This window comes from Furipterus horrens, unplaced genomic scaffold (genome assembly GCF_987537825.1).
Source record: "Furipterus horrens unplaced genomic scaffold, mFurHor1.1.pri manual_scaffold_10, whole genome shotgun sequence".
In the NCBI taxonomy this organism is placed as follows: domain Eukaryota; kingdom Metazoa; phylum Chordata; class Mammalia; order Chiroptera; family Furipteridae; genus Furipterus; species Furipterus horrens.
Window position 1 is genome coordinate 19,140,192 of NW_028327180.1, and position 70,328 is coordinate 19,210,519.

A 70,328-nucleotide genomic window follows, 5' to 3' on the forward strand; every position below is an offset into this window, starting at 1 on the left:
AAAGCGCCAGTCTGTTATCTGTGCTCAAGACTCAAAGGTAGAAATGACTTCATCCCCGGGGAGTGCGCCTCCCCACCCTGCAGCTGATTTCCGATCAGCTAGTTTGCCAGGGACAGGTTTTCTTGGACTACTCCTCTCCCACTGCTTGGCGTCACAAGTCATTTTGAAAAAGGTTGCGATTCAACTGTTCTCCCGTTTCCTCCCGCGAAGAGCCTTTCCCAGACACCCTCTGTTCGTACGGTCGGACTCGAATGTAACTAAGAGGTTCCTGCTATAGTCACCATTGACGGCTAAAGGAAGCTCAGGCCCGGCTAGGAATCGGCTACGCGGGCTGGGACAGTTCACCCAAGTGCTGCCTGGTGCTTCAGGGACAAACAAGTGTGGGGCAGAGCAGGGTTTGGTGCACATTGGGGTGTGTGCGCGGAGTGTGTGCGTGCAGGGGTGTGCGCGCGCGTGTCCACAGGGGAGGGTGCCAGGGAGGCTACCGCAGAGGCTCCTTTGTGGAAAGGCTCCGGCTGGTTCAGAAGCCAGCTTGGCGCCTCCCTTTTGCTGATTCCACGAGGACACCTGGCTCTCCGGCACTGTCCCTACACCTCTGTCCCCCGCCGCCCCTACTTCCTTCGGTGGCCGACCACCCGGTCCCGCGCGAAACGGCGTGCCGGGTGGTGGCTTCCAGGCCCCCGGGGCCCCGCGCAGGTGAAGGTGAGCTTGGAAGCGCGGAGGCTGGCGTCCGGAGGGTGGGAGGGGGATGGGGCCGAGCAGGAAGGGGAGTGCTAGCCTTGCGGCGGGAGCTAGGAGCAGCCTATTCCGCAGCATTGTTACCTGAGGCAGAGGCTCAGCCCCGCCCCGCGCGGTCCTGCCTCCTCTTGGTCCCGGGCTGCTGGGGCTGCAGTGACAGGGGAAGAGGCCTCGGCGCTGGGAACTCGGAGCGCACGCGGAGAGCGCGGGTCGCGGGTGAGTGTCAGCCGCACGGCCGAGGCAGAGGCGATCGCTGCTCCGGGGCCAAAGGAACCCGGCGACTCTGCGCTCGGGAGGGTCGAGGACCCCGGGCTGAGGTGCTGAGCCTCACTAGGAAGGCTAGGGACGTTTGCGCTCCCCCCACACCCACCCAGGTGACTTTGGCGGTTGCACTTCCCGGGCCGCTGAGTACAGCGATCGGTCCCTTGAGATGAAGACGCGCGTGTCTGGACCCGCGTCCGGAGAACAACTTAGGTCGCGGGCCGCCTCCGAGTTGGACCTGGGTCCGCTGAGTCAACTTTAGCTGCTAAGACTTTTGGATAAACTGCGCCCTCGCTTGATTTCCACCTGCCCAAGAGCTCGCACCTGGGGGCGCCGCGCCGGGCCCCTGGCCAGCGGGGACACTGGACTTGCCCCTCCTGACAGTGGGTACGGGGGTTGGCGAAGACCGAGGACGAGGCGGCCCTTGGTCTTGCACACTCGCTCTGGCCGCGCGGAGTTCAGGTTAGACGGTGTGCCCTGCATTTGTGGACGTTTGGGAAGGACGCGGGTGGGCTGGCGGGTCACCTCCAGCCGCTGCCGCGTCCCAGCCTGAGCACGGCGGGCTCTGGGTTTAATTCTCCGACCCAACACCAGGAGTCTCCCTCTACGGTTTTCCCGGCTGCCTTTAACTGAGCCGCAGTGCGGCGGCGAGGCTTCTTTCCTGAGCCCGGGACCCCGGCCTCGGAGGTGGGGAGGTGTCGCCTAGGAGGTTCGAGGAGGGGACGGAGCCAAAGTCCACGCACCAGGTGACCTCCTCTTTAGATTCAAGCACCGACACCTTCCCTAGTTAGCCCCCTCCCCCTGCGCCTGGGAGCTTTGTGCCGCCGAGGGGGCGGGCAAGAGGAGGGGTCGGCTGGGCGCGGGGTGTGGGGGGACGCCAAAGCCCGGGCCCTCAGGGCTAGGGGGCGGGGTCTGGCGACCCTTCGTCCCGCCTCGACCCGCCCGTAGTAGAGGCACGGGGAGGGGCGGAGTGTGCGGTGGCTGCTGCGGAGGCTGCTCGGGTTACTTCTGCCGGAGATAAGGCGTACGCGCCCGGGAGACAGAGGATCAAGCCCTTCCCCGGCGTCGGCCAGTAGTCAGTCCCCGCTTGTCCCCGCACAGCAGGCGGCGGCCTGTCCCCAGCGCGCGCCCTCTCCGGGCGGCGGAGACTGCGCGGCGCGTGTAGGCGTCTGTCTGCGCCTCTCACGGGCTACCCCGCCCTCCTGCCGCGAATCCAGATAAGGACACCGCGGAGGGCTCGCGTGCTGAGCGCAGGGACCTCCCACTCTCTGGGGCCCAGTTGCGGCCGAACGCGGAACGGGGATCCCGGAGAACGCTGCTGTGTGGCCGCCGCGGGCCAGGGGCTGGTGGCGACCTCGGAGGCTTTTGTGCGGCCGAACCGGTGGCCTCTTGGTGAGTGACTGGGGCTGGGTTGGGGGCGGAAGGACGTGGTGGTGCACCACTCGCCAGTGCAAAGACTTAGGAAACAGCTGTGTATCCAGACTTTTTGAAAGAAATCGTGCCCCCGGCTTCCCCCACGTCGAATTTCTTCAGAACCTAGTCATTTTCAAACATGTGTTTGCACAGAAACTGTTCGGCCGTCTGTGACCCCCCTCTTTTGACCCATAGTTGTCCGCGTGGAATGAGTAGCCTGCCTGCGCTTCCTTCCTTCTCTCTAGAGCATCTTTTGGCGCTGATTTGCTTTTTTTCCTCGGTTTTGGGACGTTGAGAGAAACTGAAAATGCTCATGCAAAAACAGACGTTCTTTCTCCGCTCCCGGGCGTCTGTGAAATGTTTATGTTGTGCTGCAGATTAAACACGCTGGCTAGAAACGGGCTTCATTGCCAGCTCTGGTTCGACTGTGTGGTTGACACTCTGTGTTTAATAAAGGTATTGAAAGATAGGCGGTGGGTGAATTAGTGGAGTGAGAGCAAACATTCCATAGTTTAGAATTGCCTGTACTCTCCCAGCCTTTCTCTTCCCATCCCCAATAAAATAGGGCTGTGAGTTCCTCTGCCTCTTCTCTCTAAACCTGACATGTTCTGCCACCGTTTGTCATCAGAAGGGTGTGGGCCAGCCCTTCCTGCTCCCACCTCATCCGTGACACATGTCAGGAATCAAGTGGAAAGGTTTTCTGGTGTGGTTTTTCCTTGGTATTTATTTTTGATGACTGTTGGCCTGGGGCATGAGTGACCAGCTGAGCAACAAGCCTCTGCTAAACCCTCTTTTAGGAGAGCTCTGAGCTCTGCACTGACTTTCAGGAATATATTTTCCTCCTGAATACACTGAAATTAAACACACATACTCTGTCTTTCCTCCCACCCACTCCCATCAAGAGAATAGAGCTCTGGCGATGTTTCTGCCAACAAGAGCAAAGTAATGGGGCTGTTCAGGCAGGAGACTTGAGGAAGAGCGCCAGAGGGATTTTCTGGAGATCCCACGAACAATCTTATTCTAAGACTCTTCTCTTGCTGATGAACTAAAGCCCAAAAACATGGTCACACTGTCCCCTTATTAAAAATTCACATAGTTCAAAGATGCTCAGCTGAGCTACAGCCTCCCTGGGAGTGTCCCTCTCTCTGATACACCTGTGCTGGGTCACGATCAGTGCTCAGGGTACTTAAAGAGAAGTTCTCTTCAGAGCCTCAGCAAAACAGCTCTCCATTTTCTCAGAAAGGGGCCTTTCTCAGCCTGAGCAGCCACCCTCCCTGCTGCTGAGGTCCCCAACCTGTAGGTGAGATGTTAAATACAGGCCTGTTTCGGTCTGCCCAGAGGAGACTGATGGCTACTTGACATTTTCCAGGCAGAGCCAAAGCTAATTCTATTGTCCCTGGAGCAGTTGCCAGCTGTGAGAAACAGCCAGGGTCTTTAGGTCACCTGTGTTCTCCTCATGTACTTGTGGAGGATACGTTTGCATCTTTACCAAAGATGGAACCGTAGTAAATTAAATGTTCTTTGTGTGTCCTCTGTTTTCTTGTCTCCTGAGACTGTGAAAAGGGTTAGAATGTCGAGCTGCATTCTCTTCCTACCTCTGTCTGACGTGAGAAATCCTGGCCAAGGAGGAAGCCCTACCGAAGCCCTATTGAGGCCAGGGGTGAAAGAATGAGCATCTTAGCTAATCATTGCTGGACAACTTATTCATTAGAAACTATTAGGGGCCTAAGATTCTTGTATGTTCCCCTGGGAAAAAAATAGCCAAACAACATACCAGAAACAATGTCATAAATTTTCTTTTGTTCCTTTAACTTTTTCAAACAACATTTCTTTTTTAAATCCTCACCTGAGGATATATTTATTGACTTTATTTTATTTTATTTTAGATTGAAAGGAAGTCGGGAGAGAGGGAAGAGAGAGAAGGAAACATTGATGTGAGAGAGAAACATCAATCAGTTGCCTCTTGTACCTGGCCAGAGCTGTGATTGAACCCACAACCTAGGTATGTTCCCTGACCAGGAATCGAACCCACAACACTTTGGTGTATGGGACCATGCTCCAACCAACTGAGCTGCCAGGCCTCTAAAAATAATCTCTCTCAAGATGGGGGGTTAGAATCATGCCAATGCATAGCTGACAAGTGTCACTTATTACTTTGACAGACTTTTATCTGGTACTTCCCCCGTGTAATGCGTAATACTCAGAAAAGACTTGCATCTTTTCAAAGTTTGATATTGGAAGACAGTGCTATTGCACAACTTCGGAGTATGTAGTCTTTCCCACTCTGTATTAATATCTTTACTTTCGCTATAGAGAGGTTTAATGGCACATCTGTGCATATATTTACTCAGCACCAAATGAGTTATTGCTTTCTAGGTTGGAGCCATTTTTTTTTTTTTTTTTTTTTTGGCTTATCAACATTTTTAACAAGGATAATCTACAAACAAGTCAGTGTATTTGGAATTGAAGGATTAGCAACTCTTCTATACATAATTATTGAATTGGAGGACTAGAACTCTTCTATACATGAGATATTTCATGTACAGAAGTATTTTAAAATATGTAAGGATAAACTGCCAAGATTACCTGTGCTGTCTTGAAAAAAGAGGAGTTCAAATATAACTATAAACTGTAATTGACAATGAGTCATTTGCTCTAGCGGTGCCAACTATGAAAACAGCTTAGTTATGCCCCTAATGATAATTATGAAAACTCCTTTTAAAAGCCAGTTGCATCTCAAGTGAGCTGAAGGTTGGTTTGAATAAATATTTATTTATTTTTAAAATATTATCAGTGGTGATGGCTACACAACACTGTGAGTGTACTTAATATCACTGATGTAACTTAAAACATGATAAAAATGGTAAAAAAAATGATAATAGTTGGAAATGCTATTTTCTAGCCATGTATAATTTTCAGAACTTATATATTCAAATATTTAATAAAAACATCTGTTCTTGTTAGAGATAACTTAATATACAATCACTGAGTATTAAAAAAGGACAATGCTCAGAAAACTAGTAACTTAGAAAGCAGAGAAGGGAAATACTAAAGGTTTCTAGCTCCCTAAGCATTTTATCTTTAAACCCAATCCATATTTTAAAGCAAATGTAATACCTGGGAAAAGAAAAAGAAATCATATGTACATATGATACCAGTTGTTAATAATAGCTAACTATATACAGGCATCTTGGTAAGGACTGTGGCCCTTCCATGTGGACCAGGAGGAAACAGTCCTCCTTTCATGCACTCACACAGTCAGGTTCTCACGCCAGAACCTGCACAATGTCCCTTCTTCCACAGTCCCACTTACCTGCTGTCATATCTGAACAAATGTAGTTGTTTTCACCCCTGTTTCCACATCAGGTCCATTAACAACCCAACACCAGAAGCACATGTTTCAAGGTTGGTAACAATACAGACCACTAAAGTGTGCCAGTGACTGTGTGTGTGGATAAGGGATGAACATGTGACAGGTGTGATTCGAGCAGCATTTCCTTGTGTTTGTGTCTTCTTTGCTAATAGTGTCACGGAAGAAGCAGATGGTTTCCAGAGAGTAGCTTAACTAGAATCCAAAGTGATAGCATCGAAAGCAGTGGTGGAGGTCATGTAATGTATCCCAACCTCCTAGTTTTACAAATGTGAAAGCGAAGTCCAGTGAGGCGAAGTGACTTGTCTAAAATAGGAAGCAGTAAAGCTTGATTTAGAGTTGGAACCTTTAATCTAGTGTTCTTCCTCTATTTGGGGAAGCCATGTCACCAAGTGGAGCAGGAACATGGTGTCTCTGTCTCCAGGGAGATGAGTCCAGCCATATTTGATCATCTCGAAATCCCTGCCTATTACATGCAAGGTGGAAGATGCCAACTGATTGGTAGGGGACATGTCCATCCTGGAGAAAGGCAGGGTCACTAACGCCTAACACTTAAGTCATCTGTATCATTTCTAGAGGGGTTGAGTATCCATTGTCCAAAGACACTGAGCCAGCTAATGAATAATTAGTTTATTCATAAAGTGAGCAATTCTTGCTGAACCAACAGTGGGTTGTCAGCAAATATATGTTTTATTGATTAACAGAAGGTTTCCAAGTTAGAGTGATTGCTGCTGTTCTGGCAACATTTCCAGGTAGTAAAATTTGGTTCACATTTAGAAAAGTATTCATTCCTTTTAATGCCCTCTGGGCTGTACTGCCCCTCATTGATTTTAATATCCAGTTTCTCTGGGAGGACTGGCATTTGCCTCTGATGGGAAGAGTTCACATTAGAATGTTTTCCTATACTGATTTTAAAGTTTTATCTTTGTAGGTTTGGAAGATGATGCATAACATAGGTGCCCTTTTCTCTGGCTGCAGACTGGCGGGGGGAAAAGTATGACACAAGTTTGAGGTTTGTGTCTGCTTCCCCAAGGTCAAGAAATTATCTCCGTGGAAGGCAACAATACTATGCATGTTATGAATTGTGTCTCCTTGGTCAGTGATAAAGAAAATGGGACTATCGCCACAGCAGCTGGCTTCATGATTGAGCAAACACCATCCCCCCCTCCTCCTCCTCCACCTCCCCCTCCACCTCCACCATGCCCATCGAATTCAGCGGAAGGGTTTCCTCCTTCTCCTCCCCCTCCTCCCCCACATCCACTCCCAGAGGGGCCTCTGGTCCCGCCTCCCCCTCCAGGACTGCCCCCAGCTTCTCACATAAACAGCTACAGCCGTGTCAGTAAGAAAAAGCGGATGAGAAGCTTTTTTTGGAAAACCATTCCGGAGGAGCAAGTGCGGGGCAAAACCAACATCTGGACCTTGGCAGCCAGGCAGCAGCATCACTACCAGATCGACGCGAAGACCGTGGAGGAGCTCTTCGGGCAGCAGGAAGATACCACCAAGCCTTCACTTTCCAGGAGAGGAGGGCCTCTCAATTCGTCCTTCAGGGAAGCCAGAGAGGAGGTAAGGATGGGACGTCTTGAGTTTGGGTTGTGTACGAACCTTGTAAAACTTGCTAGAATCACTAAGAAAGGACATAATGCAAGGGAGCGTGCTTTGGGGATGGTTGTAATGGCCTTAGATGATGAACTTGAGCTGAGTAGTAACAAAGTTGAAGGAGTGTGCGTGCGGGACCCTCCCATCATCTTGGTGGATGATGACCTCATGTAGAGAACATGCTCTCTGGGGCCACGGTCTTTGGCTTCTCATCTCTGCCCTGTCCCTGCACATCTGCAGTTTCCCCTGATGGAGTCCAGGATTATTCGTCTCCGGTGTAACAAAGAACAAAAAAAATTGAACTCAGTCATCTGTGATGAACTGGAGCTTTCTGAGACAAAATGCCTTTTGTTAAATGATGTCCTTAACTAATACACATCCGTGGGATTTTTTCCTTAGTTTTTCTTTCAGTTTTCCTTGCATTAGTGCTTGGCGATCGATGGCCTTTATTCCTCCGATCTCGGAATTAAATTATGGCCATTGCGGAACAGAGATTTCCAGAGAGCCAAAGCGTGAAGCGATTTTCAGATAGACTTTCTAGGAAGCATATTTCTAGTTAACACTCAGTGTGTTACTTTGAGAAAAAAGTGTCAGGTCAGAAGGAGTGAACTGAAAGTATGGCATCTGATCACCATGTATGATATAAACTGGGTCCAAAATTGTATTTGCACATTCTCTGTGAGGGAACATGAGAGTAAAAATGGAAAAGCCTCTACGTGTTAGAAGAAATAATTAGGAAACCAGGGATTAAAAAGAAAGAATGCTGCCTGCTAAAAAAACTTTAAAAAAACGGGGCGGGGGGGCGTGGCAGTGGGAAACAGAAATGCATCATTTTTTTAATCTGCTGTAAAGGCACTGAGAAAATAGGTCAGAGATGGAGCTGGTGAGATAAGCGCGTAGGCAGGGCTCTGGAATGAAGTAGCAGCTCCCTGCATTATTGAATTCTCAGCCGGCAATATTGACCTCTTTTCCGTCTGGCTCAGGAACGTGTTAACGTCTCTCCACAAGTTCCCTGTGGGGGTCTTGAAACTGGTGGTATGGTGCCCTATGGAAATAGCCAAGAGTCTATTTATTACAGAATGCAGGGCATGCTGGGATGAGAAGGCACTGTAAACTGTGACATAAATTTAGGAGGAAGTCTTCAGGATACTCCTTAGTGCTAAACATTCACCTTCCCGGTGCTCTGCTTCATGCGAAGTCCTTTTACTTCTCAGCCTCTCAATGTTGGAAGGAGCAAGAAGTCATTTCCCAAGTCCCCTGGCCTTTGCCCCAGCATCCAGCAGAGGTTTCTTAGTGTACCACAGGTCATTTCTCACCTTTATTTCTCAGCATTACTTACTGAATTTCAAGAGTTTTCAAGGAAAGAGTAGGTGGGCGGGCACATGTGAAAAAAAAGGATGTCTCAGAAAAGCACCATGCTTCTGGGGAAGTGGCTGCCTTTGTAAATTGGGGGCAGTTATTTTGCCAAATGGTAATTCAAGGGGCTAGGAGGTACTTGCTGCTTTATGTTTGTGAATTGAAGAGAGGTCATGGGCCCTTCGGAGAAGGAAGGACGAGGCAAGAAGTGTGGCACCATTTCCCACCCATGGAAGAAGCAGGAACGTCCATTTTGAGGCCAGAAAAGGGGGGTAGGGAGCTGAATATGTGTATGTGAGGTGATGGATGTGCTCATTAGCCAGGTGAGAGAATCCTAACTAATATCATCTACTAGAAAAAGAGGAATTGGGGTGGGGCAGGGGAGCGAGAAAGGGAAGATGGAAGGAATATGGTTTTCCTAAATTTACGAGAAGTGATGTTTTATTTTCCCACACTGTAATTCAGGTATCAGTCATTCTTTTTCAACTGTTGTTAAAATCCCAGTATATTCTGAAATTCTGGGACATGGCTCAAGCCAGAACTACAGAGCCAGGTAGTAGTGTTTGAAATATATTTGAAAGGGGGGGAAAAACACTTCAACTGGATTTTCATTATTTTTCCCCCAAAGTTGGGGGAGGAACATTTTCCAGTAGACAGCCAACCAAAACTAAAAAAGAAAACGAAGCCCCATCAAAACCCCAAAGCTAAGTCCATATCCAGGGATACAGGAAGATTTTTAAATTTTTGCTTTTCAGAATTTGACATAGGATTGGAATAACCACTGCTTACTGTTACTTAAGTGAGGAAGTCCCCTTGCCATATCGAAACAAAAGTAGTTTAAAATTTTCTTCTTTTACCTGAAGACATTACACTAAGTGAAATAAGCCAGTTGCCAAAGGACAAATAGTGTACGATTCCACTTATATGAGGTACCCAGAGCAGTCAAGTTCCTGGGGACAGAAAGTAGAAGGGTGGTTGCCAGGGGTGGGGGAGGGGAAATGGGGAGCTAGGGTTTGATGAATGGGCCCAGAGTTTCAGCACTGCAAGGTGAAGAGTCCTGTGGACGGACCGTGACGATGGTTGCACAACAATGTGAATGCACTTCATGCCACTGAACTGTATTGTACGCTTAAAAATGGATAAGATAGTAAACATTGTTGGGTGTATTTCACCACAACAAAAAGCAAACATTCCCTCTTCCTTTAGAGAATACGGGATGCAGATTCTGCAGAGGAGTGATACTAGGTGAAAGTACATTATTGTAGTAGAAGGAGCTAGGAGAGCTTACTTAGAGGTTTTAATAAGAAAGGTGATGTGGCCATGCGCAGCATTTATTGAGTACATAGTACATACTCTGGTCCCAGCACCTCTGGGGGTGTTAGAACAGCCCCAGCCACCCTGGCCAACTGTGGGGAGATGGCTTTTATAGCAAGCCCCCCGCACATCCTGGTGGGAACATACCTGCCATGCTGGCACTCCTGTGGGCCGAGGATGACATACCTCCTCCGCGGGCCTTGATGGGAAGCTCAGGAGCCCGGTAGCTCGCTGGCCAGACGGGCTGCTGCAGGCCTTAACTAACGTGGGTTCCTGTCTACGTGCGCTGCAGCATCCAGAAAAGCAGGTAGGAATTGATTGGAACCGGTGAGGAGAAGGAGGGACTGGATCATTTCAACCCTTTTCTTGGGACAGTTTGTCTTAGCTTGGGGAGCCCACGGTTCTCCCAGGGGGGGCCCATGGATTGAGTCTAGGGCTATGAATGATCGCAAAGGCCCAGCAGTCCCACGTGCATTCACTTCTGAATTGCCCGGCTTGTTGAGCTGGCCAGCACTTGGGAAGTAAGATAAGCTAATTTACATGTGTAGTGATAACCCTCTTTGAAGGACTTCAACAAACACTTTTATACCACTGCTTTAGAGGCTTCGAGTGAGATAACCTATGAGAAAGAGGCCGCTCTTGCACCCGGCAAATCCGAGGATGCCCAGAGCGTGGGGCAGCCCTGCAACGTTATCCGTTGTCTCATTTTCTGTTGTTCCGATGAGGCGCTGGCTGTTTTCCCTGTGAGGTGCTCGGTCATGGCCAGCCCAGGTTTTTCCTTAAGAGTATTGCTGAATTCTCTTAGGGACCAGTTTCTGAAGCCCTGCTTCAGGCTGTAGGGCCAACTGCTGTCCCTCGCTGTGGCTGCCCTGGTGTTGAGCCTCTTTGCTCCTGGAGGCTGACTTAGCTGGTCAGATTTCTAGCCATCATCCCACACATGTAACGCTGGGGTCACCAGGGGTCTTGACCAACTCTGTGGATGGCTTTCTTCAGATCTGCCCCCCATTTCTGGAGAAATGTTTCAATGTGAATGCCAGGCTGGTGGGGGAACATTTGCCACTTCTCTGTATCTCTATATCTCAGTGATATTAAAACTCACTGGAACTAGAGTAGAAAGGAAGCAGATACTCCCAGGAGCATTTCCATTCTGGTAGTGTTGCCTTGGGGAAGTTATAAAACTGACATCTTGGAGGCTCAGTTTCCTTAGATGGCAAATAGGAATAATAAGAGTAATGTCTCCATCACTTTCCCAACAACAATAGCTGTGGATCTCGGCCAAATGACCAGAGTCCCAGAGGGCTGGAGGATGAAGATGCTGGGGTGGGGGGGTTTGGGGTAGTGAGGACCCAGGAGGGTGCTACTATCAAGGGTTAGCTATAGCAGGAGGTGGTAATGTAATGAGAGAAATATAAAAGAAGGTATTTCCCCATTTTGGGTAGAAGTAAGTGCAGAGAAGTTTCTCTGGATGTGTATATCACTGTATCGATGTACATGTTCTTACTTGTTGTTAACTTATGAATTATAATGAGCACATAGTTGTCTGTCTCAATAACTTTAGATTCTTCTTTTCGGTATGAGCTTTCCTTCATTAAAGAGTGATAACTTTGACAGGCTATTTTCCCCCCTCTTTCTTTTCCCCCTTCCCTCCCCTCCCTTCACACTGAACTTGAACTGCAACCCCAGCATAGGATTCCAATAAGGAGCTGAGCCTTTTAACTTGGGAGTTTATTTTATGGTTGGCAGGTGATTGTGTTAACATGAAATAAACCCCTAGGATAGTAAATAATCTGATTGTTTAAGATTAGTCTTCAAACGAAGGCAACCATACTCTTGTAAAAATTTAACCTTATAGCCAGGAAGTGCCATTAACTTTGGTTAACAGTCTTGCTAGTCTTGCTGTTTGCTATAAACTTAGAAGCAGGCCCAGAGATCAGGAATTTAATCTGAAACCTGATTCTCTTTTGTTCGCAATGAATCACATACATTTGGAAAGGAAGAGCGTTATAACAACATTCCTATTTTAGCTAGTCTTTCTTTACCAAAAAACAACTGGAAAAAAGCGCAGCAGTTTTAAGGTTATCTTTCTGCCACGCGTAGTGGATGTTTATTTCCAGAGAAAGAAATGGCTTTGTATTTCAGCCCCCCACCAAAAAAAAAAAAAAAAAAAAAAGGTTTTAATTTCTGGTCTGGTAAAACTCTTCCAAATCATTAATTTTGATCAGCAAAAACCCTCTTGGAGCCAAAATCTGGGTTTGATAGTACATTGGAATAGCCATTAAATCAAAGATGTCATTCCTACGTTGTAAGACACATCCTGATTCCAGAGACGTTAAAATGAGAACAAAAAAGATCCCTTGGACTTGGGATAATACCACACAGGGGGTTTTCCTTGTAAATTCTGAGTAAACAAAATGTAGGGCACTTTCTTACCTCCTCCTAGGAGGGCTGTTGTTGGACTTATATATTCTTTTTCAATGGAAAGAAATTTTTTTTTTTAGAAAAGAATTAAGAATTCTATTACGTTTCTGAAAATAACAGTATCAGTTCTTTTATATCTCTAAAATCAGGGTTGGGACTCACTCTGGAATCACTTCAAAGTTATGTGTGCTTTCTCAATTCAAAGCTCATGTGATTCTTGCTATGCAAAGACATTTTTTCCAAATGAGGGCTTTTAAATGCAGACTAGGTTATTTTAAGAGGAAATGTTAAATTTAAAAAAATTAAATATATAATGTATTAAAAATTATAAAATAGTAAAATAGATTGTGTATAATTACTACAGTTAAGAAAACATATTGTAGAAAGTTTGGGGAGATGATAATATTTTACTATTTGTAAGACTGTATTAAGTGTATTACTTCACTACCAGATTTACATATTGGAAATTATTCTTATCAACTTTGTATTAGATTTTGATAGGTTTTAATTTCTCTTTCCTCCAACTCTTCTTATTTGTACTTAATAATCTTATGTGTCTATTTTTTCCAGATGACTGTCTTGGATGCAAAACGGAGCATGAACATTGGGATATTTCTTAAGCAATTTAAGAAGTAAGATTTCTGCACACAATCACAACTTTAGTCATATCCCTGCTGTCAGCGTTAGAGTCTAATAATGAGTGAAAGTCATCCCTCATGCCTTCAAATCCTTCTTAAACACGTGGCTTTGAGGAGTCCACAAGTGTCACTTTCTGCTGTTTTCCTTCATGAAAACCCAATCTGGTGACTTGAAATACAGAGAGAGTTGCCCCGAGCTGTCAATTCAAGCCTGCCATGTCAGGGAACTTATAAATCCATCCATAGTGTTGCCCCTTGAGTGGACTGGGGAGTCAAGCAGCGGTGAAGTTCAGGTGTTCCAAAATGGACAGGAAAGGGCTCTGCAGAGGCTTCATGGTTTTTCTTCTCCCAAAATAGACTGCCAGGGTTGTTATCACTTTGACCTTTCTGCGATGCCCAGGGATGGTGTTCTGGGTGAACAGACGTCAGAATGGGGTTTCGGCATCCCCACTGTCCCTGGCTGTGGGTCTGTAGTGATCACTGACACAGAACTGCCCCTTAGATGGGGAAGAAGGCAGGATGCAAAGGAGGGTGGAGGTGATTTGTTTTCATTTCCACCGGCTTGTGTTTCTTTGGCACTCTAGCAAGCCTGAAATGCAATCTGATTGTCTTTTCAAGGTCTCCTCAGTCCATTGTGGAAGATATTCATCAAGGAAAGAGTGAGCATTATGGATCAGAGACATTGCGAGAATTTCTTAAAGTCTTGCCAGAGTCAGAGGAGGTAAGGAATTTGGCATGGGAATTTCAGATGTTAGGAGTGGTGATAAAAGCTTAATATTTGTAAGAATGTCAAAAATCACATGTGTTAAAAAAAAAAAAAATCACATGGGAAGGGAGCTCTCCTACCTAGAACCAGAGTTTTCTCACAGAAAATTAAGAGGTGGCCTAGTAGAAAGAGTACGTGTTATGGAGTTAGAGAATATGGGCTTAAATTAGAGCTCCACCCTTGACTGTGAGACTTGGTCAAGTTTCTTAACTCCTGTGAACTTTAGTTTTCTCACCCATAAAGTGAGGCTATGATGCTTATGCCTCATTGGATAGTCAAGATAATTAAACTATAGTTATGTGTCTCCCACGGTACGTAGGCACATGGAAGTTCAATAGATTTTAATTCTACTTTCCGTCACCTAGCGGTGATCTTTGCCTAGGATATACCTGGGTTCTTTTATTATACATATACTTAAAAAAAATACCAAGAAAGCCACTCTTGGTTAAAGATGCTCTAAAATTTGGAGAGGTGGGTCAATTGCTAATGAATGCTGTGATAGCAGCCCAGTACCACGTATAATGTTCCTTTAGGAGCTTAAAGGGAAAAAGCAGGAAAATAATTGTGCAGAACCTTCAAAATTGTACTGTTGTCTTTTATTTCTGAAGAAATGATCTTTGAAAAAGTTCTGTAAGAGATAATATGAATATCTGTGCTTATAAACATTGGAGTAATATAGTCTTATAAAGTAAAAAAGTATTTTACCTTTTTACATATACTGCCAGTTCCTCCCTCCCCCCATGCCAATGCTCTTACACGCGTGACTGATGGAACTTGACTTTAGTACCTTTAACAATAAGAGAAATGGATTTATACTTTTTATATCAGTGATAAACTCACAATGCCAAATCAAGGGTCTTAGTATATAACTAGATATTCCAGACACTAATAACCTCAGCCTCTCTCTCCCTTGGATTTTCTGCTTGCAAATTAAGTGTCGTTTATCTTAGCCAAGATTAATTAATTAGTAGCATTTATTAATGTTAATAAACGGGTCTTAAAATATTGAGGGGATCATTAAATCATAATTTACTCAGATCTTATTCATTGAACATAAGATGAATATGATTGAATTAATTTGGGTTTTAAACATTTAGTTTTCCCTCAAAATCTTATTCCTGCTCTGGTATCCACTCCTAACCAACCTTAGCGCTGTTTGTGAGGGTCAAATTCGATAGCATAGGTGAAAGTGCTCTGCAAAGCTCTGAATTTCTCAAGAAAGAGAAGTCCGGCAGGAGGGAGGCGCCAGCTTCCTGCCAGGAAGAGGAGGGAGGAGGCTGAATGGGGTTCTCCTAATACCTTCATTTCTAATTTAAAATTCAAAGGTGATTCGAGAATGCAAAGGCTGTGGAAGACTAAGAAACTTCTCAGAGGCAGCTGAGCTGTCAATCCTCTCATGTTTTAAAGAGCTTTGTTTGTTTGTTTGTTTGTTTTTTTGTTTTGACTTGTGTGTGGGATATACTTCAAAAGGAAGAAAGTTAAGGGCGAGATGAATAAAGCGCACCCCAGGCTTCCCTGAGTCCCGGAGGAGAGGTGCACTCTCACCCTCACCAGGAGCTCACTTCTGGATCCTAAAACACCTTCCTGGCCCGGAGCCAGGCCCAGCTGTTTCTCCCATGCCCTCCTGCTGCAGGGTCATCCTCAGTCCCAATATCTGACAAGCTCTGTCACCCTTCTTGTTTACATTACTGACTCTTGGCTTCAGCTCCCCACACCCTCCAAACTCAACCAGGAGCTTCCTTCAGCAGGAACACCCTCACAGTCTCCAGGGCCACTTGGCGCCCTTCCCTAAAGTGCTCCCAGTGAAAGCCAGGGCCCCCTCCTGACCCATGCCTGCTGCAGAGACCCATTGGCTTTGTTGCGGGTGCTGTGTGGCCTCTGGCACCACCCAGACCGAGTGCCCACCCTAGAGTCTTTGCTGGAAGGTAAAGGAAGGAGATGAGGCTAGGAGGAGGCGGGGCCAAGGAGAGAGGCTGGGAAAGTGGCAGAATATGCTAATAAATGTGTAACCGCATGTTGCGGAGCCTGTGGCATAACGTTCTGCACTCATTTTTAGCACAAGAAGGGACTAAACATTATTGAGTGGCCCGATGGTCCGGATACAGGACAGGGCAAAATTCAGCCAAGCGAGATCATGTGTTTCAAGTGCTTAGCCCAGTGTCTGGCACATAGAAAGTCCATAAATCATTGCTATAATTATTTTGTGTATCTTTTTCATGTAACCCTCACAGTGACAAATAGTCCTCACTGTACACGTGAGAAACATGCTCACATGGGTTAGATAGTGTCACATGATGGACAGGCCATGGAGGAAGGTGGATTTAAACCCAGATTTGTCTGACCCCAGAGCAGTTCCTTCCGCTGCACTTGAAGGAAGGAAGGAAGGGCAGAGGTTCTCAAAACTCTCAAAAGTTCTCATAGGACCTTGCAGCCTTTTCATCACCTCTGCTATCACGGAGCGCTGCTGTGAGGGCCACCCAAATAACTCTGTGATCTTATCAGCAGGCGGAAAAATATGAACGGAAAGAGGCCTTTTCTCCTCTGCATTCTCGGCTGACAGGCCAGTCCAAGGTTCATTTGTGCTCAGGATCCCTCTGCCCTTAGCCACAAATCTTTTCTCTGGCGTGTTTGTTCATCCTGCCTGGAACTCGTGGTTAAAAACTTGCAGAGGAAAAAGGTAGACCCAAAAATGAAAGAACTGGCGTGTGCTCTCTGTCCAGCCAAGTATTCTTGTGCCCTCAGAGGAGGCTGGCGCAGAAACCAGGGGGGCAGTGGAAGAGACCCCCGCCCAGCTGACGAGCCCTTCCCTCGGATGGCTGGTACCTTGTCCCCATCTCTGTGTCAGGGATACAGGGCTGGAAGGTGATAGAAATGGTCTCTTCTCTCTGGGGGGCAGATTGCATTGTTTTCTCACCTCATTCCTTCCTTTTTTAATTGGCTTGGCCCCAGGAGGCAGGTGGGGTGGGGGGTGACAGTGGAGGAGCCTAAGAATCTTCTATTGGTCTGTGGGTGGGAACTCCTGCGATTTCCAGGCCATGTGAGGGGAATTAGATGGGATGAAGGAGGCCTGCCCTGAGGAACGTGAGCCTGAAGGAGCGCACTGTTTGCTGTTAGGACAGAACCGGCCACAGCTGGGTCAAAATGAGAGGCATTTGGCTCGGCCAACAACACTCACGGTGCCTCACAATGTCTGATAAATGCTTTTTGATGATGATGAGAATACGTAATAATTACAGGGTTGGTTCACCTCTCTTTTACCTCCCTACCACTGCAAAGGTACAGTAATCCCTCTTAATGAACAGAAATCCCATTTTGAAACGGAATTAAGAACTGTATACACGGCATTTAAATCAAATACTATCTTTTCATCACCATTCTCTTGAAATCTAAACATTGTTAGCTCTTTGCATAAGTGAAGGAGATTAATCCTTGTTCAGTTACAGTGTAGCACATGTCTCATTGAAATATCTTCCACTATTACTTAGCATGACCTGTTCTTAGGCTTTAGACAGAAAACTGCTGTTATTTGCAGCAGCTTTGCGTGTGCTACATATATGGTCTTATAAAAAGGACAGCCTCCCTCTGCCTTTATCCATATATAGTGACTTGCAAGACTAGTTCAGAAGGAACCAGGCTTCCCCCCATCGCTCTCTCAGTTCAGAAACAGGGCTCTGATTTGGGCTTAGCTAAACCAGAGGTTCCAGTTGCCCTTTGGTAAGGCTAAAAATGGTAAAAATCACTTTGCGGTTCTAAAGGTAGGGGAAGTCATGCAATTCTATAAATGGCTATTCCCTCTCCATTGGAAGAAAAAAAAAAACGGAGTCTTCAGCCCCAGACTCAAAACTAGGTTGTATATGTGCACCATCATCTTTTATATCTTCAGGGAATTGGTGTAGATATTTCAGTTTGTGCATCTTTGCAAATACTTCCACCTCTGTGTTTTTTTTTTTTTTAACATCACTTCCTATATTTCAAGAGGCTTAAAACTCATGGTGTTTTCATGAGTAGCCATCTTAATCCAGGGGGTGGAAGAGAGAAAGCTCTGTGGAAAATACTGGAAGGCGGTAAGCTGCAAGGACAGGCTGTCTACTTTACTAGCAGTCTTAGGCCCTGCTTACCTTAGTGTTTTTGTTGGAAGACTCAGTGGATGGAGGAAAGTTTTTGCCCTCGGGTTGGTCCAGTTTTCTGTGTGGGGAAGGCATGACTTGCTCTCTGATGTGTAAGAAAACTTTCTCTTCGCCTCCATCCCCACCTGCTTAGATGCTTGGTTGCATTCCTACGTCAGAACTCTTACTTCTTCCCTATACTTGAAAGAATAATTGTGTGTTTAACAACTCTGGTTTAATTGTTTACAAGATTAATACATGTTCATTGCAGCCATTTTAGAAAATAAAAATAAGCAGCAGAAGAAAATAATTATCACTGGAATCCTATCACCTCGTGTATAGGTGGGGCTTTTTGTCTTTTTCCTGTGTATGTAGTCTATGCAGAGGCTTGGGGGTAGTCGACACTTTTTTAAAAAATGATAGAAATGGGATCCTATTGTATTTACTCTATTATTACCTGATTTCTTTCATAGGGGGATGTCTTGACATTGTTCTTTCTGTTAAGCCATTCTCCTTTTTATCTTTCTGCTGGAGAAGCAGAGGGTGCTCACCTCAACACACAGTAGTCCCTTCCTATAAAGTTAATATATGGGAAGGGGACTGGACCCCCATAAGAGCTGCATCAGACCTTATCCAGCCTAAGTATTTTATATCCCAGTACTAAAAAATAGTAAGATTTTTTTCACTTATGACTTAAGGACCGTACTCCATCTCTTTTTTTCTTCTCCCAAACAATGATCTCCCTTCCAGGTTACAATTTACAGAAAATTTTCATCCTTAGCACGACCCTTTTTCAGCCTCACTTCAGCAAACCTCCCCGAGGATGGAATTGTTTACACCCATGGAAGTGACACAGCTCTTCTCTGATTTGTTTTGCTTGTTTGATGTTTCTGCTTTTAAAAACCAAAGTACTAGATGTGATGATTTCCTTTTCTGTCTTTCCTAGGTTCACACTTTTACTAGTTTGAACTTAACACTGAAATCCTATTTGCTTACAGGAATTCTAAGAGGAAGTGTAAAATCATGTTACATTTTAGTCATGTTATCTTTTTCTCTACCCCCTTTTCCCCTTTGTCTTTTAGATAAAGAAACTAAAAACATTTAGTGGTGATGTGTCCAAGCTGTCGCTGGCGGACTCCTTTCTGCACTGCTTAATTCAGGTGCCAAAGTAAGGATCAGGGGTCATTGTTCTTTACAGAGTACGGTTTTAAATTAGTGACGCCAGAGTCTACAGTTTGATTTTTACTTTTCAGCTATTCGCTTCGGCTTGAAGCCATGGTGCTAAAGAAAGAGTTTTTACCCTCTTGCTCTTCTCTGTACAAGGATATAACAATGCTAAGAACTGCTATAAAAGGTAAGTAAATTCATGATGCTTCATGTAATTGATTTTTTATTAATTTGGGTAGCAGTTTATTTTTAAAAACTATTCAACTGAACTTAGAAATGCAAATTCCAATTTCTGATACACCCAAAAAAGGGAAATGAGATATTACTAGGGATGACATTTAATGTTTATCTACATTTCCTCACCCCTAATTAATTAGTTAATTAATTAACAGATCAATTGATAAATTAATTAGCATATTATCCTCCCATAAGAGACAGTTTCTTTCATCTCAAGCTTTGGAGTAAACCTTCCTGCTTGGAGCTCACTCTTGTTCCTCTCAAAGGTTAGCTTTCTGTGTGTATGTGGTTGGGGCATGTGTGTGTGTGTGTGTGTGTGTGTACATGCCCTTGGACCAGCCGCATCCCTCCTCCCATCCTCTGGCCTCTGTTAGTGTCTAGGATCCTGCTTTTCCAGCAGACCCCTTTTCCTCCTGACTTCTCCCAGGCATCGCCAGTGTGACTCTTTTGTCAGGGTTCCTGGTGCCTCTGATCCCACCCGTCTCCCCTCCAGCCTCTAACACCTAGTGGGCTAACTAGATTTGAGAGTGGTGAGTTGGTCTTTTCCATTTCTTTGAACGACTTGCTACATTTTTGCTTACCCAGCTCTCCTCAGAGTTGCTGTAATGTGTCACCCCATACAGGTGGGAACTGGGCTTTCTGCCTTCTGTGACCCTGAGTACCCAGGCCCAGCCCCCGTGGGTGGCCTCCTTCTCTTCTCTGAGGCAGTCTCTGGCCCTCCCTGGCCCTCTATTTTCCACCATTCAGCAGCGCCACCCTGATTTCCTCTTGGTAATTTTCTGGATTTCTAGTTATTGTGCAGAACTGCTAATTCCTACTTGGGTTTCCCATTTAATTGCTCCAGACTGTGTTGAGATAGTTTTCTTTTCAGCCCATTATGGTTTCTTCATTTTAGAGGGGAGATGAAGAATTTATAATTTTTCTTCTTTCAGTCTAGAGGCCTTTTCAAATTTCCTTCTATACCAAGGCTATTGCAACAACTTTAGAGGGGTTGGTCCTTCTGTCCAATGGAGTTGGAAGAATATGTTTTCATATGAAGCTGGGCAAATTTGTGGGCGCGGTGTGAACATTTCTTATCTGGCTATCCTTCAGAAACTGGCCTCCTTAGATAACACAGTGTAGGCAGTGATCCAAGTGTAATTTTTGGAAGTAATACCAGACTTCAGGGAGAATATTGACTTAAAAATATAATAGGGGACATTTTATATATATTCTACATATACTGGATTTTAATCATCAATTTTTTTTAGGCTTCCAAATATATTAGCAATTTTTAATTATTTGCGTAGGTGTGTATACAAAAGGTTCTGTAATTAAAGAGGTAATTTACCAATATATTACAATGATAAATTCCTTTTTGAAACCTTTTAAGCCAATCCAAGTGAAATGTAGTGTTTTATATAAAATAGAAAGATTCTCTGGGTGCCTGGCCTCTAAGGGTTGGTGCTTTGCAACTTATTTACATGTCATACCAGCCTGTTTATTTTTTATCTCCTCATAGCTCTTTGACTAAGCAAAATGTTGCTCGTTCTTAGTTTTCATATTCCGTAAATGCAGTCAAAGGCTAGAGGATATAAAGGAAAAAAAGAAAGAAAGAACTACTGAGAGAAAATTTATTCCCATAACACAGTGTACTGCTTTTTGTAAGGCTGTTTGCATTTTCTGCTACTTGAATAATTTTATAATTGAAGTATTTTATGATATTTACGTGTTATACGTATTTGATTGCCAGTTAAACACTAGGATGTGGATTACCAGTAGCAAATGCTGCACTAAGATATACCATAGGTGTCCTGCTTTATTTGATTTTCTCAGTCTTTGTATGCAGTTCAGGGTCAGCGCTGGCTTCAGACACCCTTGAATGTGGATGTGGTAGCTGGTAGCTGTCTTTTCCGCATTTAAGCTGAAGGCTTCTCTAAGGTACCATGGTGTGTTCTATTTGACAGAGCTGATGTCTTGTGAGGAGCTACATTCAATATTACACTTGGTGCTACAGGCAGGAAATATCATGAATGCCGTAAGTAAAATTCAAAAAAAGTACAATGTTGTGTTTCCAACTTTATTGGTCTGTCTAAAGACGTATGTATATTTTTTTCTTCTGATTTGTCTTTTTTAGGGAGGGTATGCTGGCAATGCAGTAGGATTTAAGCTGTCCTCTTTGCTCAAATTGGCAGACACAAAAGCAAACAAACCTGGGATGAACCTTCTGCACTTTGTTGCGCAGGTATGGAAGTGACTCGTACGGAGAGAGGATGTGTGTGAGTCCGCGTGCTGGCCATGCAGTCGTTCCGAGGTATAAGGTGGCGCCAGAAATAGGAAAGGGCATGGCGGGTTCCGAGGAGGCTCTCTGTGCAGAGCACTATTTGCAAACCCATAAGCTGAGCTGCGCCTAGGGCCAGAGGGGAGTGGAGGGGTCAGGGGAGTGAGGCAGAGGATTGATGAAGACAGATTATGAAGGATTCAGGTCCTAAAGGCAGGGGGTTTAGATTTCATGCTTTGGCAATGGGGAGCCAACCAAAGTGTGTGTGCGGCATGCTATGAGTAGGTTCTTTGTTTTTGTTTTTAGGAAAACAAGGCAATGTGGAGGGTGGGTTGGAGTGGAGAGAGAACTAGAAATCGGGGTACCTCTTGGTGGCAGTTGACACTAATTCATTGATGACAGTTGAGAGAGTAATGGCCACAGGGATGGAAAGCAGAGACCTGGGTGTTGAAACATTTCTGATGTTGAATTGACTCAATTTTTGACCAGTTATATGTAACGAGTGAGTGAGTCAGAGCAATTTAAAAGATCACTCCTCCTTTTTTCCTCTGTGAAGTGTGGGCTAGGGGGCCTTGCAGTGAGCCCAGGGTTTGGACTCCGCAGCCTGTCCATCACTTCCGTTTTTTACTGGGTCTGCGTGATGCCAGAGGAGCTAGTTACAAAGTGAAAAATCAGCCAAAGACAATTATCTCTTTGTTGCTAAATTATCTCAAGTAACAAATTGTTCTGGTTTGTTTTTCCTTCATTGGATCCCTTTGTTGTTTTGACAGCAAATAACAGAGATGTAGCTTTAGCCTGGGGAGGAAACTATGTCATGTGCTTGTTTCAAGAGTGAGCCTCAGAACGGGGCAGAACTGAGAGAGTTCAGCCTGTCATCTATGAGCTGTAATCCCTAAGACAAGTTATTTAAACCTAAGATCCCGAATCTCTTCATCCAGTGATGGGGGTAGTGGTACTGCAAAACTGGGCAACCGAGAGGGCTAACAGAGATAATTCCATAAAATGCTTAGCTTAATAATCAACATATAATAAGTTCTCCGTAAATAATACATTCAGTTATTACTGTCGTCTTCAGAAGATGGAGGCCATGTTGACCTCTGGACTAATTTAAAAGTTAATTTTCAGGGCATTAAAATCAGAAACTATGTTCCTCCTCCCACGTGCCTTGCAGGGAGTCTTCTGGCAGCCTTGTAGATGTGTGTATCCAGGTGTGCTCTGTGTAACTAGGTCCCTGCCCACATGGGGAAGTTTCCAGAGCTGGTAATTGGTCCCTTGATTCCTGCCTTCCTCATACCCTGTGAACAGGTGGAGAATCCAGAATCTCCCTGGCTTGTGCACCTTCTGATTCAACTCGGTTTGCAAACTGGTTTAACAATGGAAGGTATCCCAGTCGTCTGAAGCACACTTGTAGGCATGGGTGGTATTTAAGCAGGATGTGTTGGTTCTCTGGAAACTATGGGTGCTGCTCAGTCGCCACCTCCTTCCACTGAGTTTTCCGGCACGTTAATTGTATTTCGTGTCAGGATCCATTGCTCTGGAAAGTGACATGTATCTTGAGAGCCGTGGCATTCTGAAAATCTTACTAAGAACCTTGGAGTTCCTAGCTCAGGGAATTGCTTTGAAAGTATTAGGCGTAAAAATGGGAACGTTGATTTTAAGGTTCCTTTAAGCCCTGAGAAAATTATTTCCTTCCAGCTCTCTCTGTATAATGAGAGAAAATTCTGACTTTGTTGCAGGAAGCCCAAAAGAATGATGCTGTTCTTCTCAACTTTTCCGAAAAATTACATCATGTTCAGGAGGCTGCTAGGTAAGCGAGGAAGATTGAAAGTGAATTGTGAAGATTTAAGGGTTTTCTTTTTTAACTACCTTCTCATGAAAACTGATGACTATCTTATAACTTCTGGATTCAGCCATGAATTTTAAAACGTTTTGTTGTTGAACTTTCAGACCTTATTTTCATTTGGTTACAAAGGTGTGTGTGTACGTACATCTTTGGAATTTGGGGATTTTGAAAAAAATAATCCTTTAGCTTAAACCTAAAAAGGCCTATTACCGTATATTCTAATGAATATTATTAGTGTAAAAAAAATATGGATTAAGAACTTCAAACCCTTCCACACCCAAAAGACAGAGCTCCAACTACACAGCCTATTGCCTTGGGAGCCAGTATATCATCAGTCCGACTTGCAGGACCATACATCACTGTTTGTTTCCTTGTAGAATCTAACATGGTACATTTATTTTCTATTACATTAGAAGTTGGAACCATACCCAGGGCTGTGAAAGGATTTTGTTTTAAATTAGTCACTCAGCGTTACAGAGACAGTATCTACCAAGCATAAAGCTCTATGTGCAACACTTTGATTTGCTTTAATCCTACTACAGATTGTGTATTTTATTGTAGCTATGTGCTATCTCGAGTTCTGTGTTTTTATATTTACAATGCACATGCCTGCATCAAAGCAGTAGATGTTCCAAAAACTAGCTTTTCAGGGGAGAAGAAGTTCTGATTTGTATTGTTTGCTGGTTTCCATTTTGTAAATACTGCTACCGTGGCTGGTTTCAAGCTACCAAAGCAGAGTTGGGAAGAGATGCCTGTACTCATGATCACCTCTTGAGATCTGGCTTCTGCACACCATCAGCCTAGTTCATCGGTTTATTTGCAATAAAGTTTATTGCATGTACTTAACTATCTGAGTGACTATATACAGTTGGACACAAACCACATGCATAAGCACGTGAACCATAGCTTTCCAAGCCAAGCCGTCATTGGCCAGTGTCTCAGTGTTATGACTGAACACAGATTATATGTCTTTCCCAAAGTGAGATTATCAGTCCAAAAGTGTGAACAGTTCATAGTTCATGTTTACACATCACCAGATTATTCCCCCAAAAGAATGAGCATCTTTCTAATACGATATAAGCTGTTTTGGTTTTGAATTACTAAAAGAAATTTGTGTGGGAATATTTTTTTTCCCTCTGACTAGTATAGAAATGTTACGAAGAGACAGAAATAGAGAAGTAACCATTACATTTTTGAACTGATGGTTCTGGTCAGAGTTAGATGGGCAAGTTTAGCTAGCTACTGTCTTAGAAAAAATCCTGTTCAGTACTGTTTATTTGAAATGGAAGGTGAAGTACGAAGAGATCATAGATGGGTGTCAGTGAGCATTGAAGGTGGAAGACTTATTGCATAAACAAAAGCTAGAATTGACCATGGCAGCCTGAAAGCTTCCTAATATATGAATTTTCTAATTGACTGCCCCCTGGATTTGGGGGCTCATCTGTTCACTGGACTGGGTGACAGAAACATATTTTATGCTCTACTGATGTGGATTTGATATCTATACCAAAAAAAGCCTTTGCAGAATTGTTAGTTTTCTCTAAAATGGAGTGCTTACTCTGGCTGTCAGTGGCAAGCCACATCATGTCGGCCCAGTATCTCCGTATCGCCCTTAACATCAGGAATATCAACATGTGCATCCTTGCTTTTCATGAGTTAGAGCTTTAGTGGGCATGGAAAAGGGTATCTGAGTCCTGCTAGCTTTTAGTGTTTAATGCTGATTGCATAAAGATGCTCGGACAAGTCCCATGGTTTTGGTTATCTTGCCAGCATGGGCCCAGTTACACAGCCTGTTCTCCATGAACCAGCATGTGCCTTTAGGAAGGAATCGCCTCTTAAAAAACAGTCTAGGAGGAAACTAAATACAGGGATAGGTCAATATATTTGCAAAGACTCCTGCCCCTTGTGTTTGGTCCAATTTCTTTACTGTCTTAGCTTAATAGAACACAGTTGGACCCTTGCAACTGCTTTTGCATTCCAACTGATATATGATAGTCAATTTGTATTTTGATGGGTTTTTTTGTTTGTTTTTTGGTTTATTTATTTTTTTCCTTCATATTACCTTGTGAGTTTCAGGTGTATCTCCCCTTCTGTTTTTAAGGTTGACCAATGGTTAGACTTGTTTGACGTACCCCACATGACACATGGTTTCCCGGTTGCCAACTGCCCACTGTTCCCTTTCTTCTTCCAGATTATCTCTAGATAACACAGAGGCAGAACTGCACTCGCTCTTTGTCAGGACAAGCTCCCTGAAGGAAAACATCCGGCGGGATGATGAACTCTGTCAACAGATGCAAGATTTCCTTCAGGTCTGTGGGTGTTTCAAGTCCCTTCATTTCATCTTCCAGCATTGGTTAGGTTTGCATGGGTGTGTTTCGGGGAAACAGCAGGTTCCCATTCATATTTTTCCCACCGGTCAGTAAAAGGAACTTCATATTTCGATGCCCATTCTCTGCTGGATTGTTCTGAGGAAAAGATACTGAATATGGTCTAAACTTACTAAGGTCTTTGTTAGGGAGTGGGCCTCTGTTTATCACTGTTGATGGATTCTATTGTGCCCCACTGTAGTGAATTGGAATCAGTTTATGGCATCTCAAGTTGCGGTTGTAAATCATGGCTTAGGGGTTCCCGTCTCCCCATCGGACTTGTGGACACTCTAACGAAGTTCCACAGAAATCGTCAAGACACCTGAGAACCTGGGCTGCTGTGCCTTTGCTTGTTCTTATTGAAGACACAGGCTGCGTTTTGGCCCATTTTCTAACGAGAGCAGGAGAACACGATAGCGCTACCTATCACCACCTGAAGTACATCAGCCCAACAGGGTGTGTCAGGAGCTGCTCGGAATAACAACAGAAAACCGCCGAGTGGACGTGTTTGTGACAGCTCCCTGTGACTCACTAATCACACAGAATGACATACTTCTTTTATCTTTCTCATTTAAAAAAGAAAAGTGGCCCCTTTTCATGCTTTCAGTCTTCAGGGCAATGGTGTGCCACCTTAAATGTCAGCGCTCGGAGGTGAGCGTGGCAGAGCTGGGTGGCAGGGCTGCCCTTGGCACCAGGAAGGAACACGGTGCTCCGAAGCCCGTTCCAGCCAAAGCCTTGCCTCGTTCACCTGCAATTAAGCTACAAACATGAGCTTCAGCCTCCATCAGTAAACCTTTGATTTTGTTTGGCTCAGTTGGGATTTTATTTTTATTATTGAACATGTGTCCTATGTTTTCTTTTCCATAGACCCAGACTCTTGATTTCCCCCTTGAAGTGCATAGATTTTTCTCAAAGTATAAGAACAAAGGCAGCACCGGCACAGAGACCGCACAGTAGATGGGAAAACACCGAGCAGTGAGCACATTTGCACACATGAAGCAAATCCCGAGAGTCAGGGATTCTGGATGCCTCGTTCCCCCGTTCTCATATCAGATATTAGCATCATATGCTAAACAGCTGGGTAAAAAGGTTAATGATGAAAAGCAGCTCTGTCTGAACGGCACCCCTACACTGCTCTTTAAAGGCAACCTTGTTTTAACTCTAAACACGTCTTTCTGGCAGTCGTTTTTATCTCTGTAAATACAATGCTCCACCTAGCTATTTAGTTTTCTTTTTTAAGTTCAATTGCTTTAAATAGGGGAGATATAATTTTTTTTTTAATGTTTTTAATCCTCATCTGAGGATATGTGTTCATTGATTTTAGAGAGAGAGGGAGGGGTGGGGGAGAGAGAGATAGAGAGAGACATCCATGTGAGAGAGAAATATCGATCAGTGGCCTCCCATACATGCACTGGCCAGGGATCAAACCACACCTTTTGGTGTACAGGACGATGCTTCAACCAGCTGAACCACCCGGCCAGGGTGAGATACAATTTTTTAAGGTAGGTTAGGGTCAGGCCAGGAAGGGCTTTGAATGCCAGTCTGCAAACTTTGGACTTTGTGCTCCCAGCCGTGGGGAACCGCTTGAGGTGTTTGAGCAGAAAAATGACAGGAACACAGTTTTGCAGACCTGTTTCAATCTTTTGACCATTTGGGCAAGGAATACCGAGTAAACCGGTTTGGAACTTTGGTCTGTAGCAGACAAGTTAGAGATGGAAAGTTGAACTGGCTACCACAACTGCTAACCTGTTGCCGCCCGTGCTTTGCCAGGTGGCCCTGATCATGCGGCTCAGAAACTACCTCCTGGTGAATAACTCCAAGCACGGTGACTCGGCAGGTCCATACTCAGAATATTTCTTTCCCCGAGTCCTAAGGGTGACTGCAGTGCATCTAAGTCATTCCTTCCCCTTGTCCCCTCAGTCCCCTTGGACTCGAATGATGAGATACACAAGGTGGAGTCAATGCCTGTGTAGATTCTTGTCAAGAGTCCTATTTTTCTACAGTTGAGCTGTTCTTGGCTGGAATCCATCTTTCCTTCTGTGGAGGAATGACAGGCAGAAATTTGGCCTTTCATTAATACCCTTCTCTCCATAAAGAAAAACACAACATGATTGCACACACTGCCTTGGGCTGCTGACTCAGATGGTTACTTTCTCTGGTATTTGGTTTCCTAAATAGTCTTGGTTCTCTGCAACCTCTTGAGTGTGTTTGGTGTAAGAAGAGGGCTTTTAAGGGAGAGAGTGTGTTGGAATGCTTGGGAGGTGACACATCTTCTCAGATTTCTCTGTAGGTGCTGTAGCTCTCCAAGCATGTCAAGCCGCGGTTCGACTCCTTGAGGGTGGGCATAGGCCTGTCCCCCCTCTCAAAAAGCAGTTTCTCAAATATAAGCCTTCTTTAAAACATGACACACGTGATTCCATAAAGTAATATGCTCCGTACCTTCCTTCTTCATATAAGCGTTTTGACCCACTGAAAAAGCAGCATGAGACTTCAGTGTGATCCCCGTATTGTGTCACGGGGCTGTGGCTACTCAAACCACGCCGCTCAGCTCAACATCAGCTGTCCGTGAACCGCCGTCAGGGAAGTGTGTTTGTGCCCCTTGGCCCTGGTAGCTCCCATCCTGAAAGGGCTGGCGCTCACTGGAGGAAAGCAAGCTTGTTTCCCTTCTTTGCTGAGGCAGTACCTGAACCTGTAGGGGCCTTGGAGACTTCATCCTAGAAGAAGCAGGAGACAATGAAGAAGTAAAGAGGACAGATTTGCATAGGGCAGTAATTCCTCAGCATAGGTCCCTATCAGAATTTCCTGGGGAGTTTTAATAAAGTATTAATGCTGGGTCTATCTCAAAGGTGCTGCATGGCATGACTTAGATAAGCACCCCTGGATAAGAAGCCCTGGTTGGGGCCTTTATCTGGACATGAGGGGCTGACGCTGACTCTGACATGGCTCGTTTGGAATTAAATCTAACCTCCCTGTAACAGAACAACTAGTCAATAGAGCAAGTGCCTTCTGGGACCCTAAAGTTAACTCTCGGCCAGAATAAGACACAGGTTTAATGCGTCCTATTTCAGTGACCTTTAATGTCCTTTTCAGTGGCATTAAAGGTGAACATTTTGTTAGTGGCATTCTACAGGTTAAGGGCCCCCAATCTCTCTTGTTGCTCCCAGGCCCCACACAGGAGTTCACCTTGCTTCCCCAAGGGTTTTGGTTGGTTTGAACTATTTTATTTTCCTTTTGGTTCTGAGCACACTGGAGTCGCAATAAACCTTCCCTTTCCAGAGACCCGAAGCTGAACCAGGAGCACACCTTCCCCCGGCAGCAGCCTGTCCTCTGACCGTTCACCTCCACGTGTGCCTGTTTATTTTTCTGCAGTTTGCCGTGGAAAAGCTGACGGAGCTGGAACACTGGAAACAAGAGCTCCAGGAGGAGGCTCACACCCTTATAGATTTTTTCTGTGAAGACAAAGAAACCATGAAACTGGATGAATGCCTTCAGATATTTCGAGACTTTTGTATCAGATTCAGCAAAGCAGTCCAGGTACAGCAGAGGGCATCTCTGTTTTCTGAGGTGTTTGGGTTTTTACCTCTTTTTTCCTTCCAGATGCAATCCCTTGCCCATGGCAGAAAGAGGGTTGAGCATTTCTGGGGTTTCAAGAATGTCGGGCCCAGGCAGGGTTGCCAGGCTCTCGGTTGGGACTTGGGGGAAGTGGCTCTGCCGTCTCAGCCCTCTGTGACTCTGAGGCTCATACCAGCACTCACTTCAATGCCCTAGCAGCATTTTGTTAGGTTTATTTATGATGGCGGTCACAATATTAAAAAGTATCTGTGAAGACCCCGAAGGTCTTTCTTACCTCCTCCCCAGGAGAGAATAGGCTGTTCCTGGAGAGCTGTGTTGCAGTGGGAGGACCAGAAGGCCCTCTCACTGGTTTGAGCTCCATAGCCATCACCAGGGGTTGGCACCATGGGAACCATGTTGTCCTCGGCCACAGCAGACTTGGGAATTCTCATATCTGGGGTGCATGCGCTGCTGTCTGAGCACAGCCATCATCTCTGAGTTCATTGCAGAAGCCAGAAAACTCTCTGGGTTGCTTGGCTTTGCAAATAAGACTTTCATTTCAATTAAAAACTAAACAACTCACCTCCCTTCATTTCTGGTGCTCATGAGCAGCCTCATACTTGGTCCTCTATATTTCAAAAGCAGATTTGTCCGTAGCCAAATTTCTTTGAGCGGCTGGTCAAATTTCTCTCCCCGCCAAGTGAGTAGCCGAGAGTTCCTTGATTTCTCAATTCTTCCTTCCTTTGTGCAGCTAAGGGACTGAGGTTCAGCCTGTGGCCACGTTTACTCTCCCTCATCCAAGCAGTGAGCTCAGCAGGGGCAGTCGGTGGTGGGAGGGAGATGCCTAATTGCCTCCCATCAGAATTCTATAGGCTCTCAAGGCCACCTGTGTGATACTCTCAGCCCAGCTGCCCTGAGAGCCGAGAACTAGCTCCACGCCCCCCACAGGCAGCCAGCCAGGGCCAGGGCCTCCCAGAAACTTGGACAGGAACATCCACCGTTAGAGGATATTGATTTTCAAGTAAAAAGTGCTACCGATAACAGATTTGGGTTGGGAGATCCACCTATTTCCATGACACAAGTTTATGTAAAGTGCATAGCCGGGAGGTGAAGTGTACTTTGATGAGTGTATTTGTTCTGGTTCCATTTTATTGGTGGAAGGCTGGCTACTTGGAGCAGGGTGGAAGGTAGAAGGATTTGTAAGGCAAATTCTCTTCTCTGATTGTGGGAAGGGCATGGGGCGGGAGGGACAGAGCACCCTGGCCTTTCTGGGTTTGTTTTTTATTGTTGTTGGTTTGTTTTATACCAGGGAGCAGTCAGAGAACATAGATTTGAAAGCCTCTTTAATATCTTGGGTGTACATTTATGCATTCATATCCTTGTTAGGTAGAATGTGCTGCACTGGAGCGCACGTGTGTGCATGTATGTGTGTGCGTGTATGTATTGACACACCCTTGTAAGAACCAAATTGGGCTTCCCGAATTGAGGTCACAGGCATATGTGGAATCACAGCCCACACTGAGCAGACAGTGAGGTTTCAGGAAACAAGAGCTCCAGGAGGAGGCCCACACCTGATGACCAAAGTTGGGCCCAAGGAACCGATGACAGCCTTAGACAGACTTCTGGGGCCAGGCAATAGTGTGCTCCTCTGGTCATTCCCTCATAGCTTCAGGAGCACCTAGCCTCCCCCCCACACATGTGCAAACACACACAGTCTCTCTCAGTGACGCCCATGACCCAGGTCTCTCTCCCACACCTGTATGTACCTCTCACTGAGGCCTTGGGGTGGGTGGCTCTGCAGTTGCACGTGTGTCCCACATGTCTGATGCATCTTTGGGCTTTTCTACACCCCTTGTTCAGGACAACCACAACCGGGAGGTCCAGGAGCTGAGGCAGCTGCGGCGGCTGAAGGAGCTGGAGCAAAAGCGGCGTTCCTGGGCGGCCGGGGAAATCGTGGGGTTCGGCCGGAGCAGCAGTGAGAATGACGTGGAGCTGCTGACCAAGAAGGGTGCAGAGGACCTGCCCCCTTTCCTGCGCCGCGGGCCTATCGGCCCCTCCTACCGACCTGCCAACACCCGCCGCTCCCGCCTCTCCCTGGGCGCCGCTACTGACCGGGAGCTGCTGACCTTCCTGGAGAGCAACGTAGGCAACCCCGAGGACCCCAACAAGTTCAATAGCTTGCCCCGGAACAGCCCCCGGCAGGCCCGGCCCGCGATGGCCTGGATGGAGTGTAGGGAGCCAAGGGACCAGAACGCCAACCGCACACACAGACCTCAGGCCTTGGAGGGCCAGGAGGGAGCCCCCGGCCCACCCTCAGCTTTGTGCGGCCAGTCCCTAACCCCCCAGCTCGAGGAGCCTGCTCCAGTTTTGCTTCGACCTCGGCGCAGCAGGCCCAGCATGCCCCAAAAGAGGAACAGCGAGCCTGTGGGCCTGGCATCAGTCTGGTCCCCTCCACTCTCGCCACTGACTATGGGAATTAAGGAGCATGAGCTGGTGACCGGGCTCACCCAGTTTGATGTCCCTGTTCCCCAGGAGCCAGAAGAGACATCCGAGTTGAGCCTGTCCGACTGCAGGCTAGTGGAGCTGGTGTCTCTGGAGGATGGAAGCCTGCAGCCCCTCAGCACCAGCACTGGTGCTGGCGATGGTAGTGTGATGCCCGTGGGCACAGGTGCCCAGGGGCGTCTCAGCCCGGCCCTGGAGGGTGACGAGGCTGCCCCTGGTGAGCCCAGCATCAGCCCTGAGAACAGAGACCCCGGGCCTCCGTCCTGCACCTCGGATATCACCGATTGCTCGCTGACCTTGGACTACTCAGAGGAAACTAACGCCAGGCCCGGCGGTGGGGAGACCAGGGAGCGTCGTGGCCAGGATGACGGCTCCATGTCCTCTGGGGCAGGAGAGACCAGTAGTAGCCAGGTGTCCTCTAACCCCGTCTCTGGCCCCCCTGGGGAGACCCCTGTTCCCACCTCTGCGAAGAGCGTGCCCAGCTGCAAGGGTGGCCTTTCCAGGGACAGATCCTCCAAAGGGAAGGATGTGATCGCACCAAAGAGGAACTCCCTCAAAGAGGCGTCCCAGGGAGCCCCCAAGCCTGGGGCTGCCGCGCGAGGCCAGGGCGCGGTGCCCAAGCCCGTGCGGACCCTGACGTCCTCCGAGAGTCAGAGCATGCGCAAAGTCGTGCCCATCTCCAGGGCCAGCAGGGGCTCCGCAGGCGGGAAGCAGTCCCCTCGGGAGAACCCCAGCAGCACCGACGAGCTGTGGTCCCGCCGGAACTCTGTAAAGGGCACCTCGGACACGTCGCCCAGGAGGTCCTCGAAGGGGACTGGGGAGGTGACCGAGGAGCAGAGGCCACCACGGGGGAGGCTTGGCTCCTGCAGCACCCGGCCGGGGAAGGAGCCCGCCCTGCAGCCCAGGGGCTCGCTCAAGAAGCCCAGCGCCAAGCCCCTCCGGAACGTCCCCAGACAGAAACCCGAGGAGAATAAGATCTGCTGCTCCAGCCCCCCGGGCCCCCAGAGCCCGGAAGAAGAGCCCAAGCCCCCTCCACCGACCCCCGGCGTCCCTCGCAGCCCATCCGACGTGCCAAGCTTTGCCCGAAACACAGTGGCCTCCTCTTCGCGGTTCATGAAAACAGATTCTCTTCCTGTGAACAAAGCCCCTGGCCTCACTCGGACAGTCTCCCAGCGGCAGCTGAGGGTGAAGGGTGGCCCTGAGGAGAGCAGCATCCTGCGGCGGGCCAACAGCACCCGGGTCTCCAAAAAGTGTCCCGAGTCTGCTGAGGGTCCCAGTGCCAACACAGAGGCCTCGCTGAAGGGCCGGGGGTCTGCGGAAAGGGCCTCCTTCAGACAGAAAGACTCCAGTCGGACCACACTGGGGAAGATCTTTAATCCCTTACGGAAGTGATGGGTGCCTGTCCTCTCACCTCCTGGGGTTACCACGAGGACTTACTGCTGTGAAAGGCCAATGCCCAATGTCTTGGTTCCACATCAGGCGAATCACTGGTGCCACCTGCTAACGCTCATGTCCCTGACAGTACATGACGGGGCCTGTGGGTGCCCCCTGCTGCCTGCCATCAAGTCCCCATTCACCCCTGTCATGGGCTGGCACCTCCTGGACACACGCCGGAGGGCTGTGCGAGCAGACCCTCTCCCCCGAAACAAAGACCCCGTGAAAGACTCGGGCGTGTAAGGTGACAGGCTTATGTAACGAGTAAGAAAGGAATTTTGGCCAGTTTTTATATATCAAAGGCTTATTTTTCAATATAAAAATTCAGTGTTTTAGTTGGTTCCTTTTGAATGCCTTCTGGAGGAAAAATAAAGAAGAAGAAGAGAACCAGCTTTGTATGAAGATATTTTTATCTTCCTGTGTTCCCTGGCCTCCGGGTTCCACCTGCCCATCCGCCGTCCATTGCTGGCAACTGGACTTCTCCACAAGCCCCTGGTGTTCTGTGGTTGGCATCATGTCCTGGAAGACTCTCCCTTGCTCACCTCTCCCTGCGCGACTTTGGGTGAGGGTTTGCATGTGAGTAGGAGGGAAAGGGAGACCTGTGGACAGAGACTGGTGCCCCCGCGAGTTCAGTGTGGGCCCCACGGGCAGTGGGATGTGCATGTGGCAGCCCGCGTGGCTGCAGGGCGAGCCTCCTTGCAGGCAGGTGGCAGCCGCAGGGAGGAGGCTGAAGTGCCATATTTTAGTGGAAAGATGTCAGGGGCTGTGCAGCTAATCACACCTTTTCCCGCTCCATGTTTTCCTGTTTGTGCATTGTCTGTTATACAACTGACGAAGGCTGCTATGACTCGTGTTCACTCTAGTTACAGGTGGGAATGAACCTTTCTGTCTCTGAGTCTTCTCCCTCCTCTCTTCGCCTGCTCTCAGCTTCTTTCCTGATGTGACCTGGATTCTGGAGTCTCTCTCTCTCTTTCTAGCTCCACAACGATACTTTTAAGTGTTGACGTCTGTTCTTTGGTACAGTGGTTTTGAAATCTTGAGAAAAACCAAATCAAGTTTTTAAAAACAGACTAAAGAAATGAAATGACTTTTAGAAGAATTTATATCATCAGGGAAAATTTTGGGGAAAAGGGCCTTCATTCAAAAGAAAGAGGAAACATGTACTTTTTCTGTTCGGTGCCTACTTCACTCTTTCCCTCTGAGACTAGTAGGGAAATGGAGGATTATTGGAACTTCTGTGGTTTTTCACTATTGGTCACTTGTTAGTATAAACCTCATTTCAGATCCAAGAGTGGTAGACGGGTTTAGGCAAATAAGATGTATTACAGTCTCCTTCCTATATGATGTTGCCTTCCAACTAAATTAATTGGAAACTCAACTTGGACAAGTCAACTAAATTGAAAGGGTAAACTTTATGGTTGAGGAAGTAAGGCATCTGACCACAAAACCTCTTCTGAAAACAGCTCTGAGTAGGTATTTGCAGGGCTCCACAGAGATGGTCCATGGAAATCCTGAGCTGTTTTTCACCATGCAGACAGCAATGTTCAAAACATAGGGCCCACGCGTGGGTGGGAAATGGATGAAAGAGATAGAAGGTTTGTGGATCTGTGGCTAGTCCTTGAGTCAGGACTCCTAGGTCAGACCCTAAGGACCAGGGTTTGAGTCCCTGTTTCAACGCTGATACTGTGTAACTGGAGCAAGTCTCTCCCTCTCCCTAAGCCCATTTCCCAGTCTGCAGAAGTGGGGGCATGACCTCCAGGCGGGTCTCCAGGGGTCCTTCTAGCTCCCACAGTCCAAGTCGTTATAAACAGCCAACCACGCATCTCTGCCCTTAGAAAGAGCCCCAGCACCCCGACAGCAGAGGCCTCACGAAAGGCCCACGCAGAAGAAAGCACCTCCAGAACAAGTTGTTGCGTTGAAATCTAATAAGCTGAGTTTCCTGACAAGTGGTGTTTTATTTTACTTAGCCCTGTGGACAACTTCTGTATTTGCATCTGTGCGAGCAGGTGATCATTCTATTACCTTTTATCGGTAGTAAGCTTGGAAAAAATAATTTAAATATAAAACGGAGAAATGTAAATACGTTTCTATATAAAATTGTTCCAGATGAACTGAATGTATTTAAAGGTCCATTTATATGTTCTTTTACGTAACACATAGTTGAATAAAGTTCCTGTTTCTGGGATTGTGTTTTATCCTCGACTTGTGTGTGTTTGAGAACCTGGCGGCAGAGGAAGGCAGGAGGTAGGAGAGGGTGGAATACACCAGTCTTGTCCTCAAAAGGCTCAAGAGCCCAAATGAGGCTGTTGGTGTGTCTTGGTAGCACAGAACCTGCATTTCATCAAGGGCCTTGCGCCAGACCTGTGGGAACGCAGGCATGCATCTGACACGCAGGCCACCAGTGGAATGTTCAGCACCGCGCACACGTTCGCATTATTCCACGTTAGGGGCCAAGCTTTGTGTAATCTCCATGGGGCCGGCAAGTCTGGATCTGCTGCTTTGTGTCCTCATGTGTTTTGGCTCAGGACACTATTGGGAAATCACAGCTCACCTCTGAGCTGCCTCAGGAATGAGCCGAGAGGGAGGAAGGTGGGGTTTTATTTCAATGCAGGGCTGATGCTTCTTTGCAAGGAAAGGTGGGTTGTGTGTATGATCCACCTCATACCTCGGGGTTTCAACTCAGGTTTTAGTCCTGGCTACTCTCCTGCTTTATCTGGAAATGGGTGAGAGGAATGTCCCCTGGGTCAGGCACCAATGGAGGAGACTGCAGATGACGTCCTTGTGAGTTGCTGCTTGCCCTGTGACATTTAGCAGTGGGTTTTGCCTGCAAAGGCCTTTTATTTTCACAGTGGGTCTCAAGTAGTTTTCTTTTCACCTTCTATTTAATGGCTTTCACAAGGACCCTGTGTGCCAGTCCTCCGCCCGGAGATAAGTGTTGGATTTAAAGGGACCAGTTTTCTCTCGTTCGTTCCAGATTCTGAATATTTATGTATTATGGTGAGAGGCTGTGGAATAGTTTGGTGGAATTCCTAATCCAACCTCCTAAGGTGTACAAATCACCAACTTCTGCCTCTGTGGGCATGGAATCCCTCCATCTCCCATCTGGCAATGATGACATTTTGCAGTTTCAGAGTTTTCTATTGAAACTTCAACTTGTTTCTTAAATCTTCATGATACTCTTGCTTCATGCTTGAGTCCTGCCAAAAAGATTTTAGTTGTTGTTGGTATGTATCCTCAAACACATAGAAGCATCGAATTTGAGGAAGAGGTGTTGCATCTGGTCAACAAATACTTCTTTAAATTGCTTAGGCCCTGAGCAGAAACAAAATGGGAGACAGTGGGTCTGCACGCCACGATACTCAGCATCAGTGGGGTAACAGTGCTTAACTGGGGCTGCATCTGTGGCAGCGTTGAAAACCCAGAGCAACCTGTCGCTGCGGGGTTTTTCATCTATAAACATCTTCCAGTAAAATGGCCTAGGGCTCACTGGATCACCTGAGTGAAGACCAAAGTTACATTCCTGCAGCTGAAGATAATGGCTTTTCTGTCTTCCAGGCCAGAGATCTGCGAGGAGGCATTTAGCTTCCTGGTCTGTAGGTAGGAAAATTGGACCCCACCGTGAGATAGGTCAGAGATCAAGCAGCCCTCGCAGTCAGCTCAGTCATGGGCCCTGGACCAGGGCCCACCGGGAGCCTGGCACGAGCCGACCGTCAGCCTGCGGGATGAAGATGGCTGAGCCTTTCAGCGAGGACTCTGCTTCAGGTGCATTCATGGCCGACCTTTGGAATCATGGCCTGGGCTTTGCCCCAGCCTTCTCAGACACATTCTAGGGCTGAGTCATACAAGCAGTCCCTATCTCACAGGCAGGGGATATGCCCCGAGTTTGCTCGCAGTTAGATTTGAGGAGCTCAGAATATACTTTCCCAGGGCAATGATGTCGTGCATTGGAGGTAGGTTTCCAGGTAGGTTTCCAGAACAGCCTACTGGAAACCTATTTAACCCATCCATGGGCAGACCATGGCATCGACGGTTCGTCACATGTAGCGGTGTTTCCTGAGGAAAAGACCAGGGTGCCAGGAGCCTTCCTCCCCTACTTCAGGACATCAAGTAGAGGCTACAGCAGGGCAGCCTGAGCACCAGTAATGTTCACTGTCACCTGCTGGGTAAGCAAAGGCCTGGCCACTCTTGAGGTCAGACGCAGGGGCTCCCATCTGCTTGGCTCACTCCAGTGAATGTAGGCCATTTCGCTATTAGGAACCACCTGCTGTCTGCTCTCCCTAATAGAGAGCACCCTGGCCCAACAGAAAGGTATGCACTCTGCTTTTAACTTGCCAGGAGGAAGGCTGGATCAACCCCACTCCCTTAAGCCGCCTGACAACCAGTGAGAAGACAGCAGGGCTCTGGGGAGGCTGCCTGTGTACCCAGGGCCGTGGCCTCATGAGCCAAGGGCAGCTGGGGGCTGGGTCAGCAGGCAGCTTCAGGGGGAGGGTCGCTGCAGGTGGTGAGCTCAGTGAGGTGCCCCCTGGCCCCGCTTTCCCACAACAAGGTATGCTCCAGCATGTAGCAGAATCCCCTGCAGCTGTGGGCACTTCCCAGCCTCATCCCAGACCTGTACCAGTCAGAATCTTTCTGGTAGGGCCCCCAAATTTGCATGTGGAGTAACTCCCCAGTGGTTCATTTTTCACCATGCTGTGGAGAACCAGTGGGCTGGGAGAGGCCAGCAGCTGGGCTTCTGATGTGGAGCTAATGAGCTATTCTCAGGCCTGAGCCCCTCTCCCAGCCTGGCGGGCAACACAGGTGTGTTTTCTCCTGGGGAAGCAGCGCAGAGGCAATGACTCTGACCCCAGTTAGAGGGAGAGCTACCTCACTAGAAACTAAGCAGGTGATCTAACTTGCATCTTAAAACAGAAGCACCTCCACTCATACGACTGGCCACTCCTGTGAATATGCAGCTCTCCATAATGTGGCATCAGATCTTTCGGAACAATGGCACCTGTGGAACATAGGAAGTGACAATTCGTGAGTCTTACCGTGACTGCCCTAATTGAAGCAATTTTCTAATAAGTGCTGAACAAATGTCACACCCATCTGACTGTCCACAATGAGATTTTGTCAGCAAAGCTGCTCTTTGGAGCCCTATTCCCTGGGCCTTTTGGCTTCTGGGGCTTTCCACAGCCTTCAAGAGCATGACTTCAGCTCAGTTCTTGGGAGCTTTGCCTAATGGCTGCGGTTCCTTCTCCCGCTGTGCACTGGGGCCCCTGCAGGCCAGCATCTGTGCTGACCTCACCGGTTAGGAAGGGGGTAGGGCGCAGCTCTCCAGGGTGCTGACTCAGTGCAGGCCCAGAGCAATACGCATGCTCACCTGCGGCCTTCAGCATGCAGGCAGAAGGGACTCTTTTAGAGTGTGGAAGTGTTCCCTGGAAGGAGGACTGGGCCCCAGTGCTTTCCAAAGCTGTCAGCCTAGATTAATTTACCTTTCACCACTTTGGGCCATAAACTGCTCCGAATCAGACCGAGAAAGTTGCTGAGAGAATCTGGACAAGCCTTACCACTCTCAGGGACAACCATCTTGCCGGTTTGGGCAGGTGCAGTAGAGGGGTTTGAGCTGTATTTGGATTCAAATGATGGTTCGGCTTTGGAAGTCACCCCGGCAAAAAGAACAGTGCCTGCATTCAGCTGTGGCTGAATGGCGACGTCAGCCTCCCTGGTCAGCTGTATTTTCTTCTTTCCCAGGGCACCAGTGGCTCCCACCAGCTGACTCATCCCTGGGAGGAGAGGGAAGAGGAGGGCTGCCTCCAAGGCAGGCTTCTTGCTGCCAATGAGAGACAAACAGTAGAATGGCCTCCTCACCCCCACAGAGCCTCCTACTCCCAAGTCCAGGTTTGACTCCAATACAATACAAATAAGAGTCACCATATAAGAACCTGGACAAGATACCCAGTGCTCTCAGCTCTTTCCCAAGTCTCTGCTTTTCTCAACCAGCTCATAATAGGTTGGCCTCTGGCTAGTTATTCTCTCCCAAGAAGCTCACGACTTTGCAGGCAATGACTCAGTACACACCCCCTGTCCCAGTGACCCAGAACTTGTCATTCCCACTTTTCAGTGGAGGAATTCATCCTCGGAGAGCTGACAGGGAAGTGTGTGAGCTGGTGGTCTCCAGGGCCACCCAAAGCACCACCTTGGCCACGTTCATGGAGCGATAGCACGCAGCATGAGGTCCAGCTGGTCAGTCCACGTCTGTCCCAGTCCTCAGCCCTGGGACACCTTGCAGGAGGAACCTTGATGAGTGGTGCATGCTGAGAAATGACCGGGACAGCCAGGGTCTGGGCACCGTGCATGAGGATGAGCAGCTTGTGGATGAGGCCACCCAGGTGGTTTAAACTGAAAAAGGACAACAATAGCCTGGGGATGTTGTTATTCCAAAGCAAAACAGAAACAAATCCCCAGGGGCAGGAGGCCTTCACTCCAAAGCTACTTATCCACCTCCCTGGGCTGGAGGCCTCCAAGTCCCTTCCATGGGGATGGCCCTGAACCTGTGAGATGATCGCCCAGACTCTGGGCTGAGTTGATCCAGTAGCCCTTCAAGGCCACTTTCCCTTGTCGGGGTCGACTCCTGGGAGGCTCAGCTGCACCTTGCTAAGTCATGAGAAGAAGCTTCATGATAGTCACTGTCATTATCACACTTACTGAACGTCTACTTGGTGTAAGACCCACTGTTGCCATGGCAGCATTTGTTTATTCCTCTTGGATCTGTCCATATGGCAGGGCTCTGGAGCACAAGGACTGCCACCTAATGACAGATTCTCAGTGGGAGTTAAAGATAAGTTGGTGATTCCAGAAAGCTCTGAGTCTGGCATGGGGTCTAAAACACAGTGCCCAGGCCTCAGAAGCCCAGCCACACTCCAAATGCTGACTGGGTCCTTCCTTCCCTCCATTTGCTCTCTTGATCTTTGCTTTGGGAATCGAACTTTCCCTCCCCTGAACTCTCAGAGCACATGGGGTTATAATCGCTAATCCCCGTCTTTCTGGTAGAACAGTTTGGTCGTGTTCGTTTGACTCCTGAACTAGGCTCTGACCTCAGGGTGCATGTGCGGGATGGGTGTTTCTTCATCCGTGGAGCCCTCCAGGACCCAGAAAGGGCTGACGGTAAGGTTATGCTCAGCACATGTGGGCTGGTGGAATCCAGTGAGTGAGGGAAAGACTCAGGGCCCCACCTCCTAGGGGAACAGGTGATAGAGGACCAGAGCCCACAGCCCCTCCCTCACTGCAGGTATCCGCCTCTGCCTGGGCTTGGCCTGGGCTTGGCCAAGGCTCCCAACTGAAGGCAGTGAGCCTATGCTTTACATTGAGAAAAACAGGAACCTCGTGGCCATGCTGCAAACCATCAGCCCTGTTGAAAGGCAACTACTTCTAGGGTGGCCAAAGCCCCACTGCAGGGCAGCCATCATCTGCCCTGGGCACCCTGAGCTACCCCCTTGGGCACCAAGAGCAGGCAGAATCAGCCACTGGGCATTTCAGCTATGACCCCACATCCCTGATTTGCAGAAGACCCCGACACATTCTAGGGGATGTTGAGGAGATGGATGGACCGGGTGCCTGAACACCATTGGCAATGAGGCTACTTCCTGCTCTACCATTTATTAGCCATGTAACCTTATGCAAAGTGCTTAACCCCTCTGCTTGGGCACCATAGGCCTGTGTAACTCCTGAGCAGTTTTGAGGGTTAAATGACTAAATATGTTAAGACAGTGTAAATACTTGCCATGAATACTATTCTAGGTCAGAGCCCCACCTGGCAACTTCTCAGGGAGCCGAGGGATGTGGGCTGGCTCACCAAGAACACGTTATGAGAGACCACTGTGCCTCAGGCAGGAGGAGGCCAGCAGGCTCCACTGCAGCCTGCTGACTGGGCGCAGTGGGTCCTCAGCCGGACTCTGTCTCTATCTGGCTGTGTGACCTTGGACAGGTCACTGAACCCAGTTCTGCCTCTATTTCTGCTTCTTCTTCCAGCAGAGTAAGCAAGGCAGGGCTCCATGACACTTGACAGTACATAAACAGTCAGTTGTGTCTAATTTATTGGATCTATAAAATGCATTTGCTTCTGAGGCCCATGATCTCACCCTCAAGGCCAAAGTCTGCAGGGGTTCCCTCCTACCACGACTCCTGACTTCCCATCTTCTGGGGAATGTTTGCCCAACACTTACGTGACGGGAAGCTGCTCTGTACACAGCAGCAGGTTGTTGGCTCGGGGAAAGGACCCAGGAGCACACTGTGCCCGGAGGTCCCCTCAAGGTCAACAGAGCCCCACACAAGAGACAGGAGCTGGAGGTTCTGCATCCAGAGCCCAGCGTACTCCTTCCTGACTTCCCCACAGGACCACCTACTTCCCTGTGGCCATCTGGCGGGTGTGGGGTGGGGCTGTCTTCTGCCCACATAAAACCTACCACCCTGGCTGCAAGGAAGGCAAGACAGAAAAAGGAGGCCACAAGATGTTGAGGACAGAGTGGAGACCTCCTTGTCCTGCCCTGGGTGACCCTGGACCAGGCTCACATCCTTTCTAAATGTCTGTTTCCTCATTCCTCCAGGGGAGGTGGGGCTTCAGGCCCTCCAAGTTACTACCAGACTACGGTCTTTGATGCTAATAGCAAGGTTCTTGGCAAGGATGTTAGGAATCTTGGGGCCACATTGCAGTTCACCCCTTCTGCTCCATTCACTCACATCTTACACTGGTGGCCTCACCCATATCCTCAGAAAGGGCTCAAAGAGCCCGCCCTTCGCTGGTCTTTGGGGTTGCCCTGAAGGGTCTTTTGGGGGGCCTGCAAAGATGGATGGATGACAGCGTGGGCTTTGGAGCCAGACAGATCCCAACTCTGCTACCTGGGTTATCTTGGGAATGCCCCTTCTCACCTGAATCTCGGTTTCTCATTTGTAAAATGGGGAAAATCATGCCTGCCTTTTGGGGTTGTTATTAAAATGGGTGACGTATCCTGAGACCTAGAAGGTGCTCAATCAATGGGCATTGGGCTTATGAGGGAAGTGTCTCTGTGAGAGTTTCCTGTATGCTCGGTGACAAGGGCTGGGGCTGTTTTCTGATGGGCGCACGCTGAGGAAAACGGTGGGTAGTCAAACAGGTCTGTGCCCGTCGCTCATCACCACGTGATCAGCCACAGCATAGAAGAACTATGCCTTATCAGATGGCTCCGGAGGAATTTCTAAAAGAGAAATTCTAGGCTGATACCAGCATTCCAGATCACTGCATCGCACATGTGGCTACAATGTTCGGCTGTTTCTCACAAGCCAATGATCCATCTTTAAGGCTCTGAGGTCTGTCACCATTGAGGCCTCTTGGAGGAAAGTACCAGGAGCTTGTCCCAGGCACCTACATCACGTCTCAAGCCCGTGCTTTGCCAGCAGGACCCAGGTGTCTTAGCAGAGAGCTGCCGCCTGTTGCACGAGGCCCACAGATGTCACATGGCTTGGGGTCAGCTGGCCGAGTGGCTGGCTCCCTGCTGACACTGTGGGACCCTGAGACTACCCAAGTCATTTAGTTTTCCTGAGGCACCAGGATGGGAGTGCTGCCTGTCTCCTGCCTATCCCACTGGAAAACTGAGGGTTCAAGGGAACTACTATTTTAAAAGGGCTTTTTATCAAACCTGTTGCTTATAGGTTAAAACGGAGGACTGCAGCTCATCTATGCTGCCAGGGGTCAGCACAGTGCAGACCCTTTGGAGAAGGTCAGTGGCCGGAGAGGGTTTCTGTGGTTTGCTCAGGGTATTGATTATGTGGGTAGGTGGAACCCTTATGATACATGCAGTTTTCCCTGTGTAGATATATTGTCCTTTATTCCTAAAAGCGGGGCCACTCAGGATGGAAGGGGGCATGAGTAAAATAAGCCCACCTTGAAGGCTGCTTCTGCGAGAGTCTCCCTCACACTTACTGTTCATCCTGGTCTCTCAGGAGCATTACGATCCAAACCTCCACCAACTGCCCACATTAATACCTGCTCTACTCTCTTGTCAGCAGTTTTATGAACCCGTCCAGCAAAACTGTTGGCATCAACACATTGTGCCCACACTGTGCAGGGGCTGTGAACATGTCAGGCTGAACGGGCTATGGGAAAGACGGGTCCTTTAAAAACCAGCTCCTCCTGCCCTCAGCGCCACACTGATATCACTTCCTCCAAACAGGATTCACTCCCATGAAAGCCCTGTCCAGGTCCTGCACTTACCTGCCAGGTGAGTTGATGAGGTCATCTGAGCTCTGAGGCCGTTGTCCTGGAAAGAGAAAAAAACACTAAACAACAAAGATAAAGCAGTACCTGAGCCTCCCTGGCTCGGCTCGTATTGAGGTTTTCACCTTGAACTCCATGAAGGAAGGGCCAGTTAATGCCAGTGTGTTATTTCAGACTGGGGCGCCCATGTGCTAACGTAAACGTGGGCAAGCCCTTTAAACAAACACTGAGGGGAGGTTGGATTGAGCGGTCAGAGAATAGAATCAGATAGAGAGTGGGACCCAGAGTGCCAGGTAGGGGCTGGAATCTGCACCTTACCACCAAGAAGCTGTGCAGTTGGACCAATTCACATGCCGTCTCTGGGCCTTGTGCTTCTCAACCTTAAAGTGGGGAGTTGGGCTGGAATTGGGCCCCTAAAACAATGGAATGAAGTCACTGTGCCCATGGGATACGTCCTCAGTCAGAGTTTTTACTGGTCGGTTGGTTGGTTTTGTACTGTCTTGTTCTGTGTTGAACCACAGAGGAGAGAACAAAGCTGACCATACCCAGTTCTTGGCATGCAATTATCATTAGTCTGTGTAAACCCCTTTCACACTAGATATTATTTTATTCCCCCACCCCCACCTCATCCCTAATCTCCATTTCCATTCCTCCCTCCTCTGTACGTTCCACCATAATGTAGTTGATAACTGTTCTGGATATGTGTGTGTCTCTGTATAAATGTATCCTTTAAAAATATGTAGCATAGTTTTGGAGTGTGTTTTAAATTTACATAAGTGATAGCGTTCTATGAATCTCAGTCTGTTTCTTCACTCTGCACTGTTTTACGGTCCTTTCATGTTGCTGTGTGTGCATCTAGCTTGTTAATTCTTACTGATGCACAAAAATGCCTGAGTGTGTGGCTACCACAGTGTTCACTTCAATTCCCCTATTGATGGACACCTAGGTTATTTACACACGTTTCGACACAGGGCACCACAGTGAACATTTCCACACACATCGCCTTAAGAGCCACAGAGAGAGTTTCTCAGGAACTGCTACCACATGCTGTCTATGTGTAGTCCCTTCACCAGGTGCTGCCAGATTGCTCTAGGGGTGGGGACAGATGAGGCAGCTGCACAAAGCTGGGGAGACAGGGCCCAGAGATGGGCCTACGAGCAGGAACGCTGCTTGGCTGGGAGGTCTGGTGCTGGCTCTAGATTCCTTCCATCTTTCATTGATTAGCTCTGATTCTGAGAGCCACGTAGCCCCTTCCTTTAGGCCACACAGTGGTTTCTAATTAAATGTGGTTTGATTTACTAGCTGATGTCTCCTCTCCTCCTCGCCTGCAAGGACAGGCATGGTGTGTTTCTCACCATGGTTGTCTTACTCCGCGTGCTTAAGACAGAGCTAATCCAGTCGACGCCCAGCAAACAGCCATTGGATTTGTGAATCAGTGAGTGAACCTGGGCTGGGAGGAACATGAATGAAGTCTCAGCTGGGCTGGGTCTAGGGTGAGGAAAGAGGGGTGCGGTGGGCCCATTTAAGGAGACCTTGCTCTTGGGTGCTGCCCTGCACAGCACAACCTGAGATGGGGGTCTCCCTTGCCTTATCCTAGACCCGGCTCTGATCTCAGAAACTGTTGCCTTAGAAAAGCTTTTGACCTCAAGTTTAGCATCTAATCCAGTACCTTCCTCTCTTTTCTTACCTCCAACCCTTTCCCTTTCATTGAGCATCACTGTACTGGAGAGAAATTCTCCAAGTCACTCTCCAGGGGGGGGGGGGGGCATGAAAATAATTATTATAATGCAGAGAAATGAGCTTAAAAATGCAAAAGGACAAAGTGGTCACCCAGGATCCTGGAGGCCAACGAGCGTGGGTGGGTAACTCTGGCAACATGGAGGAAGTTGTGGCAAGGGTCGAATTTTGTCAGGAAAGGAGCAGGAGAAGGGCACCTGAGCAGGGCACCCTATGCAAAGGCCCGAGTCTGAGCAGCACAGGGTGGTCGGCGAGTGTGTTTCTGGAGCCGTGAGGTCCGAGGCTGGGAGGAGGGTGAAATGTGTCTGGGGAGCAGAAAGGTGAAGCTGCAGTGGGCGGGGGCGGGGGGTGTGTGTGGGAGAGACCAAAGGGGTACACGTGGGGTGTGGGTCAGAGGGGCCACATGGACTGCCGGCAGGGCAGGTGGCAGGAACCATTTGCCCTGTAGAAGGCTGCACATACTTATGAACATGTTCAAGTCATGGCCCTGGGTATCCAGAGCACAATGAGGCAACTGGAAGCCAGTGAGGAGGGTCTCACTGGGTTCTCATGGGAAGAGACCCCTTTGAGCCAGGGAGATGCCTCTCCTGGAAAACAGGGGACCCCGGGCTTGTAGAGCAAACAGCCACTGACAGAGGTGTTTTCCAGAAGCAGGAAAACTGTCAGCCTTGCCCAGAAGGTGCAGGACCTGTCCTTGCCCCACTCAGACCCTAGGAAAGCCTGTCCCCCTTCTCAGGAGGCATGAAACGGGGGCCCAGCCCTGGGCAGGGCACCTTCTCTCTGTCACCTGTACTCACGGGCCACCATGGGGGACCTTCTCTTTTCTTCCTCCTGAAACTAAAGCCCAAAATGCAGCCTTGGAGGTAGTGAGACCATCTTGACCACACCACCCTGAGGAAGCCTCATTACCTGAAGGAGAAATAATTATCTTCCTGCTTACTTCAACACTGGCTCTGCTGAGGAGAAATTTTCGTTTCTTCTCCACCCATTTACCGAACTGGACTTTCAGGCTTGGCTGCTGTCTGGGAAAGTGTTTGGGGGTTACCTGTGCCTTCAGGTCTTTATTCTCCTCCTCCCATGGCCCCCCTCCCCCCAACAGGCAAGTTGGTTTGTTTCCTTTGAATCTCCTTTCTTTCCTGACCTCAGATCCCCTGCCAGGTGGCCAAGTTGAAAACTTCTGCTGTCCCGCATGCCCTTGGCCCTCGGGCCTCCAGAAGCAGCAGCTGCCGAAGGCAAGGCCTTGAAGTCTGTTGCCAGCACAGCCGGCCCCACCAGGAAGACCCTGGGCTGGACCCAGCTTCCTGGCAGAAGTGAGCTCCCTGTGCTTAGAAACGGTACCCAGAGTTGGCTTCTCATGTCATTTCAATGCTGGTGACACTCGCGCCCCTCCTGCTGCCCTCCAGTACCTTTATGCCCTCCTGAAGGAGGTCCAGGCCTTCTCGGTCTCCGTGGAAACAAGACTTGGGGACAAGATTCAGCCCAGCTTAGTCAGAGGGACATGTAGCTTTGGATCTCCTCTTAGGGAGATGTCAAAATCACTAGGGAGCTTTTTCTTTTAAAGAACAGTAAATTCAGCTCATTTTTTTAAAGGAAAAATTTCAGCCTGTGATGGCTACGCTGATCCCACCCCTTTCCTCAGGGAGACCTCAGGAAGTGTCAGGAAGGTACAAATCCCAGCAAGAGTTCCCTGGGGATCCAGTGCATCCCAAGGTTTGGAAAGGGCTGTTGTCTCATATGTTGTCGGTACGATGTTTGCACTACGAGAGGACCGGGTCATTTAGATGTTAAATGCTGACCTGTGTCTCCCGGGAGTGAAGGCCTGGGAAAGTGGACAGGAAAAAAGGAGGTGGTTGCTTGGAGCTGGAGGGGCTATTTGTGTCCATGGAACCAAGAGAGCTATTTGACCCCACTGGTCAATGAAACCTTTGACCTCATTCCTCAGGGGTCTAAACTTTGAAAGCCTAGACCTTCTTCTGTATCTTTGAATTCAGCTATCTCACGATGGTTGGGCCAGATGTTGTTAGCTCTGCCTAGAGCCCAGGTAGCGTGGGATAAGAAAAGGAGAAGCTGACAGGCACCATAGCTATTTTGAATTCTCAAGGAGAATATGTTTATTTTTAATTATTTCCAGGAGTTGTTTTTTTTTTAAACACTTATGCTATACAAATGTATAAAGTACAGAGTCAGAGTCTTCCTCCTTGATTACCACCCCCAAGCCACTCCCCTCCTTGGGGAGCACCCACCCTTCATAGCGCTCATTGGAATACAGGGATGTCTCAGGCCCTTTTCCTTCGCACGAATACACAGACCGAACACGTGTGCCCCCTCCGCAGGCGGCCCTGCTCCGCGGAGTGTCCCACCCCCACTCTGCTTCCTGAGCACCGCCTCTCGCACGTTCAGGGAGAACGTGCCGCTGGTTCCAAGCTCTCCAACAGGTGAGTCATCCAGGAGCTCTACCTGCCTGGCAGTGGGTGAGGTCACCTCTCTGGTGCCAAAGCAGGAGCCAAGAGAGTGATTCACAGAGCTGTTCTCTTTATTTGTCCAGTTTGGGACTAGCCTGACCCACTTCATTGAAGGGTCCAGTAAGGATAAGCCATGTTATTCGCCGTGTGAGTCGCTCTGGTTTGCGGTTTCTCCTTCAGTGCTTGCTTCCTAGGTGTGGAGCGGGCCCTGGACTTTAAAGTCCCTGTTCAGGCGCAGGGAAGCAGTACAGATAAGACCAAGTGCCAAGGAGCTTATGAGCTGGTGCATGTGTGGGTGGAGGAGAGACCGGACAGAATCGTGGAAACACAGAAGGTGTTTTAGACACTAGTCACTGTCGTACAGAAAACACGAGAGGGTGAGCTGATGGTGCCTTGAAGGGTGACGGAGAACCAACAGACTTGGGGCAGCTCTGGTCCAGCCAAGAAGCCACTGTGTGACCCAGGATAAGGCATGGACTTCACTTTCCTCCACTGCACAGGGAAGACATTGGTCCCAGTCACCTCCTGTCCCTTTCTAGCCATAGAAAGAGCACACAGAAGTTTCAAGCACAATATTCTGTGACTAGTCCCAGAGTCCCCTTTCTGTGGCTTCAGCCTTTAGGAGGGGAGATCTTTGTTAACATCCTTCAGCAAGTAATGGCCAAATTTCTAGAGAACACAGAACAGCAGGAAGAGGAACCCAGCCTTGAAACCAATACATTCTGTACCAGTTCAAAGTGTCTCTGTGTCCTCAGGGCCTTTGCTGAGAGCCCAGGAGGGGGGCAGGGCCGCTGGGTTCATGAAGCCATAAACCACAGGCAGGGCAGAGCCGAGAGGCCTGGGGAGGGAGGCAGTAGAAGGTGGCTCTGAAATGGAGGGTGGCAGAAGCTTCGCTGGCCCCTGGGAACCAGAGCCCTTGGTGGACCAGAGATCCCACCCCCCGGCTGAAGAGCTCCCAGTCCACTTGTCACCTCCCAGCTCCACCAAGCAAATCCCCCTTGGCGTGGCTCCACTGCACACAGAGCGAGCCCATCTGGTTTGCCGAGTGCTCTCAGGGCCAGCCCAGAAGGGGACCTGAGTTCAAGCACCACCAAGAAAATCCTGCTTTGCAGAGAGGACCAGTTTAGCCCTTGGGAACCAGGAGTGGGAGGAAGGAGTGGAGAGATCTCTACCTTCCCCTCCCGCAAAGCACAGTGACTCATACAATTTCTTTCTTTTTTTTTTTTTAAGTTACAGGTTCATGTGTCACTTGGAAAGTGGGCCCCGTGCCCAGGGGTCTGGGACACTGGGCTCTCTGGACTCCAACAAGTCTAGGATTTCCAGCTTCCATCCATGCCCAGGTTTTCCCATCTCAGCCAGACAGGAAGGATGGACACCTGAGAAGGCAGCCTGGTGGTGCTTTTACTTGAGGGGAATAAAGGAGGGCTGGCTGGAAACCTCCTCTCCTGTCTGACTCACGCTCATTCAGAGTGCAGCAGGCTTAGGAACCGTGGATGACATACTAGCGCCAGAGAGCAAGCCGGTCACACAGACTCGTATATCACTGTGACACACAATTGTTCACGCCGGAGAGGCTTCTCACCCTCCACGGTGAGCCAGGACAGGGAGCCAGGACAGCCAGAACCAGAGGCAGCCTGGGGACAGGTTGAAACAAACAAAGGGGTTGAAAGTGTCAACCTGCACCACCTTCAGGCTCTGAACCTGGGATGTGCTGTTGGAGGAACATTCTGGATCACAGGTGTCTACCTACAAAGAGCAGGGCACTTGCTCAGCTGCCATAGATCAAGGTTTCTGTTCTAAGGAGTGGCCAGAGGGGAAGTGGGGAACGGGGAAGTAGTGAGCTCCAAACCTCTGAAATTTTCCTGTGGGGCCAGGGATCTTGAAAATTTGTCTGACCCCCCCCACCCCACCCCTAATGGCAGAGCTCCAAATGCTGGGCCAAACCTTCCCAACCTTCAGTTGGGTAAGCCGGATTGCGGACTGCATTGCTTTGCCTCTGCTTTTCTGCCAGAGCCATCCTCATTCCAATGGCAAATCCGATAGGGGTGAGGGTGGGGGAATGGTACCACCAGGTGCCATTGGACCCTTGGGGCTTGACTGTGGTTTCCAGAGACAGGCAGAGGGCCGGGCCTCTTCACACTGCCCTCTTCACACTGGGGTGGGTGCTGTTCAGGGCGATGGTCCCAGTGACATACCTTAACTGTCTGTACACTCACCCTATGACTGGAGGTGGGAGAGGATCTCAAAGAGGTGGGCGGTGGGCCCTCAGCTGGCTAGCACTTGGCCTCTGCCTGGTGCTAAGTCACATGTCAGGAGAAGCTGGAAAACTCAGTCCTTCCTGATTCTACCCTAACCCTCTGCCCCTGTGCCCCTGTCTTGCATCCGTGCTGCTTATAGTATGTTGGCAAAATCCTTTCCTAAAGCCCAGCTGGGAGAGGTACCTGTGGGAGAATGAGCGACTGGGGCAAGGAGGACCCTATCTTTCCATCCTTAACTGCTCCCCACCTCCACCCACCCAGTCTCCAGGCAAAGCAACCTGCCCTCAGTCCGTTGGTCAGGGACTGGTCACCAATCTCTCTGCTTCCCTGGCTGCTTAGAGATCCTTGTCACCCTTTAGGACCCATTCCAAGGTCATTTGCTCTTTCGTGCTGCCCCTCCCAGCAGCAGAACACACCTCCATGCTCCCTGTTACTCAGAGATTAGAGGATGCCTTTAGGGGTCCCTTTTGTGCTCTGTTAGTGTCCCACACTTCTTTGTGTCCCTGGCACCTAAGTCAGCAGGCATGCATATTGTGTGAGGACATTTGCTCACCTGTGAAAACAAAAGTCATGGGGAAGGAGCGCTGGCGCAGCGCCGGGAGATCCTGCAGTGTCACTTTCTGGTGCCATGACCCTGGGAGAGTCAGTGAACTTTCCAGGGCCTCACCTGTTGAGTGAAGAGACACCCATCTCAGGGTTATGATGAATGTTAGGTGAAATCATGTTAAGTACAATAGTAAGTCACTACAGTTGAATGCTGACCACATGACCCAAGGAATCAAATATCTAAATAAGATAATAAACTTCAAGATACACATTTTTTTTAAAGATTTTATTTATTTATTTTTAGAGAAAGGGGAAAGGAGAAAGAGAGGGAGAGACACATCAATGTGTGGCTGCCTCTCATGCACCCCCAACTGGGGACCTGGAGTGCAACCCAGGCATGTGCCCCGACTGGGAATCGAACCAGCGACACTTGGTTCACAGGCCAATGCTCAATCCATTGAACCATAGCAGCCAGGGCTCAAGACACACATTTTCATGAGACGGCCCCTGGTAGGTAACTGCTTGGTCATGTTCGTTTATTGAGGTAAGGGCCTGGGGTCTGGGGAGTCTGGAAGCCAAAGCTGACCCATGGGAATGAATAATGGCTGGTGAGTGTTTATGGTGGCATGGTTTAGGGACGACAGCAAGCCAATAAGATATTGCCTTTTTTTTTTTTTCCCAAGAGCCTAAGGAAGTGCTTTCTTGGAATTATAGAAAAGACTAGAGAATTCTCCATTTTACCACTCAAAGAAATTAAACAACACTGAAGAAACATTTCCCTGAACTTCTAGGTAGGACTAGAGATGTGTTCATTTTGCAGCTCCAAGAGATTAAGAGATAGCCTTGGGAAATTTTGACCTGAAGTCCTGACCTACCTAGCAATGCCCTTAGCCTTTGCTGGTGGAAAATATGTTCCAAGCTTCCCTAAAAACTTCTACATCAGTCCAGCATTGATACCTTCATAAGACGAGGGAGAAGCATACTACTTCGTTGAGGGTACTAAGGCCTTTACTCTGACTTTTAAAGACTCACAAGGATTTATTAACAGTCTTGGACTTGGTCTTTTTTTCTGGATGACCCCCTTCCAGCTGTGCCCAGTGGAAAGCTCAGCATCGTGCTTCTGAAAAGAGTACAACCAGCTGTCTCAGCTAATTCTTCCTGGGAAGGAAGGACATGAAATGTGAAGTCGTGACCCTGACAGACCTGGACCCATGTTCCTGGGAGATTTATAGATCGCAAGGTTTGAATGCATTTGTAAATGTTCAGTGTGATATCTTTTCCACTCTTCTGTTTTGAAGAGCCAGGTCTTTCCCTCGGTCCTCCAGCGGTGGTGGGGTTGGGGATGTGTCAGGACCACCTGGAGAGCTTTTTAAAAATGCATTTGCCCCCTCCACCACCCATCTTGATTCTCTGGGGGTGGAGGGGAGTAGCCGAGGGAGATTCTCAGGCATTACTTTCCAACTGTCTAATGACTTGCCACCACCTCCCCCACCTCCCACCCCACCCCCGACCCTGATCCCCGTACACCCTTTTTGTTGCTTATTTTCCAGAATGGGCTTTGGAGCGTGCCAGACCTGCGTTTGCATTCAGCTTCACCACTTGCTTGCTGCTTGGTGTCCTCATTTCCTAACCTTGGCAGGCTGGTCGGAGGATCAGGTGAGAGAATGATATATGGGGTCTGGCCTGTAACAACCCCAGTGAAAACCCCCAGGCCAGGATGATGGAGAGCTGGCTGGGAATGATTGCCTGAGCCCCCAAGGAGCCTCTGAAATGGGAGGTGAATCCAGTGTGAGAGTTGGCTGTCCCTAGGAGCCTAAGGGAGCCCAAGGGAGCCCACAGAAAACCGCCAAAGTGAGAAGGAGCCTGAGGAAACTTTAGGGTGGTTCAGAATTGAAGAGGTTTCTGGGTTGTGTGACTTCTGGTGCATAAAACAGGACAGTTCCTGGCAAAGTGGACACATTGGTCACCCTAGCAGCTCTCAGCTTGCTGGGGGAGCCTGAGACTTGGCCTAAGAAAGGCCAGTCACTCACCTAGGATAAAGAAACATGGTTCCTTAGGGCATTTAAAATATCAAATGGAACCCCACTACTACTGGGCCCCCCAAAGGCTGTCAGCCCTCTCAGTGGGGATGCTGGAAGGAGGGATAAGTCCAGCAACCTCCCCTAAGGCACTTCTTTCCTTTCTGTCCCCCCTTTTAATTCAAATGGTTACCTTGGAGACAGGTGCCTTTGGGGCAGCTGTTTCCTGATAAAGATAAAGAATAGAACTGTTCTGACCCCCCACAGTGGGGGCGGGGCAGGGGATTAGGGGACCCCACCTGGCTTCCTCTGGGGGTGGCACACACAGCTGGGAACAGGCAGCTCTCCTCCTGAGCAGAACCCCACGGAAGCCCTGTTAGTCCTGCCCTTGTCCTGCCGGGAACGTGATTTGTCCATAATCAGATGTTCAGCCTGTGGGCCTGGGGCTGAGCTAGCCTGAGGCCAGGCACGGAGGCCGCTGCCTGCCACGTCCTCTCTCACCCACCCTCCGCCTGCCTCCTCAAGCCCTGGGAAGTCAATCCTCTCTCCCTGGCTCTTCACCCTGCTTTCATCTCTGTTTGCCCTTCTTGTGTACCCTCCATCACTATATCCTGATGGGTAAAGGAAGGTCTTGGCAGCTTCCTTGCCCCGGGCTTCCTCCCTGCCTCAGGAAAAAAAAAAATCTCAATTATAGTCGACATACAATATTATATTAGTATCAGGTGTACGACACAGTGACTAGACTTACATATACCTTATGATGTGATCATCATACATCTAGTAATCTACTGTCACTGTACATAGTGATGCTATTATTGACTCGATTCCGTAGGAGAGATTCTTAAATGTTTAAGGGAAAGGCAGCTTTTCCTATGTTAACTTTTATTCCATCTCAGGGGGCTGTGGGTCTTCCTTGTGCCCCCCTGTCTCCTGGAACCGGGCGTGTTAGTTAATATGTGTTTAACAGTATGTATGCAAAAACAAAGGAAGACTGCTTTTCACAAGGGCAGTGTGTGAGACGGAGAGAGATGGAGAGAAGATGATCATTATTTATTTTATTTTTTTTTTACTTTTATTAGTATTCATTTTATGCTGAACTTACTCCCAGGCCATAAACTTTTGTTTCTTCTGGGATATCTTTTACTTCTGTTCAGTCTCCCCTTCTGGTTAAGGAATACTCTGCTCTTTTCCAGTAAGAATCATCTCTGTGGCAGGGAGAGCTCATGGTATGGGTTAATCCACCCCCAAGCTCAGAGAGTTCCGCGCTGCATCTCAGGAGCTTTGTTCACCCGGATGTGCTCTATGACCAGAGAATCTACACCTGGACCCTTAAGCTCAGTATCACGCTCTGCATTTTCAAGCACGTGCAGCAAAAACTCAGCACTCTTTCTGTGTCCAGCCCCACTGTGTGGCCTGGGCACACCTGCCAACTCCCCCTGTTGTACCAATGGAATGGGATATATTACTTCTTTAAAGTGACATCTTTCAGATACTTGGTGGCTTTTCAAATACGCGTACCCTTCATGGCCGAGGCCATTTCATAAATGTTCTTAAAGTGAGCACGGAGATTCAAACCTCTTGATTTGCATTATTTTATGGGGTTTTCTGGGTCCAGTGAATAGCGAACTATTTTCAGAGGTCACTTCTGGTTTCTTTTGGGAAGGGCAATCATTATTTATTTCTAAGTTTCTTGTTTAGAGTTGTGAATTTGGTCAGGCTCTTTGGTCATGTGGAATGTAGTCTTAGGTCCAGTTCTCCTTGAAAAATGGGAGCCAGCAAGGAGGGCCTGCCTGGCCTCCTGCCCTAAGGGAGTCCTGTTCATACAGGGAGCGCGATCAGGGAACTGAGAAGCGGTAAGTGGGGCAGAGGTGTACATCTAGGTGAACTTTCTCTATCAGTCCATTAGACGAGCATCTGGGCTCTGTCTGTCCTGCCTCAGGAAAAGCTACTTTCTACTCTAGAATCCTGAGAAGGGGAGAAGGGAAAGGAGCTAATTTTATTGCACATCTACAGGTGCTTTGCATAGCTTTTCTCGCTGATTTATAAAAATCTAGTGAGATGATATTTTCCTTTTTGGATGGGATGTAGTTCAATAATTCATCTAAATTTATCCCCAGAAGAAGTAGAAGCAAGAAGTAATTGACCTTCTGGCTCTTAAGCCTGTGGCCCTCTTTGAATGGTATTCCTCTACGTTGGTTACTAGTATAAAGAAGAAAAAAGTGGGTAGAAGGATCTTTTAAAATTAGAACTACACTTGTAAATATTACAACTTTACACTGAGCTCTGGGCTCATGGCCGGCATGTGCAATTTTAGGGCCGTTTCCCCTGGACATTTTGAATCCCAGCTATCCCTCATTTAGCTAAATTTGTATTCCAGGATGAAGTCTATTGACTTAAACTCTTTAAACCTATTTATAACATCATGGGCCTGCATTATACCTTGGGGCAGGCTAGACCTGCTCACTGCTCAGTGACTTCCATACTTCAGTCCCACTGGCAGTGTTAAAGGCATGTCCTAGACAATTGACACATTTGTACGTGTCTCAGATCTTCAGTTTCCCTTGAATTCTCAGAAGTGTGAATGCCTAGGGGCTGTTGACTATCAAGAGAGAACTGATCTTTCTTTCCTCAGTGTGGAGGGCAGGCTCTGTGAGTATTGCAGCCTGCCAGCTTCCAGTGCTGGGATGAGAAAAAAGTCAGTGCTGAATGATCCTGTTTCTCCTCCGAGCTGGGGTTCGGGCTGCCCCTCATGGAGCCCTGGGAGCCTCAGACTGCTCCCGCTGGGACTGCAGCCCCATAAGTGGCATACAGTGGGAAGTGGGGGGCAGAGTCTCCAGTGACACTGAATTTGGGGAAGATTCAAAGGCAGGGGCTGATTTTTCCTGGGAGTATGTGTTCCAGTCCCCCAAGCTATGCCATCCACTTCTTTCCAGAATGAACAAGCCCAGATTCAATGTGATGTTGTGGGTTGAATTGTGCACCTCCATCCCCAATGTGTATGTGGAAGCCCTACCCTCAGGACATCAGAATGTGACCTTATATGGAAATAGGGCTGTGTCAGAGGTAATTAGTTAAAATGAGGTCGTACTAGAGTAAGGTGGACCCCTATTCCAATATGACTGGTGTCCTTATAAAAGGTGCAGAGACACGTACAAGGAGAACACCATGGGAAGATGAAGGCAGAGATGGGAGCACTGCTTCTAGAAACCAAGGAACACCAAAGATGGACAGCAGACACCAATTGCTGGGGGAGAGGCCTGGACCCCATTCTTCCTCATAGCCCTCAGAAGGAACCAACCCCCTGACACGCTGATCTCCAACTTCTGGCCTCCAGAACAGCAAGACAATACATTTCTGTTGTTTAAACCACGCGGTGTGTGGCACTTGGTAACTGCCATACTAGCAACAGACCATTTTCTTGACTTCAGATCTTACCAAAGCCTTTAATAGAAATCAAATTTACAAATTAAATATATGAAATTAAATTTCCAAATTTGACCTTAGGACACATTCCACCCCCCACCCCACCCCCGTGGACACACTGGGCACCTGGGAGGGGCAGTGTTTACAGAAACACACTCTGGGAAACACTCCTTGTTATGAGTCTAGTCTAGATTAATCAAACCTACTTATTAGAAAGAGAAGGTACTGTTTCAAAACCACCACCTGAGACTTATGTCCTAAGTCTTGACACCCAAATCACTAAACGTCTCTGGGGCTCCGTGTCCAGCTGGGTGCAGCCAGTTGAGGGGTGTTCTCAGAGCCGGGCCCAGGGCGCGGTGCACTCCAGGTGCTCTGCCGGTGCCGTTCCGGGCTCTGTAAGTGATGCTGGGCTGCGGGGGGGTGGTGGGCCTGGGGTCTCCCGTCCCATCTGCCGCGGAGCCCAGAGCACAGACAGCGGGGATGGTGGGGCCGAGAGAAGTAGCCCTTGCTGTCTGGTTGAACTCCAGTAATAGCAGCGTGAGCCAGACCCCTTTCAGGGAGGCCTCCTGGATGGCCTGAGACAGGCGTTTCCAGAAGCCAAAGTCCCATGGTCCTGATGGGGGTCAGCCTCCATCCGACCTCTCTGCTTCCCAGCTGCCCAAACCGCTCCCTTTTCACCCAGGGCTCCCCATTATCTGTGCCATCCACAGCTTCCAGACAGCAGCCTTGGCAGTGGGAGCTACAGGAAGGGCCAGGTAGGCGGCCTGGAACAGGGTGGCTGAGAATGACACGCACACACAGCCAGGGAGTGTCACTTCCTAATTCCCACCTCGGGATGGATCTGGCAGATAAATGGGAGGAGCAGGAGGTGGGAGGGCAACGGGGTGAGGGACTCTAATTGTTGTGGTGCAAATACCCCGCCTCCAAAAGCACCCGACTGCACTTGGGGCCCCTGAGTTTACCTTACAATAGTTATGAAACCGATTTATAAGAGTGCACACCCAGCGGAGGAGGAGAGAGGGCGGGCGGTGGGGTTGGCAGCAGCTCTGCCCATGAGATAAGTGCAGAGCTCAGGTTAATAATCCCCTCACCCACCCAGAAAAAGCCCCTGAGACCTGTCAGGGGCAGAGAAAGAAGCCTAGGCAGTTTCTGGCTGGGGTGTGGTGAGGAGGCGGGGGAGACAAAGCTGGAAAGGGTCTTTGAAGTTCCTGTTTGTTTATCTGCAAAGAGGCTCCGGTCACATTTCTAAGGGATATGGTGGTGAAGTTCTTTGCACGATGAGTGACACAGCAGAGCAAGGTTTCCGATGGCTTGGAGCAGCTGAGGCTGGAATGGGGACCCAGAAAGCCATGAAGACAGAAAACTCCTTTGATGGATTTATGAGTAGACTGGACCCAGTTGAGCAGAGACTACCTGAGCTTGCGGCTGTCTCAATAGAAACCTCCGAAGTCAAAAAGCAAAGAGAAAATAGACTGAAAACAACACAATGATTACCCACCCCGTGACTGCGGGCCAGCTATAAAAGTTGGGGCATGCATGATGGGAATACCAGAAGGAGAAGACAGAGAGAAGAAACAGGAGAAATATCTGAAACAATAATGATGGAGAATTTCACCCAAATTAATGTCAGACACCAAACCACAGATCCAGGAAGCTCAGGGAACCAAACAGGATAAATGACAAAAAAAAAAAAAAAAAACACGTAGGCATATCATTTTCAAACTACAGAAACCAAAGATAAAATCTTTAAAGAAGCCAGACAGAAAAACATCTGACTTAGAAGAATGAAGATAAAAATTACGTCTGACTGACTTTTCCTCAGAAATCATACAAGCAAAAAGAGAGTGAATTGTTGAGAGAAGTAAATCCCCCCCCAACCTAGAATTCTGTACTCTGTGCAATTCTCTTCAAAAGTGAAGGAGAAATAGACTTTCTCAGACAAGGAAAAATTTGTTGCCATTAAACCTGTCTTGCAAGAAATGTTTTAAAAAGTTCTTCAGAACAACTAAAATTGATATACATTAATTGAATCTACATAAAGAAGGAATAAGCGAAGAAGATTGGGTTTTGTTATAGCTTTAATTTGTATTCCTTTGAATATGTTTAAAGTTAAACTTTCCCTTTTCCAAATTAGAAAAACAAAAGATTTTAAAAGTTAAGCAAGATTAACCGTGGTTTCAGAGCTATTAGCTTCCTCCTTTTCCTTCAGTGGACCTAAGTCAGAGCTCTGAGTCTGCAGCATTGAGAAGGGACTGGGAGATGAGTAGCCCCTTCCTCCCTTCCTCCTTTACCTGTAAAAAGCTTAACCATCGCTCACTTGCTTCCCAACGAGTCAAACGAACCACCTAAGAGAGGATGTGAAAGACAAAACACAAAGGCTCTATGCGTTCAGGACCTTGTACCCACTTTATTTTGTTTAAGCCTTAAGGCAGACCCTGGTGGTTGCAGGATGAACATGAACCATGATCTACAGACGGGTGCATTACCCAGCTCAAGTGTCAGAACCTGAATTTGAACGCAGGTGTCCTGGCTTCTTGTGATCCCTTCCACTCAGGCAAGTCACAATGGCGGTGGGAGTAGTTCATTTCAGTTCCTGAAAACGGTGAGTTGCTAGGACACATGTCCAGGAAAGGGGGTTATTTGCATGCACACAAATGGAAATTGAGTCCCTGAGAGAGGCCTCTATGAGGCCGCCTTCCCTGAACAGGTCTGCTGGTGGTATGCAGTCCTCCTTGGTCGAATGTGGTGAGCGGAGTGGGGACGTGCCCAGGTCTGGCAAGCAGCAGCTGGCCATGCCTCAGGTTTGTGAGACCACTTTCTTCCCTTTCACTCCTGTTCCTTTGGGAATTGTTATGATGAAAGCAAACACGTTCTGAAAGGTGCTTAACTTGGAGTTGTCTGGAGGAGCTAAGAGCGTTCTGGGAAGCAGGCTTTGTTAGAGTCAATCCTGTTCGCCAGACAACCAGGTTCATCAGCTCTTTCCGCTCAGCCTTGATGCTCTGTGTGTCACGCAGTCCAATGGGCCAGCACCCATAAACACTCACACTCTTGCCTTCCTTCAGGTAACCGACTTCAGGAAGATTTTTTTCATTTTAATTGCTCACTTAGGAACTGAGGTCTGACAAAAGATCAGGAGGATCTCCCGACCACAGGCCCTCCCCTGGTAATGATCCTGTCCTGCTTCTCTCTATACTTATGCAGGAAGGGGCTTGTCAAGATCCAGCATCTAGACTCCCTAATCTTCATCATCAAGTTAGTCTGAGTGCACATATAAAAAGAGTTGAGTGCATGGGCTCTGGACTGCCTGGGTTTGAAACCTGGCTGAGTCACTGGGAAGGACCCTTGGCTGAGTTCATTCTCCTCTCTGTGCCACGTTCCTCAGCTGTACTGTTATTGAATAACTGAGTCAGTATGTAGAAAGGCTTTCTAACGTGCTCAATAAAATCTAGCTATAATATTCCTGTTCTGCTTCTCTCCACTCTCTCACCTGAATCCATCCATCCAACGTCTCTGAAGTGCCAGTCCCTGTGCTAGGAGGGGGATGTAAACCCAGGGCAACTCTAGGCTGGTCCTGCAGTCCTTTAGTCTAGTCCAGATTAGAATTGTTTCAGTTAGTTATTGCTACATAACAAAATACCCCAAAACTTAGTACCTGAAAACAACAACAAGCATCTATTTGCTTATAGTTCTAACACTTGAACAAGGCTCAGCCTAGACAGCTCATCTCTGCTATGCACGGTCTTAGCTGGATGGCTCCCTTGGAGCTGGAGGCTCCATGACAGCATCACTCACACGTCTGGTGCCTCAGCTGGGGCAGCTGGAACAGCCAGGGGCTGACTGAGCTGAACCCTGTCTCCTTCCGCCCCTCTCTCCTGACATGGCCTCTCTCTAGCAGGACAGTGGGTTTGTTTACTTGGCAGCATGCTTCCATGAAGGCAAAAAAACAAAAACAAACAAACAAACAGAAGCAGAAAGACTCTTCAGGCCCAGACCAAGAAATCATATTGTGTGACCACATTCTATTGCCAAAGGATTGAAGCAGAGGTAAAATAGTCTCTGTGTCTTGATGGCAAGGAGCATGCATGGGGATGGAGGAACTGGGGACAGTCATCTTTGCGGGCAGTCTACCATGAGGGTGGGGACAGATAGTGTGAACAACTCCAGAGCAGGCAGCCAGTCTGGGTTCTTCATCCTTTACCACCAGACACTACAACAATATTTTTGAAGACATTCAAGAAATATTTATTTCTCTACTGGTTTGGAAGCATTTTCTTTATTTTGAAATTTGTTCTCTTTTAAAAGCTTTATTCATATTACTGAAAAAAACACTAAAATAATGCTAATAAAAAATAAAGTTTTAGTCACTCATCCCGTCATAGCTCAAATAGTTTTGAATATCATTTATTATTTGTATACATTCCACTTTTCTCATGATAAAAATTATATAACATTATAAGAATGAGAAATAAAGAAATCTTTAATATAGTCTGTTCACATATATAATTCTGTAGCAGCTATTTTTCCTTATCACCATATTCAACATTTTTTCCATGTTCCTACATGGTCTTCATAATCACCCTTTTTTAAAATAGCTACTATAATGTTCCATTGTGTTGATCTGTCACAGCCCATTAAATCTGTCCTCTCATGGTCATCTAGGCTGTTTCTGCTGTGAAACATTTTTCCATATTTTGACATAGCCTTCCGTAATTTTTTAAAATAGCTGAATGATAGTTCATTGTGTTTATCTACCATATTCTATGAACACATGGTCCCCGTGTTTAGGCCGTCTTGGCTGTGAGTACAGACTGGATCAGACTGAAACTGGTCATAGAGACACAAGCTGGGATGAGGACAGGCTAAATCTGTGACTTAGAGGCAGAGGCAATAAGCGTGTCGGTGGGACTGGGGGGAGCCAGGGCTTCATGAGGTTCAGTCACAGAACTGTCCGATCAGCCCTGCCAAACTTTTATCTCTGCTCTTATTTATTGATCAGTTACACAGCCCAAGCTTCTGTCCCAGGATGTCTCAAAATGCCTCTTGCCACCTCTCAGCTTCCTGTTGTTGTTATTTTTTAATGCTAAACCTCTAGTACCATCCTTCTTTTTTCTTCTGTTGAATGATTTCATTAAGATAAATTCCCAGGAGTGAATTCCTAGGTCAAAGGGCATGAATCGCAAAATTGCTTTTTCCACAATTGGCACTACGTCCCTGCTGGATATTAGTGTTGAAATTCAGCCCGCCTCTTCCCTTTTGCAGCCATGGGAGAGGCACCTGGGATTAAAATGAAGTTCAATCCCTTTGTGACTTCTGACCGGAGCAAGAACTGTAAAAAGCGTTTCGGTGCACCTTCCCACATCTGCAGGAAGATGATGCCTTCTCCTCTGGGACAGCAGTACAGTGTTCGATCCATGCCCATCTGAAAGGATGATGAAGTTCATGTTGTACAAGAACATTACAAGGGCAGCAAACGGGCAAAGTAGTCCAGGGTTAGAGGAAGACATATGTCATTTACATTGAACAAGGGCAGCGGGAGAAAGCTAACAGTACAAATGTTTGTGTGGCCATTCACCCCGGCAAGGTGGTTATCACTGGACTAAAGCTGGACAAAGACTGCAAAAAGGTCCTTGAACGTAAAGCCAAATCTTGCCCAGTAGGAAACGGAAAGAGCAAATACAAGGAACAATTGAGAAGATGCAGGAATAAAGCCGTCTTATATACAACTGTCATTAAAAACTTATAACGAAAAGAAAAAAAGCCCAAATGCGGATGGGAATATCTGACCGGGTTTTTCTTTCTTTTCTTTTTCTTTTCCTTCCTTCCTTCCTTCCTTCCTTTCTTTCTTTCTTTCTTTCTTTCTTTCTTTCTTTCTTTCTTTCTTTCTTTCTTTCTTTCTTCTTTTACAATTTATTCTGATAACATTGGTTAGTAATATTATGTAAGTTTCAGGTATACTTCTTCATAACACAGCATCTGTAGACTCCATTGTGTGTCCAGCACCTGAAGTCTAACCTCCTCCCATCACCATATATTTGACCCTCTTTACCCTCCCCATTCTGCCCCAATCCCTTCCCCTCCGATAACTACCAATCTATTGTCAGCATCTATGAGTTTGCTTTGTTCTTTGTTTGTTCGTTTGTTGCTTTTTGTTTTCTATCCCACATAGGAGTGAAATCATCCAGTTCCGGTCCTTTCTGTCTAACTTGTTCCACTTAGCATGACACTCTGAGGATCCCTCTGTGCTTGAACAGGTGTTCCTGTGGTTCTCTGCTATGGGCTCTGATCACAGCGCTTACCACAGTCTTTGATGGATGTTCCACCATCTGCCTGCTCCCCCAGTTTCCAGGTCCCTAAAGAAAAGAGAGGCATCTTGTCCTTCTTTTATCTTCAGTCCTAGCACCTGAAGTCTAGCCTCTTTCCATCACCATATAGTCCCCTAGTCCTACAGAGTAGAAGTGAAATAAATGCTAATTTAATACAGTAAATTAATGAATGATACCTGCAATGATAATTATTTTCTCAGACTTAGGTTCAAATCTCATCTCCCTAAGCTTTGTTTATACTCCCTGGGCCTCAGTTTATTCATCTATAAGAGGAGGATAATGATATCCACCTTGTAGTAGATGAGTGTAGGAATTTGACATAATGTTTCTGAAGAATCTAACATAGAGCTTCATGCAATAAAAAGCAACTATATTTATTATAATATCATGTGGTTATTCACTGAATTTCCCATTGCGAGAACTGTTCATACGTTTTCTCCGTTTATGTTAGGGTCTAGCTGTTTTCCTAATAAATGTAAATGAATTCTTTATATAGTTTATCTTTAGTCTTTTGTCATATAAATTCTAAATATTTAGTTTGGCATTTTTATTTTGGAAACTTGACAATTTTATGTACCTAAATTTTTATTTTTTTCTACAAATTTCTTTTAGAACATTGTTATAGTCTTACAAATGTAATGCCTGTTTTATTTTCTACTGGTTTTTCAACAATTTAATTGTTTTTAAAATGTAATTCTTTAATCCATTAATCTCTATAGTATAAGATGTGCCGCTAACTCAGTATTTTCCCCCAGGCTGGCACACTACTCACTAATTTCCTGGGGCTGTCGTAACAAAGGGCCATAAACCGAGTGGCTTGAAACAATAGGAATTTATTCTCTTGCAGTTCTGGAAGCCAGAAGTCCAAAATCAAAGTGTTGGCAGGGCGGTCTCCCCCTGAAGGCTCCAGGGGAGTATCTGTTCCCTGCTTCTTCCGGCTTCTGGTGGCTCCGGGTGTTCTTGGCTTGTGGCCGTATCACTCCAATCTCTGCTTCCTGGTCACCTTGCTTCCTCTTCTTTCCTCTGTTTCTCCCAAAACTATACTTGTGATGGCATTTAGGGCTGTTTTAGACAATCCAGGGCAATGCCATCTCAAACCTTAATTTAATAACATTTGCAAAAATCCTTTTTCCAAATAAGGTAACATTTGCAATTTCCAGGCATAAAGACATAATATCTTTGGGTAGCCACTAAGAAACATACTATAAGTACTTTTAAAAAGCACACACACACAAATCTCTTATTCCTTATTCTTTCGGACAGAGAAGAGAATACATCCAAATGCATGACTTAAATATAAGGCAGTAAAGTCAAGGGAAAGTTGAAGGTGGGCTCTGTTGGGGGGTGGGGAGCAGCCAGCCTCTGAATTTCAATTTACATCATCAATGCCATCCATGGGGAAGTTGTTCCATTTCAAATTCTATCCCATCAGTATTGTCAACAGAAGCTCATGCTCTTGGGATCTGGAGTAAAAAGTATCTTTTGGCCTGTAGAGGCGGAAATGACTACTTAGCTACCCAATATCTTAGTGGCAGTGTCCTCAGCTAAAAAACAAACAAACAAAAAAAACCTCTGCCTCCCTTATATCTTGTGACCACATGACTAAGTTCTGGTCAAAGATCTGCAAGTAAAAATTCCCTGGATGCAGTTCCCAGGAAAGTTCCTCCAAAGAGAGTCAGATGGATAGTCAGTGCCCCACTGACCCTTTCTCTTTTTATTCTTCCTGCCTGGAATACAGATGTGATGGCTGGAGGTCTTGCAGCCATATTGAGCCATGATACAATCACAAGGCTAGACTTTTAGGCACTAGAAATAGCACAAGAGAAGGATAGAAAGAGCTAGGCTCCTGATGCACTATTGTACTATTAAAGGCTTCCTACCTCTGTACTTATTTTAAGTGAGAGAAACAAGCCTCTAACTCAGTTGAACCACTTTAGTTGGTTCTTGTTACTAGCAATTAATCTCAGATACTATTTCTAAACTTTATTCCCTATTCCATATTGTCTTTTGGTATGAGTTTACTTACCTATAGCTTCTGGCTCACATGTCACTTCTTCAGAGCAACCTTCTCTGACCGACCACTGTATCTAAAGTTGCCATCCCCACCCTGTCATGTTGCCCTGGTTGATGTTCCTTACTGTGACTTTCACACCAGCAATGACCTTTTTTCTTTTTTTTTTCTTTGCTTGTTTTGTTATCTTCCTTGCTAGAGAATGTAGGTTGCGTGATGGTAGGGACTGCACCCCCGTATTGCTCTCTGCTGTTGCTAGAATTCTTGGCACGTGGTGGGTGCTTGATAAGTGTATGTGGAAGAGATGAGTCTGTGTGGGAACCAAGATGACACACTGGGAGTAGGTGGTGCTGTTGCAAATCTTCCTTAGGAAAAATCCAAGAAGCTCAAGTGGAAAACCTGTCAGTGCAGTGGCAACGAGTCCAGGGTACCGAGTGGGAGGGAGATGTTGACTTTCCCTGATTCTTCTCCTTCAGAGCATAAAACACACCTACTCGGGGCCCCTTTGCCCAAGCAGAACATGAGTTCACACATGTTGCCTGTACCCCCTATTGCGTGGCCTCTACTGCTGGCCTGTACCATGTGATCTCAAATCCTTAACACTTCCGAGGCAGGCTCTAACCTGGTCCTATGGGGAAATACCCTTGAGCCTCCAGGATGATGGCTGGCTGTTAACTGACGGAGCCCCCAACATCACTACAGTCACAGGTCCTTTCCTCCCGAGATCTTTGACAGAAGTGGTTCTGGCTTCTCACTGCTTTGCCACAGCATACGGGCCTCAGCTGCCCAGCCCAGGTCTCTCTCCTTCATGGAAACTTCCCTGGCTGCTTTGGGTCCTTCCTGTTCATATTATCGCAACTCTCATTTTGATGTCACTCATTTATTCACTCACTTATCCATTTACCTAAATATTCTTATTTAGGGCCTCTTCTGAGCTGAGTACAATACCCGTCCCCAAGTTACAATGAGAGCAAAAACAGGCATGGTCCCAACTAGTTATTGAGCAGATGTTTCCAGTGTTCAGTGCCTTGGTGATCACCAAATAGGATTTTTAAAGGCCCCCAAAGTCAGGTGACATACACAAAGCAGATGCAAAGCAGTTTTCAGACACCCCTGCAGGCTTATCACGCATCTCGCTCCCAGCACTGTGCAGGCTGCAAAAAGGATTTCCCATGGAGCACAGCTGTTTAACCCTTTGAAGACAGAAGGCCTGTGCCTAGACATCTGTGGCCTGCTGTCTTGTGGGTCCCCTCTGGGGGCTGGAGCTGAGAGTGGGACTCCGGGAGGTTGTTGAAGGGCAGCCTTGCTTTCTGATGAGGAGGTGCTGGGCTCAAGTGCAGATAAAGGAAAAACTGCTACCCTACAGAAAGGCGAAACTTAAGTGTGGATGACTAAGAGACAGAAGGCGTGGAAGTTTTGATTCTTTCAGTGAAAACCCAAGAGCTCATAACAGGGTGGTCCAAAGGCCAGTCAAAGAATCACAGAAGGGTCTTAATGGTACCTGCAGATGGACAGAGGGGGAGAGGGGCGTCCCTTCCCTTGTGTGTGGGTGGAGGCTGGGTCATCACCGATCCTGCCTTTCCTTGTTCAGCAAGTTCAAACATGCTCTAACCACAAATGGTCAATCAACAAACTTGTTCCATGGCCTCAAATTCAATACAGCCAAATGGCCATTATGAGATTGTTTCTTAATCTAGAATCCAAACAACCACAATCTCTTATGACCAGACTCTTCTATCCTTGAGTTGTGTGACCGGGAAGCAGTTTCTACATTATGTCACAGGGCCAGCCAGTCCTCACATGGCTCACAGGCACAGCACTATATCATGGATAAGTCACATTCAAAATGATGTCCCCAGAAGCACTGCTGGATTCTGAGAGGTGATTGAATCAGCGTGGATGAGCCATGTTGAGTAACATTTTAATGTTGGGTGTATTTCACTGGAGCATGACTTTGAAAATGCCTGGCCTCTTCGGCATTTGGTTAATTAGAATGTTGAAGTGACCAGGCCAGCCCATAATTGACCTCGCTGGGCAGGCCTGAGGTTACTGAATGAATGTGGAGAACCCATCTTGTGATCGATCTGCCTTTTTTAATCCCATCCTGGCTTCTTCCTGCTACCCAGAACTCTACAGGCTGCTCCTACCCTTGCTGTGTGCTCAGCAAACATAAATTCATTTTGGAGATTAAGCAAAACCTAATTAAGAGGGCAAACCTCTTAAAGAAACATAACCGTAAACAAGGATACATTCCAGCGCAAATTACCTGCTGCTTTAACCCCTGGACATCCACCCCCCTCACTGAGCTTGGCAAGCATTGGGAGTTGGCCTTTGCAGCCCTGTGGCTATGAATATATCAGCATGGTGTTTTGTGGGACAATATTCATCTACTGTGAATCAGCAGGCTGTGAACTCTCAGGGATCGGGGACCAGAGTGTCAGAGCTCCTGGCATGTGCTCCAGTCACACTCACCAAGTTTCTTTGGGATGAGCAAGCAATGCTATGCATCCATAGCGTAAAGACACCAGGAGTAGACATGAAGCAGCAGAGCCTTGGGCCAGCAGGGTGTCTGGGGAGATGCTCTCTTCTCCGGGTGGTCTGGGAAAGGGGGCAGGATGCTTTCCCACCCAGAGAGCCTAGTGGAGCCCTAAGGCTCCAGAATAGCTCCAGCTGCATCTACCACCACTGCTCTGCCATTCCCCAGCCTGTTTGGGTTGAACTGTGTCCACCTAGAAAGACATGTTAGAGCCCCACTCCTCCATATCTCACTGTGACCTTATTTGGAAATAAGGTCATTACGGATGTAATTAGGGAAGATGAAGTCATACTGGAGTAGGGTGGGCCCCTAATCTAACATAACTGGTGTCCTTAGAAGGTCATGTGAAGACAGAGAGCCACACAGGGAAAGTGCCGTGTGAAGATCAAAGCACAAACTGGAGTGACGCAGCCGCAAGCCAAGGAATTCCAAGGAGAGATGTCAAACCAAGCCAAGCGGGGCAGAGGCAGGAAGGATTCCTCGACAGGTTGCCGAGGGAGCGTGACCCTGCCCACACCTGGATTTCAGACTCCTAGCCTCCGGAGCTCCGGAGCTCTGAGACAATACATTTCTGTTGCTTGAACCCACCCAGTTTGTGGGACTTGGAAAAGCAGCCCCAGGAAAGGAATACACACCACCTGCTGCTCATTAGGGTGTTGTACCAGAGGTGAATTTATTGGGACGCTAATGGAACAGAAGAGTCAGGCCCCTTCCTGGGTGGGCTCCTGCCAAGACTCTGTACCTCCTTTTGTGTTTGTAATTTTGGATTCTTTCTCTAACAGAGTGTCCCCAAATTGTGTAACATCCCGACTCCACGAGCCTTAGCTCTGCTGCTGGCCCATAGCCAACCCCCTGTGTGTGTTCCACCCCAGGAGTGGCCAGCGGGGCAGGACTGTCCTCTCTCTTGATTTCTTCACCATTCCTGTTTCCATGGGCAGAGCATCCGAGGCCAGGAGGCTTTGGGAAGAGTGGCCGATGCTAGATGGCTGTGTTTGTTTGTGGGGGCAGAGGGTTGCATTAGAGGACTTCTTGGGGTTTCTTCTGGCCAAGTGCCTAGAACACCCTTCCTCCAGAGTCTCATCAGTGAACAGAAGTCAGTACAGCCAACAGGCACCCTCAGTTCTGAGCAGAGCCGAAAAGCATGATGGGAGAGTTGAGTCCTGAGAGAGGCCTGTCACCATTCCAGTCTGGCTACTACTACGTCAGGCTGTCCTGCTGTGTGGCTTCCCTGCCTCCACCCAAACCTGTCTTCATTCTCCACATTCAGATCAGCAGGGGAGGCAGAAATGCCCCCTTGGGCCCTCCCCACACATCACACACGGACATGTCCCTCATCTCCATACGACTTCTTTCTCATCCCGTCTCCCCACTTCCAAGCCAACCCTGATTCAAATTAACAACACAAGCCTGTACATGGCCCTTAGTCTGTACTGGGCACTGGGGGACCCTGCATGAAAGGTACACGGGACCTGTTAGGGGAGGCAGACCTGAATCTAAACAAGCACGCAGCACACTAAAGAATGTGGAGAACACCCATTGAGTAAGCAATGTGCTATGTGACTTTTCAGGAGGGCAATTAATTCTGATTTGCGTGGTGGTGGTGGTGGTGAGGTTTTACAATCAGAACTGGCAGCGCTGACCAGTGGGCGCTGAGCACATTCCTGAAGGGCCCTGATATGAATCCTTGGTAGCCGGGCCATGGGAAAGTCCAGGGACCCCGCAATGAGAGGCCCCGGCGGCTGGAGACATGGCAGGGCTGGGGACAGCCGCTATTTCCCACACAGAACCGAAGCCTTTTGGTATTTTTACAACCAGTTCAGCCATGCTGCGGTATACCAGCTGGCTCTCGGCCCTTGATGGTGTGAGCGCTGGGCGCATCGGCAGCACCTGGTTGCCTTTCCCTCTGGAAACGTATTTCCTTCCATTTCCAGAACAGCCTCTCACACTTGGGCCTGCCTCTTCTCCCTCTGTGTTGCAACGAAACCACCTGCCTCCCCTGAAAGAAGGTATTGTTTCCCACCTGGGCCGCCCACAGCTGGGTGGGTAGAAGGATGGGTGCCCGGCCCAGGGAGCTGACCCAGTCGGGGCCCTGTCCTGCCTCCTGCTCAGAGCAGTGAGGTGTGGGCCCGGCGAGTGCGGGCTGGGGTGGGGGGGTCCTGGACACCGGTCCTGTGGATTCCACAGTGGGTGTGGCTCACGAAAAATCAACAACTCCCCGGGCCTTGCACACTCAGACGCAGGGCTGCAGCTTTCTTGAAGATGTAATTACCATTGCGAAAACGACTCTCCTTAAGCTCCCCAGCCCTCGGGGGCTGAAATGTTTACCAAAGGGAAAGAGGTAAAGAGATTGTGTTTGGTTTGGGTTCTTGTCCACTGGTTAGCCACCCGCCATCACAGCTGCGTGAAAGAAAAGCCTCATCACCATTGTCCAAGCAAGAAGAGCGAAGGTGGGAGGGAGTCCTGAGGGTGGCGGGGTCAGGCCCGGCCGGTGGGGTGGGACTGAGAAGCACAAAACACCAGCTGCACCAGGGGCCCCTGGGGGTGTGGCCTTGTCTGAAAAAGGCCTGTTGGGGGGGGGGGGTTCTGAGCCGGAAGTGGGCTCTGGGGGCACCCTCAGGTGGCCCCGCTGGCCTGCCAGCCACTCTTGCTGTCTCGGCCCTGCCACAGAACACGCGTCTTCCGTCACCTCACTTTTTCCATTCTGACGGCAGCAAGCGAACAGCAAGTTTTAGGCTTCGGGTTGTTTTCTTGCGGAAGTCCTAGAAAAGCAAACAAGTCGCTTCCTGGCCCACAAAGTGTCCTGTCCTCCCAGTGGGTGCCTGCCATGCCCACAGCGGCGCCTCCGCAGGCCTGGGCCTCTCCTGTGCTGACCGACAGCTGGGGTGGCCCCGCAGCAGCGCTGGCAGGTGGCCCAGGCTCCTCTTGTCCCTCCCTTTCCTCAGTCTCTTCCCCCTTTCTCCTTCCTCGTCGGGTTTAATCCTCTCACTTTCCTCTCTACCTTCTCACGGTGTCTCTCTCAAGAAAGACTGCCAGCCCGCGTGTACAGCCAGCCACGCGCAGGAAATGAATTCTGAGCATGGTGGGAACGGGTTTTACCTCCAAGCTCCTTAGAAGAGCAGTTTCTGGGGCACAGCAGGAAGAGGCTGGGGAGGCGCAGGGGCTGGGGAACTCTTCATCTCACACTGTCCCCTCACACACCTGCCCGGCCACTGCCGTTGACCAGTGTTCTCCTAACCTGTCAGGCCTCCAAAATTAGGAGGCATGTCATCTGCATCAGGCTCATCCCACCAAGTCGGCTGCGCTAGACTCAGACCGTTTCGTGAAAGGCTTTCTGAAAGCAACTGTGTTGTCTTCGGAGGGCCACCTGAGGGACAGGGGACCACCTGAGGGACAGGAGGCCACACAGCCAGAGCCTTCGACGCTGTGCGACTAACCTGATTCTTCCC

General features: G+C 48.0%; 1 protein-coding gene and 2 long non-coding RNA genes across 8 annotated transcripts in view; all 3 read left to right on the forward strand.

Annotated features, from left to right (window-relative positions):
• The first annotated feature begins 537 nt into the window (after positions 1-537).
• FHDC1 (FH2 domain containing 1) lies at positions 538-34,946 on the forward strand. 6 transcript variants are annotated; one of them, XM_090288334.1, is made up of 13 exons: positions 538-702; positions 4,299-4,414; positions 6,714-7,345; positions 13,037-13,098; positions 13,723-13,825; positions 19,059-19,144; positions 19,230-19,330; positions 21,327-21,397; positions 21,497-21,604; positions 23,377-23,447; positions 25,675-25,792; positions 29,219-29,383; positions 31,262-34,946. In XM_090288334.1, the coding sequence occupies exons 3-13, from the start codon at positions 6,851-6,853 to the stop codon at positions 33,293-33,295; spliced, it is 3,414 nt and encodes a 1,137-aa protein (XP_090144460.1). In that variant the 5' UTR covers positions 538-702; positions 4,299-4,414; positions 6,714-6,850; the 3' UTR covers positions 33,296-34,946. The 6 variants fall into 6 exon arrangements, with proteins under 6 accessions (XP_090144460.1, XP_090144464.1, XP_090144461.1 ...); XM_090288335.1 differs by lacking the exon at positions 538-702 and adding an exon at positions 859-1,461; XM_090288333.1 differs by lacking the exon at positions 538-702 and adding an exon at positions 2,043-2,391.
• Positions 34,947-44,962: 10,016 nt separating this feature from the next.
• On the forward strand, positions 44,963-56,025 carry LOC149999314 (uncharacterized). Its single transcript, XR_016513556.1, has 4 exons — positions 44,963-45,003; positions 51,660-51,811; positions 52,122-52,227; positions 55,727-56,025. It is a non-coding gene; the product is annotated as an uncharacterized LOC149999314 (long non-coding RNA).
• A 12,546-nt stretch (positions 56,026-68,571) lies between these two features.
• LOC149999315 (uncharacterized) overlaps positions 68,572-70,328 on the forward strand; it is a 19,726-nt gene continuing 17,969 nt past the window's right edge. The window contains exons 1-2 of the long non-coding RNA XR_016513328.1: positions 68,572-68,681; positions 68,814-68,888. This is a non-coding gene — a long non-coding RNA (uncharacterized LOC149999315). The remainder of the gene's footprint in view (positions 68,682-68,813; positions 68,889-70,328) is intronic.

Excerpts from the sequence above, each read along its gene's own strand:
- FHDC1 (XM_090288334.1), top strand. The coding sequence starts at position 6,851 with ATGCATGTTATGAATTGTGTCTCCTTGGTCAGTGATAAAGAAAATGGG. Across the intron at positions 13,826-19,058 it reads TCTTGCCAGAGTCAGAGGAG|ATAAAGAAACTAAAAACATT; the intron begins GTAAGGAATTTG and ends TTTGTCTTTTAG. Across the intron at positions 29,384-31,261 it reads GATTCAGCAAAGCAGTCCAG|GACAACCACAACCGGGAGGT; the intron begins GTACAGCAGAGG and ends CCCCTTGTTCAG.